At 38.6% G+C, this 72,089-nt stretch overlaps 3 protein-coding genes across 11 annotated transcripts; 1 reads left to right on the top strand and 2 right to left on the bottom strand.

The window, feature by feature from the left end:
• Positions 1-21,689: 21,689 nt before the first annotated feature.
• On the bottom strand, positions 21,690-29,577 carry znf217 (zinc finger protein 217). Of its 6 annotated transcripts, none has more exons than XM_042409921.1 (6): positions 29,424-29,577; positions 25,441-26,820; positions 25,137-25,244; positions 23,587-24,984; positions 23,353-23,477; positions 21,690-23,172 (listed from the first exon to the last, which is right to left on the bottom strand). In XM_042409921.1, exons 1-5 carry the CDS (start codon positions 29,494-29,496, stop codon positions 23,365-23,367), a joined length of 3,072 nt encoding a protein of 1,023 aa, XP_042265855.1. In that variant the 5' UTR covers positions 29,497-29,577; the 3' UTR covers positions 21,690-23,172; positions 23,353-23,364. The 6 variants fall into 6 exon arrangements, with proteins under 6 accessions (XP_042265855.1, XP_042265857.1, XP_042265858.1 ...); XM_042409923.1 differs by lacking the exon at positions 29,424-29,577 and adding an exon at positions 29,285-29,413; XM_042409924.1 differs by lacking the exon at positions 29,424-29,577 and adding an exon at positions 28,841-28,945.
• Positions 29,578-35,035: 5,458 nt separating this feature from the next.
• On the bottom strand, positions 35,036-50,251 carry bcas1 (brain enriched myelin associated protein 1). Of its 3 annotated transcripts, XM_042409291.1 has the most exons (15): positions 49,924-50,251; positions 49,682-49,755; positions 49,348-49,432; positions 48,347-48,576; positions 42,766-42,945; positions 41,697-41,756; positions 41,235-41,270; positions 40,696-40,911; positions 39,308-39,370; positions 39,004-39,045; positions 38,789-38,854; positions 38,426-38,464; positions 37,496-37,618; positions 36,724-36,942; positions 35,036-36,215 (listed from the first exon to the last, which is right to left on the bottom strand). In XM_042409291.1, exons 2-15 carry the CDS (start codon positions 49,718-49,720, stop codon positions 36,135-36,137), a joined length of 1,479 nt encoding a protein of 492 aa, XP_042265225.1. In that variant the 5' UTR covers positions 49,721-49,755; positions 49,924-50,251; the 3' UTR covers positions 35,036-36,134. The 3 variants fall into 3 exon arrangements, with proteins under 3 accessions (XP_042265225.1, XP_042265226.1, XP_042265227.1); XM_042409292.1 differs by lacking the exon at positions 38,426-38,464; XM_042409293.1 differs by lacking the exons at positions 38,426-38,464; positions 38,789-38,854.
• Positions 50,252-52,617: 2,366 nt separating this feature from the next.
• On the top strand, positions 52,618-58,770 carry pfdn4 (prefoldin subunit 4). 2 transcript variants are annotated; one of them, XM_042409295.1, is made up of 5 exons: positions 52,618-52,707; positions 53,163-53,270; positions 53,790-53,792; positions 54,431-54,571; positions 58,372-58,770. In XM_042409295.1, exons 1-5 carry the CDS (start codon positions 52,681-52,683, stop codon positions 58,501-58,503), a joined length of 411 nt encoding a protein of 136 aa, XP_042265229.1. In that variant the 5' UTR covers positions 52,618-52,680; the 3' UTR covers positions 58,504-58,770. The 2 variants fall into 2 exon arrangements, with proteins under 2 accessions (XP_042265229.1, XP_042265230.1); XM_042409296.1 differs by lacking the exon at positions 53,790-53,792.
• Positions 58,771-72,089: the final 13,319 nt, after the last annotated feature.

Here is a 72,089-nt window from a genome sequence, read left to right as displayed (position 1 = left end):
TGAGGCAAAACCTAGGTAGTGAAATTAGGGGAGAAAGCTGGGGATGAGGAGGAATGTGGAGCTGTCAGTCAGTCAGTCAGTGGGAAGGGGGATTATGCAGAGCTCAGAGCGGTAATTGAACACCGTCGGGCCCGCCCTCATTTACATCTCTCCCTTCTGCTGGCTTTGATTGGCAGCTGTACATGAAATGCCACATCAGTTGAAAGTATGTTGTGAGCTGGCACTAACAATCCTGTGGCTCCGGGGAGACCTGCCATATTGTAATTTGGTTATCAGGCATGAAGGAAATAATTCTAAGTGCCAGGAAATGTGAGGCAGAATAAATGCTTCATTGCTGCAAGTTGCCCAGGGTGACAGTTCTTATTTAATGTACAAGAGCGTCCCGTTGCCTGTAGATTTGGGGAGCCGAAAAGGGGAAGGGGGATGTAAACTAGGAGGTGGAGGATTTTCACAAAGAAGATGGGTAAATAGAAACCTGCAGAAAAAGAAAAAAATACAAACAATCAATTAAAAAATCATTATGTATAATTTTGGAGTCAAGTGAAAAAAAAAGTGACAGCGAATGCATGATAGTAATACTTATATTCAAACCTTATTTTTAGGCTCATACATGGGATCTCCAAACAAAGGCATGAGCACAGAAGTAATGCAGATTTGTGCGTGCCGTTGCATCATTTGCTTGACATGTAGTGAAAATGGGTCCTTCTCTTAAGTGGCTCCGGCCTTATTTGTTTTGATGCACTGTTTTTGCATGGGGGAGTCTTTTCTCTTGAGATGGAGCTGTCACATTGTAAAAAAAGAAGCCCCCGATGCTGGCAGCAGCCCCCGGGCAAAATGAAAACAAGTAAGTGGCATAGATAAATCATGCCAGCCAACGTCTTGTTGATGAATCAGATAAGACCAGAGCATCTCAGGAACACTGGGCTTAATGGAGGTCCCAGTGGCAGCTGTGGGTGGGTTTATAATGACTGTAGAGTGTTTCTTTTGTTTACTTGAAATTATAACACAGATCCAGGTTTAGATAGATAGATAGATGGATAAATAGATAGATAGATAGATAGATAGATAGATAGATAGATAGATAGATAGATAGATAGATAGATAGATAGATAGATAGATAGATCTGTGTTTTTATTTCTTATTATTTGTGTTTGCTTTTTTCTTAATTGACACAATCTACCACAAGTCAGTCCTCACTCAGTCAAATGGAAATAAGCTGCTAATAAAAATCACTCTTAATGACTTCAGATCTTGTCTCATACTCATCAAATTCAGACTTTTTCTTCAGTATCAAAATAATCCAGGTGATTGTTGTCTATTCAGAGCGAAAAAGAACTACTAGCAGCTAAAGCAGCATCACTTTCCATTATGAAGAACTGCCAAAATGTAAAAAAAGCCATAGGCTAAAAACACACAGGTATATAGACATTTAGCGAGGCAGATCTTTAGTAACTTCTCACCTGTCTTCACCAGTGCAGGATAAAGCTTGACTGATGTTGCACAGCTGTTATTTTTACCTCATGATCCCATATTGAAGCCTGGCACTTTGGTGACTGACAGTAGACAGAAAAAATGACAAGCTGAAGTTAGGGACCGTCTTAAAAGTGTTTTCAAAATGGATCCAAGAATGCTTCACATATTTGTTCGTAGACAGTTCTCAGCGCCTTCTCCCAGAATAAACACAATATGTAACTGGTATTTGTATTACAAAAATACAAAAAACACCATTACACTGCTTTTATTTAGACTCAGTTTAGACTTATTTGATTTCTTTTTATCTAAAAGGTGGGGTTCAAATACAAATCATGTTTTATTATTTGCTTAATATATTATCTATAATGTTATTTTGTAAATTTTGTGAGCAGCTAAATGTAAACAAATACATATGAGGGTTAGTGGAAAACATTTGAACTAAGGAAATAAAGCAGTATAGACAATTTATTACAACTTACAGTATAAATCAAAATACAGATAGATAGATAGATAGATAGATAGATAGATAGATAGATAGATAGATAGATAGATAGATAGATAGATAGATAGATAGATAGATAGAGTAATTATTCATAAACTAATAATAATATAATAATAACATAATTAATAATTTTACTTATATAGCCCTTAAAATACAGTTACAAAGTGCTTTACATATAGGATAAATCACACACATACAAATACAAGAACATATACATACATACATTATTTACTTTTATTTAACCAGGAAAAGTCTCATTGAGATTAAAAATCTCTTTTACAATAATGTTCTGGACAAGACAGGCAGCAAGCACAATTAACAGGGTTGCAGACATAAAAAACATATAACAATTTACAATGAAAATAAAGAATAAATTACAGAATCATAAAATATTAAGAATATTCATCAGTATTCGTTGCAAGTCATCAACATCAGGGATCAAACAGGGGCAGTATGAGTCAGTCAAAACATCTACAGCCAGATGTGCCTGCCTCCAAGTCATTTAGAATTACTTTAAATGCATCCAGTGAGACCAGCTCCTGAAGATTCAGGTAATTTTCCAACTGATTCCAAGTGGAGGGAAGCACCATACTGAAACGCCCTTTTTCCCAGTTCAGTACAGGCTTTAGGGACAGATAGTAGGAATGCGTCCTGTGAGCTTAGACAATAACTTCCCATACTTTTCTGAAGGATGCAGATCTGTAGGTAAGATTCAAGCAGACCAAGAATGGCCTTATGAATAAGAATATGCCAATTATTAAGTCTATAGGTGGACAAGGCAGACCGTCCAACCCGAGCATCCGAACACACAAAGAGCAATGGTGAGTAAGGGCTTTAAGATTTATAATAAACCTCAGTGCAGTGCATGTAGGCATTGCAAAGATGCATGCATGTATATAACATCAACATATTCCAGCACAGACATAAAGGCGGCAGCAACAAGACTTCTTTTGGCCTCAAAGGAAAAACAAGATTTCTCTCTAAAATAAAAACCCAATTTCAACTTCAGTTTTTTCACCAATTGCTGAATGTGAGGCTTAAAAGAGAGAGAATCATCTATTACTATTCCTAGATATTTGTATTGAGATACAGCCTCAATCTCAGAGCTCTGAAAAGTTGTGATAGATGGAAGGTTCAGTGGCTTTCATTTTGCATTTGCATTTTAAAACAAGTTTTAAATCACAGAAGGTATGTTGTACAGTATTAAAAGCAAGTTGTAGCTGACAAAGAGCCCGGGATAGTGTAGACACAGAGCAGTATATCACAGTATCATTGGCATAAAAGTGGAAATTTGCGTTGGAAACATTTTGATTGAGACTGTTGATGTATATAATGAATAGTAGTGGTACCAGGACTGATCCCTGGGGCACACCCTTGGATACACTAAGGGAGCTAGAAGTGATACCTTCTGCCTGCATGCACTGGGATCTGCCTGATAGATAATTTTCAACCTAACAGACAGTTTGTTCTGACAGTCCAATGCTTTTGCTCCAATATTGCATGATCCACAGAGTCAAAGTAGGAAGATAAGTCGATGAAAAGGGCTGCACAGTGATGCTTGTTGTCTAAGGATTCAATAAAGTCATTAACTACTTTTTTTTTCCCTAAAACCTGATTGAAAATCAGATAGGATACTGTTAGAAGATAAGAACTCTTTCAGTTGTTCACTCACAAGAGATTCACAAACCTTAGCCAGGACAGACAATTTGGAGATGGGCCTATAATTGTAGGGTACATACATGCATACATACACATATACATACATGCCTGCATACATACATACATATACATATGCCTGATACATAAATAAGAATTAAACACATGACCAACATAATCAAAACTAAAGGTAAACAGAGAGTATTTATAAAAAAGGCTAACCTATAGAAATTAGTTTTCAGCATCCGCTTAAAACAAACCACAGATTCAGCAGATCTGATAGAATAGGGAAAGCTGTTCCAAAGTTTAGGTGCAACAATTGCTAAAGCACGGTCACCTCTGGATTTAAAATAGGAAAAGGGGAAACAAAAAGTAAACTAATAGGGTTAAGAGAAAGTGGCCTCTGCCATCATCTGTCATGTGAACAGACTGAGTGAGGGACGTGATGGCTGACATTCCCTGGCAGAGTGTGGATCATTTGTCCATAGGAACAGGGGCCGCTCAGTTCCAAATGCCATGGTGTGGGTGCCCAGACAATGGGCTCAATGCTGGGCTATTATCCCCTATGTCAGCAGGGATTGGCCTCCCATTTGAAGAGGTCCATTCGTCTGCTTCCATGCCACTTTGAGGAGCATCATTAGGTGGGCCTGTCAATTTCCAACCAAGTGTTATCTGGATACTATAAATACTGTGCATCATTCCTCCTTATATTTGCCTTCATATCATCCATCCATCCAGCTGCCTGCTGTCCTGAGTAGATGGTTTGCAAAGTGACAAACAATCTTTGCAGTCCTCCGCCTGTTGTTTTTAATCAAAGTGGACAAAATAGTTGAGTCCACAGCCTAATGACAGCACATTAAATCACGTTTACATCTTTTATTGAAGTGTCAGTTTTGGAAAATTCAGTATGTTTCTCATCAGCTTGTATCTTTGTTTGGAGACATATTTATCACTCTCTGACCTGCTCTCACTCTCTCACTCCAGCATAAATAGAGTGACAGGTGACAGGTCCTGTATAGTAAAGCTGATCTGCATCGGTTTGAATAACACTTATATTGATCATCTGCCAAACACACGACAGAATTCAAACAGGTAAATACTGCTGAATGTTTAGTCAACCTCACGTCACAGTGGATTTCTACTGTAGCTGATCAAACGGACCTGTGAAGGGCCAAGACAGGCTTAGACCATCATTAGTCCATAGTGAGGTTGCAGACTACCAGTAGCTATCTCAGCTCATGGCCAAATTGGCTGGATGTCAGTCTGCCTGTGTCTTGTGAGGTGTTAAGAAGCCTAATGATGTCTGGTCTTGGCTGCTCCATTGTTTGGATGTTGATCTTCCTCTGTAGGTATAAGGTAGGCGGCTGAATGTTACTGGACTATAATCTAACACAAGGTGAATATCAGTGAGGTTTTTTTTTGTTATTCATGTTATATGACATGCCGGTGCGACGTATGGATGTGCCTCAGTGGATAAACATTAATGTAATAAGAAATCAAAGCAATGGATTTAAAGCAAAACCTTTAAAATTCCCCATTAGTGTTTAAATGAGCAATTTTGCAATTGAGAGAGTCGAGCCAGAGAAGGAGCAAGAAGGTGGAAAAGGATTTGATTTTGTAATGTTTTGTTTGCAGAGATTTATATATGGTGCTGTTTTCTGACACATCTCTTACTCACGCTTTTGGCTTGTCTTTAAACCTCCCTTTGGCATTGCCAGACTAAGTTATGTGGATTGCCTGTGAAGATGTGATATCTTGGAAGCACTCAGACTGCCCCCAGAGAATTGGCCTGTAAACCATCATTAGCGAGCGGAGAAGTGTAAGTCTTTAAAATGTTAGATCCAGCTGACGTGCCATATAAACCCTTTTATTCCCAGTAACAAACCAAACCATCTAAAATCATGTATAATTATAGCGAGGCAAATCCAATTTACCCTTTCTGAATATAAGGTTTTCTAAATAAATGAATTATAGATTCAAAAACATAAAGCAACTGCACTATTTCACAAGGAATATCTCTGGATTTTTTCGTCTGGATTCCTGTTTCCACTTCTTTCATGCAAATAAAAGATTAAATTAGTGATCACTTGATTTGGTTGGATGCTTTTAGAATAGATTTATGGCAAACTAGTGGGATTTCTGCAATGTTTCTGATCTTATGGACTTTTTTTTTAAAAAAAAAAATGCCCTGACTTTTGATGCAGTCATGGCAAGACAGAATTTCATATTTAGCTTTGACATCTTTGACAACTGGGAGGAGAGGCAACCTTCACAACTTTCAAGCGCACATAAAACTTAGATCAGTTGTATTTTTAAAGGTGCAAAGGGAAGTCACCATACTCAAACCGAATCAACATTTCAAAGTCTTGGAGCCCTTGACTTTTGTGGCAGATCACAGAGAAGTGGATTGGCAAGGCTCATTTACATTGTTCAGAAATCTGCGGCTGGTCTAGCTTGAAAAGAAAGATACCCTTTACAAGGCTTTAATATAACCTTTTGTCTCCTACTCCACGGAGGCAGGAGTTAAAAAAAAAAATAGCCAGGAGCATAAAAAAGCAATGATAGCTGAAATGTTACACGTGTTAAATGCATGCAACTGAAAAACAAGACAGATGGAGCTGATTTAAGGCAAAATTATTGTTGATGTTCTTGATTTTTTTTTTCATATATTAATGTTACTAAGAAATGTGTGAGGGCTTAAAATAATAATAATAAAAAAAAAGAAAATAAGTTTGAGTGACTCCTTGAGCGAGCCAGATCTGTGGACCTGTCAGTTGATTAGTCCTCTTGATTACCATTTATAAGAGGCCCCAGCGCTCTATTATTTGCATTCCTATTTAGCCATGATTTTGCAGAGGGCACACCGTGATTAAACTTGTCAAGAGGCCTGATTGACAGGGTCAAATCTTCACATTCCATTCTGCTGAAATGAGAAAAAAAAAAAAAAAAGAAAGTAAAATAGACACAGGATGTGTCAGCTTCCTTTTCCTCTCCTTTTCCTCTCCCACCAAGCTCAATCTCAGCAAACCCCCCTCAACACCCCCCCCCCCCCTCTCTCTCGCCCTCCCTTCCTCCCTCCCTTCCTCTCTCTCTCTCTCTCTTTCCCTCTTACAATCTCGGTCAGGAATGTTTTAATTTTAGGGATAGATTCTGCCTGTCAAACGAGGCTGGATGGCCTGTAGTTCAGACGATGAGATGTGATGGGTGTAAAACAATAAAAAAAAAAAAAAAAAGGGAGTAGGAGATGGGAGAGAACAAAGAGGAAAAGAGCTCACTTTATTGGACAGATTTAATTACACTGAATAGAGATTAAGGCAGGCAATCCACTGAGGTGTGAAATTAACCCTTGATTACTGATGAAGCTCTGAACAGAGGCTGAAAACAACAGTTAAAAAAAGATTGACCACTTGGTATTGTAATTATTTCAGATATCACGTTTTTGTTTTTTTTTTTAATCTGGATAGGTAATGTTAAGCATACATAAATGAACAAGGATAGGTAACTACATTATTAACCAAGCTGAAAACGCTAACAGAGAAAGACTTGACATGATCTGAAATCTAGCAGCTTGCTTGCATCAGAGATTGCTAACCTTTCTGTTAGACTGGGCTCTTTCCCTGGAGGGAAATGGGGCCATGGAAGAAAAAAAAAAAAAAAAAAAACAATTAAAAATGCAGAAATGAGTTGATGCAATCTGCTCAGTCTAAATGATGTTGTGGACTAATTCTCATGAAATCTCACTGAACTGTATTTAGAAAATGGACAGTTGTGAATTACTGATACCTAAAAGTATTTTACATTTATTGTAAGCATGCAGCTTTAAATAAATCAAATTTGCAGTATTCATATTTCCTCCCTCTTTCGGTGCAGTTCACAGAATGAAGCCATTGCATTGAGCACAGTGATGTTTATTCATCTTACCATTGCTACACATCACCAGTCATCCAGGAGGGAAATGGGACATCCGCTATAGTTCAGACCTGATGTTCACAACTCAGAGACAGCCAAATGTACTGCCCCGACAAGGCTAGCTGTTCGTATAATTAGCAGTAATTAATGAACAGAAAGCGAAGACTCGTTTGTATTTTAAATGATCTTAAATGATCCCATTAGCACTTGTCATAGTCCTGTACACTAAACAGCATGAGTTCAATTAGATTTTTGTCATATTAAAGTCATTTCATGATGCCACATTTGAAGTCTTCCAGTTGTGCTTTTTTTTTCAAATTACCTGCAAGATGGCTCCAACCAATCTTTCCTGCATCACACAGCTAGCCTTCTGGCCTGTGCACAGAAATTACAAATGTTTAGGAATATTCATATGTTGTGATTGATTTCTCTTACATACTTTGCACTGTTTCTTATAAGAAAGTGTTGTATTATATCGGGTAGCTAGACTAAACCACCACTGCCTTCCTCTTATCCCTAACTGTGTGTGCATGACAGCATGCATACAATAAAATATGTACCCTGTCTTGTACATTTCATTCCTGGTGCTGAACGGACAAGGGAGGAGGACAGAGAGGAGAAATAAAGTGCCATAATGAATCTAAAAGGCATAATTCATTCTGATCAAACGCACTCAGGGATGAGTCATGCTCCGGTGAACCCTTCTGACCACTGATGGGTCTACAGCAGAGAAGAGGACGAGGCAGGATTGACGAGCTCACATAAATTCTAATTATTCCCAATGTATGCGATCCTGCAAATGGCCGTCCTCACTGTGGTGGCCGATGACGGTTTTCTCTAACAAACCCGCCGCCCCCCTCTCTCAAAATGTCCCCTCAGACTTTTTATGAAGAGCTCTGGCTGTAAACCTGGGACAGGAGCTATAGAGCAGAAGGAGTGAAAGCGGCAGGTCGTGTAGCTGGTAGAGAAGGGAGAAAAACACACCAGCACAAGCGCGGGTGCAGGGAAAAGAAAGGTACGATGATCAATTAATCCAGGCAGTAATTGGATGAGTGTGTATGTAAAGCGGTAATGCTGTAATGAAAGTCATCCATTGTGCACATTCTCTCCCTGGCCGGTGAACCATCCCCCTCATCATCCTCTGGATCTCAGGTGCTTAGCCATGCAAATCTGTCTGACAGCCCAGTACATCTCTGTCTGCCTAATTGGACAGTATAGAGTTGTTTATGGATATTGCAGACATTTAGGACTCAGTTGGGGGCTGCTCAAAAATCATTAGCAAACGGCCCCTGTTACTGGACTGTCAACTTCACTTCACCGACGTCAAAGCCTTGCGATAAAAAAAATGTTTATCTCTGTCAACAACAGGGAAAGGCTCTTTTTAAATAGAGCAGTATACTTGCTGAACATTCAAACATGTTATGAAATGAGAGTATCTGGATTCTAGCAGCTTGTTATATCACTCCCGCCACTAGTTTTTGATGTGTAAGCGAGGTGGTGTTTTTGTTAATTAGAAAAACACTCCATCTGTAGAATTTGCAGTGGTGGATATTTACACATACCTCAGAAGTAACGTGTCAGAATATTAGACTCTCTTCCTCATATACTGTAGTTTTACTTCCTTGCACTTCCTCATAATCCGTGTTTTGATGGTCTGAGGGCTTAAAACTGCTGTAATCAACATATTTATATTAACAATGGATCAAATATGGATCAAATGACTATGTGAAAGAAGTCGCTTGCAGTAACAAACACACAGATAATTATCACCCTCAGTTTTACGGAGAGTTTCAGTGTCTTTCAGCTCATTGTTTTGGTTTTCTGGCCCACAACTTTACTGTTTTGGTTCACTCTCACCGCTCTCATCAGCATCGTATCCAGACGTGGCAGACAGCTGTTTCAGAGAGAAAGCTTTAAAAACCCACTGTACTCTATACCCAACACCAAACAAGCTGACAGACACAGTTAGTTACTAGCTGAAGAACATAGTGGAGCATTTAGCAGCTAAAGAGGCAGATATTTCCCTCAGGAGTTGGTGCAGACAAAAACAAAGCTCAAATGAGAGTGAATATTGGACTTAAATTCATCTGGTGGACACAAACAAGACCCCAATAAATGCTAATGTTGCTCCGTAACTGAAGGATGTATAAACAGGCAGCTCTTTGCTAACAAGTTCAACATATCAACTTGAAGGATGAGTGTGTAGGATTTAGTGGCATCTAGTGGTGAGGTTGCAGATTGCAACCAACTGAGTACACTTCCCCTCCCCCTCACCTTCTAAGCATGTAGGAGAACCTACAGTGGCTGTGAAAATCACAAAAAACGTAACAGGCGCTCTCTAGAGCCAGTGTTTGGTTTGTCCGTTCTGGGCTACTGTAGAAACATGGCGATGCAACATGGCGGACTCCATGGAAGAGGACCTGCTCCCTATGTAGATATAAAGGCCTCATTCTAAGGTAACGGAAACACAACGATTCGTATTATCAGGTGATTATACACTAATGAAAACATACTTATGAATATTATATTCCATTTCTGCCAATAGATCCCCCTAAATCTTACACACTGGTCCTTTAAGTGACAATAAGTTAGTGTTAACAGTGTGTCTAAACAATTAGCTAATGCAGTATTTATGAGCCCTTTTCAACCTCTATTTCATCCACATCTCACATTTCATAAATTAAACAGATTTGATTGATAAAATTAATGAGATATATAGTACAAAATGACTAATGTACAACAACATTTTTTATAATCAACTCATTTTTATTAGCTTCTATTATGAATTAGCATTGTAAATTTAATGTATTTGGATTTTAGACTGTTCAGATAAAACAAGCGATGTGAAGATGTCAACCTGAGCTCTGCGGACTTGTGATGATCATTTTTACCAATATTTTGTGACACCTAGACTTAATTAATTGATTCATTGAAAAAGTATTTGATTGTTAGTTTCAGCTCTAAACGTCATACTCATTAATCCACTTGATCAAAGAACAAATAACCAAAAAATTACACCCAGGTGGTTCTAAAAGAAATAAGTAAACGCTTTCACACAACATTTCATTTGGCTTCACACTTTTCTCAACCTTTGCCTCACCTTTTTGCCTTTTCACAAAAATATAAAAGTTGCCTATTCTACATCAGGCAGCACTGTGCCCCCGTTCAAACTCCCATCGGCTCCAAACAGAAGCTGCAGGTTCGGCTTATGAATGTTCAAATTGAAGGCACTCTGATTTGCATGGCTGAACATGGAGAGGCAGGGGAACAGGTCAGAAGGACTCCAGACACAAGCTTTTAGAGGGATGAGGCTGTGCCAAGCTGCATGGAGGTGATGTGCTCGTTGCACTGATGCGACCTCACACACAGCGTGAACAAAAGAAGAGCTAGAGGGCTCTGCTAAGATCACACACCTAACAGAAAGCTGGATGTACTGTACTGTAAACATTACAGAACATGCGGCGGTGACTATAATTAATCATCAAAGTTATTTAATAATGTTCATTAACACAAAGCCATTTCAAAGACAAACCTTCAGCCAATAGTAATGGCCATGTCATCGAGCGGTCCTCCATTTTTGCAGAGGAACTGTTTTATCATTGCACTTATCTCCGTCAGGATGCAAATGTACAGGAGGATTGATTGGACAGACCACAGAAGAAGACTTTACGCAATGCACAAAAACTGGTGACAAGACAAGGGTAAACCCAGAAGGTGGTGCTCACTCTTTTTTTCCCTCTCTCGTTCTGTCTCCCCCTCATTCTCTCTGCGGCTCTTTAAACCATTCCATCTTTATAGCTGGACCAATCAATGGCAAACCAGTGTCTATTGTCTGTTCTGTGCTCAGGCCACTGCCCTCCTCCAGCACCCCCCATTACAGAAATGTTTCTTCCCATCAGTGCCTTTACTTATCACTTCCCGGGTGACATTGAACTTCCTATGCCCCGGCCGCCGAGACACATCTCTGAACTCACACAATTACTCTTCATCCCCACTAACAATTTAGTAATGAAGTATTGATTTCCAGATTCCTCTCTTATGGATGATATTAGATTTTGTTTGATAAACTGTGCCTGGGCCTCTAATCTGCACTGTCCCTTTTCCCACTGTCTGTAAAACAAAGTGCCACTGGAGAGATAATGACCAGGGAACATCGATGAACTCATTTCATCAATTTGTAACACTTGACAATGAAAAAGGGCAGGCATTTTTCAAGCAGCAATGTCAAAGTTTATTGCTCTGGGTACCGTCTTATTGGAAGCCAGACATCTTGAGCAGCGTTCAGCTCTAATTTATGGGCCCCAATGTGCCAGTTACTTTTAAAGGAAATGTTTGGATACTGGGAGGATATTAGTGTTGCACCTGGGTTGTCTGATTTCCTGGGCCACCGGGGATTCATGTGTCATGTTAGAAAATACAAAAACAGGAGAGGAGAGGCTGAGACTCTGGCTACTTGCAATGCAAGAAAAGGCTGTTTTTTAGGACATAAATCATGCTGAGATGTTGCATGCGAGTCACACATTCGTGGATGCAAGGGCCACATGAATGCTTACATTTCCAATGTTTTCTGACTAAATGGTGTTCTCAGAGCATTAAATGCACGACTACAAACAAAAACAAATAGGAAACGGTTAGAATTTAATCTCTGTTAAATTTGAGCTGTGCGTATTTTGGGTGCCTTTTCTCCTAAAAAATGTTAAACATGCATACAGTGCAATCCTTGTATGAGTAAATAAATGTCTTTGTGAATGTGGTCTTTACAAATTGGAAATAAATATGCTCAATAGCCAATATCCTTGTCATTCATAAAACAAGATTACCAGTTATTGTGGGATTTATTTGGTAAATCAGGTTTATTTTCAGGGAATTCTGTTTCATAAAGCAGGTTTAAAGGTGCAGTTTGTAGAATTTAGTGGCATCTAGCAGAACAGACATGGCAGAAATGGAATATAATATTCATAAGTATGATTTAATTAGTGTATAATCACCTGAAAATGAGAATAGTTTTGTTACCTTAGATTGAGTCCTTTATATCTAAATAGGGAGCAGGTCCTCTTTCATGGAGCCTGACATGTTTCACTTCCATGTTTCTACAGTAGCCCAGAACAGACAAACCAAACACTGGCTCTAGAGAGAGCCTTTCGCCTTTTTTACAGGTTCGCACTCACCGTAGACTCTCCTACATGCTTGGAAGAGGGGGGGGGGGGATCAGTTGGTTGCAATCTGCAACCTCACCACTAGATGCCACTAAATCCCACATACTGGTCCTTTAAGTCCGGCCTAATTCACCATGGAAATTGAGAAAACAATTTAGTGGTATATAACATAATTTCTAGGAAACAGGGTTGCTCCATTTGCACTAATTGTCAAATTTGTCGCATTTTGACATGGGCAGCACTTATTGCAAACTCAAAATCTGACCTCATATCTTTTTCAGTCTAAAATATCTGCACCGTATTCCAGTCAACATGTATGTTTTTAAATGCCCAGTAGTTAAAATAAAGCTAATAAACAACTTGAGACATGGCTTTATCCTCATAATAAGCAGCATTTTTACTCTCTTTACATGTCATGTAAAGATACTCTGCAGACTTTTTTTTTGTAAACATGCGCAATTCATGTTCCCTGGATGACTGGTAACATTTGCAATCTTCTGACTTTTCATGCAGGTCATTACTTTGTCCAACTACTTTAATTTATGCCGAAATAGCTGCAAAAAGAAAAATCCAAAAATGACTTTCCATCAGCCTCTGCTGTTCTTTGTTTTTTTAAAACTAATTAGCAAATGTTAGCATGCTAACATGCCATTCTTGTTATTGTGAGCATGTTAGCATGCTAACATTAACATTTAGCTGAAAGCAGCACTGTGCCTAAGAACAGCCTCACAGCGCTCCTAGCATGGCTGTAAACTCTTAATCTTGTTAAACAAAGCTTGAATTAGTCTGAGCTCATTAGCTCTGAGTTGGCTTTATGAAACAGATCAATCCTGGTTCAGTTCTTTGCCTCATTCAGGACAGGCTGTTCACAATAAGCCCTGTTTTTCCGAGCCCCCCCTCTGGCCATCCTTGACACGAGATTAGTCTTTGTCATTCAATAAAAGTCTCAGTAACAGTTACAGTTTCCTCTGTTTCTCCAGCTGATGTGTACCTGCTCGCCCTTTGTCAAACTAAAAAGTCACAAGTTGAGAAGTCTCAACGCATTTAAGTGATGAGAGAAGAAACACTGCCAAGTAGTTGCCTCTAGATTAGTTTATCTCCTTGGAGAGGACTTTACATGAATCATCCAACCATTTTGTGGACTTTGATCTTGTTTTTTTTGTTTTGTTTTTTTTGTATTATATGTATATATGTGGTGCATCTCTGTATGCTCAATAAGCCCGGTGTTGTTTTCTTTACCTTACTGTGTGCTCCTGTGCAGACAATTTATCTGGTGCAAAGTCAAATCATTTATTTCCCCTCATTCATCCTGATAGAATGAGAGACCCGGGGAACAACAGCCAATTTAGACTGAAAATCCCAGTTCAGCTCAGGGTAATCTGATTTCTCTGCTCCCCAGAAATCTACATGTATAGTGCTTATCAACTGGATTACTGGCAGGTAGGAAGAATAACCCAATTTGAGGTTACTTGTTTCTCTGTGTGTAGTATTCAGTGTCACATTGCATTAGAAGACGAGGGCTATTGCTTTGCGGAATGGATGCGTAACTTCCTTGCTCCTCCTCTAGCTGCTCATTCATTCGCATGTTTTTTTTCTTTTTTTTTTCAGTAACACACAGAGTAACAAAATGATCAAATGTAAATGTACTGCAATCAGATAATGGCTTTAAGGGATGCATTTAAAGGGCAAATACAGGCCTGAGCATCCGCACTTCTTACTGTTTTCATTTTTCTTTTCATGAAAACAACACTGTTTGTCTTCTTCTTTCCTACCAGGCATGTGGTGGAAGTGACAGATCTGAGATGGGTTTACTGGAATGTTGACAGGGCCAAGAGGGCACCTACTGTATGCGGTCCCAGCATGCGCTATAAGGGTGCTGCACACAGACCTCCCACCCTCCCCATCTGTGGATATTACCCAGGGCTGAGTATGGGCTGTGGTAACGGATGACCACCGTCCATGTACCCTCATCACCACAGAGGTCAATCTCCCTTGAATAAGAGCAGCGTTCCCTCCAAGGTGATTATTGATAAAGGATGACACTCCAGTGTCTACATGGGAGAAATAATACTCTAGGGCCAATCACTGCTCCTCTCTTGTTTCTGGAGGGGGGAAAACCTCGCTTAATGTATAAATACTGTGGTGGGACACCTATTCCCTCACCTATTGAGCGACTATAAAAGAAACAGAGTGGAAACCATCAGGGATGCAGGGAGCCATGTCAGTTTCCTTTAGACACAGTCTTCCTAATATCTTTTAAAGGAAACAATCATCTTTCCTGATGAACCAAAATGTCCTGTAGCAGCCAAGGTCAAGTACACCGAGCCAGCACACACACACACACACATATGAACACACACAGCTACAGTAAATGCGTCATATGTTCAACTGTGCATTATGTCCTTTCATTTCCCCTTCAGTCCACTACAGGGTGCATTTCGATCTCAAGATGCTGAAAGGCAGATGCATTTTTAAACGAAAGTGGTGGCTAGATATATTACATTAACGTCTTAATATAACCCACACACACAGTTTTGTTTAAATGTGGAGCTAGACTAGTTTGTCTTTGTAATCATATATATAGACAGTGCGGTAACGCTGTGTTATATTGTGGTTTTTAACACCATCTGCACATCACTTTCACATTGCACATACTGTGCATAAGATAACAGATAGATGACACAACACATAGCATTTTGTTTCATAAATCATGCTCATAGTTTATTTAGCATATTTGACAGTACATTAGTTCTCCCTATAGTGCACACATTGTACAGTCACTTAAGTCTGTCTTTAGTTAAGTTTATCTTAAATTGCTCTAATTTCCATTTGACATCCTGTCAGACCTGAGCAAAGGATGTAGCTCCTAAAGCAGAGCTATTACATACAAGAAGTAACAAACTGGGAAGTTAGCTCTTCAAAATTCACAGTAGTAGCACAAGGAAATAAACAACACAAGAGAAATCTTCATTTTAACTAACATGAATTTTGGCATATTCATGTATGATGACTTGGCCAGAAATGTCCATACATTAAATAATAGTTTCTGCATAAGTCATGGTGATATTTCAGTTTGTCGAAAAAGAAGATGAGTTGAGTTTCCATGTTTAAAAACAGGAAGTGGTCAAAAGACTGCCACGAGATGGGGGGATTTCTGGTGTTTTTCGTTGGGTTTTTTTGGTTTGTGTGTTTGGTTGGTTTTTTTGCTTATTTTTTCAGAATGTACTTTTGGTACTTTATTTTTTGGTTAATAAAATATTTCAGTTTTGTATAAGATGCATATTTGTGCTCTGCAAAAAGGAACAGTATGTATTGTAGAAACTACAATGTGCAAACACACACTTCTGATTTTATAAGCATTGTTCAGTGATAAAATCAACATAAATATTGCACACTTTACTGCAGGTTCCCTTTTCAGGAGAATAAATTGTTAACAGCATTGCTCTGTACTTATCAGTGTATGAATCAGGTTCGTTATCTGGGTAACTTGGCTGAGTCATCAACACGCCTTTTTACATGAGTCCATGTTCTAGTTTTGTGGAGGTTAGTAAACCTGCTTCTTGGAAAGGCCCTAGCTCTAAATATAGAGAGTACATAGTTTTCATCAGCAAAAAACAAACAAACAAAAAACCCACTCATTTTACCATATTATAATCAATTTCCAACACTTTTAGAAAGTGATTCATAGTTACTGTAGAGTCAGCAAAGTACTATGCTTTTCTAAATAAAGGATGGATGGACACACATGCTGGATTAGGGTTTGAAGTGTTCATATATATGAACATTTAAATGAAATACATTCTTATAAAAGCTTAAGTTTTAAACATTGTATACTAGCTTATAACAATTTTACAGCGTGTTATAAAGTATTTATTAATGTCCTTATATCTGATTACACTTGCATAGTATAGTGTTTATAGTGTATAGTGTGTTATAAACAGACACAAACCTTTGATTATTTAATATGGGTCTAAACAATTAGTTCTTATTGTCAATGTAATGGATGATGAAAAACATGTTATTGTTGGAAATAAATATACTGTATTACATATATAATCAAAGATGCAAAAGAGTGAGTAGATCATTTCTTCACATTATATGTATATTTACTGCTTTGTAGCTTGTTGATGAGGACTGTAAGATGTGGAAACTCAGGGAAAAAAAACAGTTGCTTAGAAGGTGCCATGTCCTACCAATCACTCTCTCCTTCTAAAGGGGCTCCAATGGCACCTGAGGGGGAATCTCATGGCTGTCATCCCAGAAAGCCTGCCGCACTGATGCCTGCTTACCATCTGCTCCCCATATGAGCAAAAACAGGCAATTGTCTCAGAGAAGGCACCTCAATCACACTGTCATTGAACTAATATACTTTAACATGTTTTTCGGGTAGGTTTGGACAACATCTTGGTAGAATCTGCAACACTGGGAGCCCCTATTTGGCTTGTGAAGATAACAGTAAATGATTGTGTGTGCATGTGGTGTAGGTTGAGTGCGTTTGAAATGTATATCATAGCCCTGCCCTGTCTCAGCATGGACTTGGCATCTGACAGTGAAAAAAGCAGAACAGTGGGACCCTGTCAGTGTTACACTTCCTGTAAATAACCCCTCCATGCCTATGGTTTTATCATTCCCTGCAAATGATTCCAGGCCCCTCCAGAGTCGACAAGAAATAGCATTATTTTATGGCATGGAAAAAAGAGGAGATAAAAAGAGGAGCCAGGGAGAAAAAAAAAAGGGAGATGGGGCTAAAAAAGGTCCTTCAGGGAACATGGTGTAAATGAAGTTCCAGGAATGACACAGGCGAGCAATGAGGCGCGGATGGAAAATATACGCTGCACATCATCGGATAGAGATGCCAGTGGAAATGGCTTCATTGAAGTGTCAGCCCTCATCCATCAATCAATCATCCGCAAGAAACAATAACGCTGTGGCGATGGGGCAGCTTTTATGGGGCTTACTCATGGGTATCGGAAACAGCACTTAAGTGCGGTTCTGACACTGGGAGAAAAACAGTGGTGAGGTGCCGTGCTTATTCTACATGCAGGTAGAGCAGATAGACGGGGGGAGGGAGTGACTAAGTATACAGTGGCCCCCTGGCAAGAGACCTCCGGACAGAGGAGGAAATGCTTTATCTCAACAACAGCAGTGGATTTCATGTTTTGTACAACCCCTTTGTCCTACATGCCTGATATTGATATTTACAATATATTTATGTTGTGTTACTGTACCATTTTTACATTTATTGAAACTGAGACAATTAAGAGTCTGTCTCTGTGGGGCTGTACTAATAAGCCCAGTGGTGTTTTGAGCTAAACGCTAACATCAGCATGCTATCATGCTCACAATGTCAATGCTAACATGCTGACATTTAGCAGGTATGTTTACCATGTTCGCTATCTTCGTTTAGTGTGCATTTGCTAATTAGCACTAAACACAAAGTACAGCACAGGCAGAGAATCTCATTAGTATTTCTACTCTTTAGCTATAAACCAAAGTATTGGACATATTTTGACCTGATGATGGCGCTAAATGAAAAGTCAGGAGAAACACCAAAGTCATTACAATTGTCAAATGTCAGTCCATCCAATAGTTGTTGAGACATTTAAGTAAAAACAGATGTCAACCAGCTGGTTGTTATTAGGATATATCATCTTGGAACCATGAATGTCTGAACAAAATTTTGTGCTAATCCAATTAGTCGATGTTAAGATATTTCACTGGAGACTTTGACCTGCAGGTGGCGCTAAAGGAAAAATCAGGGAATTACCAAAGAAATAATGATTCATCCTCTGGGGATCATGTAAATCCACCAAATTTCAGTCCATCCATTTCAAAGTGATGGACCGAGCCTCTTAACCACTGCACTTCGCCAGTGTGGCTAAAAAGATTTGTAGAAAACAATAGTCGCCCATATTTTGAACAAAACAAGTTATCTTTGTATCTATTTTACTCTTCACTGTTCCTTAAAATTTGACATTTCTTAGTCTCTGTGTACAGGTGGTTGGTTCATTATGCTTGTTAAGTCGTCTGCTATGATATTATATATAGACCTACATATAACCACAGGGACCACAATTGTGTTTATTTACAAATTACCTCAACAGACTAAAGGCACTGAAAATAGAGCAACACATTCTTCAAGGCTATAAGATCAGCGCTTTTACAACATAAAAATACACCAAAAAAAAAATGCTAAATGGTCCAACAGTCACTTTCGCTGTATGTGAGCTTTTTGATTTCCCCAAACCAAGTCTCTTGATGGCATCTCAGCAACATGAAACATGACACGTCATCCATTATTCTGTACATGCGCCTTGCTATCTCAGCCCGCTCCATATGGCCCCTGTTGTCTCCAGACACCCAAATCCCTTTCCTCAGGCCAGGGGCTGTTTTTGTGGGAACCATTACATTGCTGCTCTTCCTCAGAGGAATGGGGTGACGATGATGAGCAATCACAACCAGAGCAGACTTTCTGCCTCAAATTGTGACAGGATATTCAACATTTGACCGTATCCGCTTTGTTGGCCCAATTGCTAATTCATGCAAGTTGACAATCTGGAGGCAACAATTATGAGTGATGAAAGGACTGAAAATAAGAGGGGAGGACACTCAAGGGGAAGGAGAAAGCAGCAAGTTTACTTAACAAAGAAGGAGGGAGGTAGGAGATTTGATAAGTCGTACTAAAGAGAGAGAGAGAAAGAGGCTGGAACTGCTTAACACGTCCTCAGTCGCAGATGCACGTATCCACCTAAAAGCAAACACGCTGAACAGATGAATGGATGGCAATGCAAGCATAAAATGCCATTTGTGTATTGAATTGTGCACTCAAATGGCTGCTGTGTGAATCCTTATCACAGAAACCCTCATGAGATGAAAGAAACTTGATAAGGAGCTGTGAAGACCTCAGGTGTTTCATGCCAAAGAATTTGAGGAGAAAAACAAAAAGTGAATCCCAAGTGAATATCCATAGAAGAATATTTGTGCATAATTGACAATGAAGCATTATTGGGGGAATAAAAATTCAAGATGAGATCAAATAGTTCTAATCAGATAATCACTAAAATAACCAGTAAGTTATTTGTAACTCTGTAACTTGTAGAGAAAGAAAATGCTCCATGTTGGACAAAAAACTTTATATGAACCTTTAGCAGATCTTCTACAACATTAATCAATCAAATAAAAAATGTATATTTTAGGCCTCTAGAGCATAAGAAGATCCATCTGTGATGCAGCATAATGAAAGGCCTGCTGAGCTTTTCATCTGCAAGAAGTAGAGATGTATATGTAGAGCTGTTTCACTTATTTTATGATCTTTATATTTGACTTGTCTAGCTATTTCCTGTTTTATTTCAATTGTTTGTTTTATTGTTGCTGTTGTCGTGCGGACCCCCTGGTTGGGATCTAAATAAAGGATGAATAATAGTAGGTAAAGGTCTGGCAGATATGTTTCTTGAGAGCCCCCAAAAATTACAGAGAAAAATAAAATCAAGAACAGCGAAGTAAACATAAACAGAGTATCTTCGCCTATTAAAAGAGGCTTTTGACATGAAAACCCTCGAAGCGTTCTGGACACAGCGATGGAGAGTAACGGGACGGATGTCATAAGCTGTTGTCGACTTGCGTTCTCTGCCACGTGTTTGCACTAAGTTTGCCACAGTGTGGGGGGAATATGAGGGTGATGCTAAGTGAAATGCTCATTTTGCGTTTGTGATTACCAAGGCCCATGGGCGATATGCACTAATGTGAGCTAATGCAATAGATAACACAGTGCTGGCCCAGGGGAACAGACAGCAAACAGATGTGGTCGACTCAAAAAGGGAGGAGGAGGAGGGGGAGAAAAAAAAAAATCAAAGTTTAAAAGTGTTCAATGTGCTCAAGATTGTCCCTTACAATTTGTTGTTTACAGAATACACAGCCATGAAAGGATTTGTCAGTCTTCTCCTTTTATAGATATGAGGAAAGTCAACTAAAATAGTGCGCTCATGTCTTGCAGATGTAGAAGCTATTACCATACTTCTCTCAGGAAGCTTTTTTTTTTTTTTTTTTAAGGAGTGAATGCTCTCTAAATCACGGGGGGTAAAGGGGGGGGGGGGGGGGGGGTGGATGGGATTGCTGCTCCACTGCTTTGTATTAAAACTTTCAAACACAATCAATGATGTCAAAGCAGGTGTGCTGCCTTTGACAGCTGATAAGCAACACCTGTGTGACATCATCAATTAGTGGGTGTGGCCACAAGTGCAACATACTGTAAGTTAAAACAAAAGAGAGACATGCAGCAACATTTTTTTTTGTCCTGTGCAAGGAGATGTACCTTTTAAAATGAAGACAAGCATGCACATTTTAAGGTATATTCAGTATCAGGGCTATAAAAAACAAAACAAAAAACTATGGTTTATCCTTTATAATCCTGTAATTCCAGTTTCAGCCTTGCCACAGTGTAGTTTAATCACTACATATAGCAGGTCTGCTATTCAGACTGAACATGCAAGGCTTTGAAACCAGAATCTGATAAGGCTTTAATCTTGATTTAGTAAATACTGCCCTCTAGTGGTCAATCTGTGTTGTTGATTGAAAGACCAAGGATTAATCCTTTTTTGTGTGGAAAAGAAGTTATTTGCTTCTTTTGTTCATGTTATAATTGAAGTATGAGGCTGATATGTGTAGCCTACATTGTTTCTTGTTGAGGAGTAAAGATTGACATAGCAATAATGTAACTGCATTATCAAGCATGTTGCAGTCTTAAGAGGTAAAATTGGTATCAAGGTATGTTAGCTTTGCAGGAGGTATGATACAACACTTTCAAATGGCTGTGTTGGAAGAGAATACAAAAGAGTATTTCAGCTACAGGTATGTGTGTCTTGTGCCTGGCAGAAGTCCAGTTTCAAAAGGACAGGAAAGGCCCTCTGTTTTCTGTGCCACTCAATAGAAGAAACCATGAAGGTTGCAGGTGGTTGGTATCCATCGGTGAATTAACAACAAACGCCACACCGAGCTCTTTCGCCTCTCACTTTATTACTGAAATGTGTCATACAAATCTGAAACAATATTTCCATTTTTACATAAGTGTACATGCAATGTGAATAACCAAACCAAACAAAACAAACAAAACAAAACAAATAACTTAACCCAAGCCTTTCAAAGTGGCAAAAAAACTAAATCACACAAAAGACTAAATAGCTTGTAAATAGGAGTTAACCTGAGACTTTTTATTCACAGTGTACAATTAATTGAGCAATTAAATAAACAGCTGCTTTTGTTTTTTTGTTTTTTTTTTCTCCTCCAAACAGTTATACATCTAAAAAGGCCACTTTATGACCAGCTGGGACTAACTTTTGCCACTTTTGCCACAAATTAACACTTGCAAGACTCTGCATAGTAAAAGCAAACTCCTGAACGGTAACTAGATGCGCAGTAGAATAACACAGCGTGACTATTTAACACAAACAGAAACTCCATGACAGTTGGTACTTTTTTTTTACAGCTTATGGATTTGATGAACCGCTAAAGCAGATGATAGCCATTACCACTTCAAAAAAAAAAAAGGACAAACACAAAATCTGTTGTGTGTTTAAAACTGGGCTTGTAAATACTGTGCATATCAAAGAAATCCACAATCCAAAATTGTGTTAGTTAATCATGTGCCATAAGTTGATACGGCCTCAGCTGTAGTTGTTCTGTGTCACCAGATGAGCTTGTATTTTATGTGGTGCCTGACAAACACATGCCCACCTAGTTATACTACTCCAACTCAAAACATCTGTCCCTCTAGTCGATAGAGAACTAGGAATACGGGCTCAGCTAACATGATGGCTACAGCAGCTTTACAAAAAAAATAACAGTGTCTAGAGCACAACATGAGGTAGACCACTTCAACATACAGAAAAGGACTTATTGCTGTGGCCTGTTAGTAAACCACCGGGCCAAAGCCATCAAGTTATTTGACAGAAAATCCCCCACCCTTCAGTGCTTTGGAAATGGAAAAAAAAATAATAGGGTAGTGCTAATTACTGCCTGCACATTAACAGTAAATTAACAGAGCAGCAATTCTTCACACGAATCATGTTCCTTGTGTCTTTCCTTAATACAGTTCTTATCTACCGCAAGCTCACTTACCACATACACTGTTATGTCATAGACACTTACAGGATCTGAACATTAGTGTGGGTCAAATATGGATTAAGCAGAAAGTTCTGAGTGGACAAAAAAAAATATCAGTGCACACCAGTGGGATAATATTTTTCGAAGAGAGATGATCTGCGCCTTTTCATTCAAAAAAAAAAAAAAAGTAGAATGTACAACTGAAGGCCTGAGCCCTGAAATGTGTATGCAATACACTTTTTCTTCTACTGGAAAAAAAAAATTAAATTAGAGGAACTGAGAAACTTTTACAACACAAACCATCTCTCTTATTGAAACTGTACATTAAACAAATTTTCCAAGAAGTTCTCCGAAATAAGGTAGCAGCACAGTTCAAATCTAGAGAGAGGAAAAAAATAAAAAATAAAACTTCATATATTTTCAAATATGAACTTGATTCATTTATATCAAGTACCGGGTAAAACTTTTCAAAGATCTGTGGTAAGGTTTGAAAATCAAAAAAAAAAAAAAAAAGGAAGTCCTACTGTATGTACTTTTAAATGTTTTTCAAGTTTTTACCTCGGTGCCACTTTAGGTAGTTTTATCAGTGGTCCCATAGCGTTGATTAGGGAATGAGCCTGAGGGGTCTCTCCTCTGCAGGGTGGGCAGAGTGGGTAAGTGTTGGTACAGCACAGTTCTGCCCCCTGAGAAAAAAATCCTTTTATGTTAAATCTAAATTAAAAAAAAGCTAGAATATGTCGATATAAAGTAGCCTGTATGCACCTTCCCTGAACCAGCTAGCCTAATACGTACCTGCTCTTGGGTTGGCCAGTCCTCCATGACTGGGGTTAGGTGGTGTGCTGTGATAGAGAGACGCCAGGTCATTGGGTGTGTAGGAGCGCAGAAGGTTCATCATGCTCCAGTCAGTGTCCAAAACTCCTCCGATAGCTGTAGATGTACTCTTCACGGAACCCAAAGCCTCGGACGCCGTGGATGGACACGACCCTTGCGATGTGGTTTTCACGCTTCTCCCTGAGATGAGCAGCCTGTTGGATCCGTCCCCTGCTGGTCCTCTGAAGCCAGGTTTCTCACCACTGTCAGCTTCTCTGCCTGTAGCTAGCGAGTACTTTAATCTCTTACTGGAAGGTTCGCCGAAATCAATCTGGGGGAGACTCCCGAATTGGCTTGACAAGCACAGCCTGGCAGCATCTGAGTGCCAAATGACACCACTTCTCGCTGGGTAACTCCTCTCACCAATTCCCGCTCTGTCTGGGGGAGCTGGTCTGTCCATTACATACTTGCTGGTGCTGCTGCCTGTGTTGGATTTCCTCATGAGCTCCGTATACCTGGAGGATTCCTGACTGGCATGTGAATCAATGTTCTGTCTATATCTCTGGGTCTCCTGGACGTCATGTAGGGGTGCTTGGATAGGGGACAGCTTAGGACCGCTCGGTGGGTTAACAGGTGTCTTTTCTTGTGGTTTTGCGGGTTGAGGGGTCGGGGACTTGGTTCGACGTGGGTGGCGCCTGTCAATCATCGGAAGTGGGGTGACATCTTTCCCTTCGAGTGCGGGGGGGCAGCCTGTGAAACGCTTTTGTTTTGAACTGCCTCCAAATCCATTCTTTTTTGTACTGTCTGACTTGTCTTTATGATTCAGCTTTTTGTGCATAATCAGGACCTCTGGGTAGATGGTTTTATATGCACAAAACGAACAGGCAATTGGGATTAATGCGCTTCTGGGTTCTGCACTGGCGGGGATGGAGAGAGACACTTTTAAGGACAGATTTAATGGGGCCTCAGAGTTCTCGTCTTTTATCTCCTCCCGTTCCATCTTCAGGTTAACAGGTACGGGGCACTTTATGAGCACATCATCAATCGGGGAGTAAGCAGGCTTAGCAATTAATTTCTCATACTCAGCATTCATCTGGACGAGTGGTTTGCCGAGCTTGCTACCTACGCCATCAAATCTGTCCTCCGGTGTTCCATCGGTGCATGATCTGACTGCAGGAACCCAGAGTTTGGATCTATTTGGGGCAGGATTTTCATTGTCGTTTCCATGTTTTCCATCATTCGGAGAGGGCATTAAAGGCACAGGTCTGCTGGGGATCTCCATGAAAGGTTTGTCCTTGTGACGCCGATCCAGGTGATATTTCAGTGAAGTCTTCTGGGCTGCAGCATAGCTGCAGTAAGCACACTTGAATGGTTTTTCACCTGAAAATACATACAAACAGTAAGTGTTGAGAATAAGCATAGTTCAAAATATCAGTCACAGAATTAGACCAACTGTACATAATAAATTTCTCTTAATTCACAAAGTCTCAGAGTTATAAATAAATCATCTAAGCCAAATGTGTTGAACATACCTGTGTGAGTCCTCAGATGAACTGTGAGATAATAGCTGGATCGAAATGATTTGCCACAGTAGTTGCATTCTTTTGATCTGACCTTTGATCGATCAAAACCATCTTCACCTTTAAAAACAGACACAAACAAATGTTTAATAAAATAAATAAAAAGGAACAGAATAGAAATCACAAAATCACGTGTAATCACCACTCCCAACAGCAGAGGGAGTACTTGCCAACAGAGTGCTTTGTGTGAAACAATTCCTCAACAACAATAGAGGCAGTATGAGTGAAGCATGAGCATGTAATGCCCTAAATTTACCTGAACCCAGGTTTTCTGTCATTGCTGCTTCCTCAAAGCCCTCCTCTGAGCCTTCCTCTGCATGATCCAGTGAGCCTGCTCTTGACAACTTCCCTTCAACAGACGAAGTTGGGCTTTCTTCGCCACCTCTTTCACGCTTGTGCACCCTGGAGTGGAGAACTAACTGGTGGTAGGTCCTGAACGTTCTCTGACAATCCTCACAAGTGGTTGGCCTTTCTTTGTCCTTATTTTTTTGCATCAGAGACCTCCGCTGTGGCTCTGGGTTGTCTGCTACAGTCTGTTGCTGAGACCTGAGCTCTCTCCCAAGAACCTCTTTCATAGCTTTGTCTCTTTGGCCTTCGGACCAAATATTATTCAACTCCTCCTTATCAGAACCGCAGTCTTCGTTGTCTGTGCTGGCTTCCTGGCCGATATCTTTAGTATTATTAGGACCAACTGCTATCTTGCCCTTTGTAGCAAGTTGCCAAGCCTGATATGTATTGAAAGGATCTAGCTGTGGAATCCATTTTGATGATCTTACTGGTTGCACACCATTTCCTGTAGGGCAAGGCATAAGATTGAGACTGTGTAGAAATGTCTCTTTGGCAAGAGATTCAGTAGTGCCATCCATGTTCTCCATGTCTTTATCTTTGCCAGGCTCCACCTCTCGATTATGTACTTTGCTATGTTCTGCCAAACTGTCATGGTCAGGGAAGAAAAACCCACAAACCATGCACATTTTGTAAGCAGTGACTACAGGCTCTGACACAGGGTCTTGGGCGATGCCGTTGACTGTGACCGGGGTCTCCAGGTCTTGCTGGGCCTTGCTCTTTGCTCCTGGTTTTACATGCATTTTCATGTGGTTCTTAAGAAACCATGGCTCTCTAAACCGCCGTCCACAGACATTACAGCAGTAAGTAAAGTAGTCCTTGTGCTTCCTCATGTGGGTCTCCAGCTCACTGGCATCTTGTGATACCTGACCACACACGATACAGCTGTGAACCTCCTCTTTTTCATTGGGGAGGTTACTCGGTTTGGGTCGGGGTCTCTCTCCTGGGATCCTAAATTCTGCTTCAACTCGAAGCACGGCTGGTTCAAAGAAAGTGGTGGGGTGCTGTGCTAATACGTGGGGTCCCAGCTCCTCCTGATGAGTGAAAGTCTGATCACAGAACATACAAGATAGCGGTACACTCCCTCCAGATTGCAACACGGCTTTTTCTGGGTAAGTGGTGTGAGGTGTCATACTAGAGCCAGGCCCTGGGATACTTGCACTGTTACTAATCAAACTGTCTTGGGCAAGTCCATCTGGGCTCTCCACAAACGGCAGCAATGAGTGAGTCGGCATTGTCCTCTGGGGGTGGAGCAACACTGCTGCTCTCACTGTCCAGATTACTGGGGGACCTGGAAACAATGGGAAGAGTTCTTTAGGCTTTTCTTATTATCAAAAGTGAATCAGGTAGCTATTACCAAAACCAAGATAAAATTCACCACACAAAGAGAAATGTCTTCCCGTACACTGAAACAGGAAATGTATCTTTTTTGCAATCAACTGCACAGACAACTCATTTCCTTAATGTTGAGGCCACTGGTAAAACATGTAAAACTATGTCTTTTTTGCTCATAAACTTTTTTTTTTAGCATTCCTAGTATATATAACTCCACTGAGTTTGTGAGCTATTAACTACAGACTTTGACATGCTTAAAATCAGACATGTATTGACATATACATTCATAATGTCATTTCACTTCACATTTGAACATTAGATTCCTTTGTAGACTCCTTTGTTTTAAATTATGAGTAAATGACAATAGTCACTATTAAATGTTAAGACAATATATCGCAGTTGAATAAAAACAGTATTCAAATACCACCAATGTAATATTTTTTCTGGGCACAAACAAACTAGCTTTTCATTTTATTACTATCTTGATTCCTCATCGCATCAAAAGTTGAGACGTGTTATCTGTGGACTTAGTTTGATTGCCATTAAACAAGATTGAACACATCCAGACAACTGAAAAAAAAAAAAAAAAAAATCAAACCTATAGTTTTTGATGTCACACTTGTCCAGCCTTTAAATGGTGTTCTCCACATGTACACTGGTAATCTTTAGTATTTTTGTCAAAGTAACACTTTCAGCATTTATAAAAGAACCGCTTACATAAATAATAGAAAGTTGAAGAATTTCAAATCACACGCCTAGTTTGAAGCTCAAGAGTGGAGTAACTGGACCAGCAAGTTCAAATGCTTAAGACTGCAAGGCTAATGCAGGTGAACATGGGGACAACAGTGAAACATACCAGCCCACTACATCACTATATTATATTTAAATTTACCCTAATATATAATTAATTAACATCAAATCATCAATAAAGTGTTACAACCAGGCAATGTAGTTGACATGGGGATATCCCAACTGCAAGTTTATATTCTCCCCAATTATGTAACTTTGTATTTTGAACACAACTTCATGATGCTGCTATCCAATTAGCTATTTATTGTCTGCCTTGCTATAATTAATTAGCCTGCGTGTACTTTTGACTGAATCCAGGTGAGCAAAGGCAACTGTCTTTAATGACTCAGAGTGATTTTTTTTTTTTAAAACCACACACATGCTTTGTGTGAGGCAGCGTTAACGTTAGCCACCTTGTTATTCAAGCACTCGTTAAGATCATTAACGTTAAGTTACTCGCGAGGGGATGAACAACGTTATCAGTTAACAGATATAACTTCAACAAAGTCGAAAATCTATTTAACGAAATGGCTATTACATTTCTATATATGCTTAATAAGTGGATCGGGAACAATTAGCTGCTTTTTTTTCCTTTTTAAAACGAAACAAATCAATATCGATCATGTTAACGTTATTGATGTTGGCGTTAACTGTGATTGGGAACGCTCCAAATCATTAAAAAAAGCTTAATTTAGCTAACTCAACTGCAAACAACTTCCGACTACGATCATTTTTAATGGCAACAGATTGGTACAAACCAACATTAACCACACCGTGTGTACTTACGTTGTTGCTTATTGTTTTGTTTTAACGCCAGTTACAAAACTGAACCCCCAGATAAGTAACTTAACGATAAGCTACCGTCGCCAAGTTATGGTTAAGTTAAGCCGTGAACTCCACGCAGGGTCATTCTAACGACACTAACGTTAGCAAACTTAACACTTTTCTGTTATCTCTGACTTCGACCAAACTGTAGAAACTCACCAACAATACCTACCAACTGTGAATTTCCGGATTAATAATGATACTGACACTGCGAGCGAGTGAGTTCAAGTGAGCGAGGCTACTTGTGTGTTGAGTTGCTTCTTCATTTTCCTCACTCACTCACACACATACATGCACACACATACATACACACACACAGGCACGCACGCACACAACGCGTCGGCTGCTGGCGGACAGCTCACCTATTCAATTGTTTGAATGTGAATCATCATATTTGTTCTACTTGGCGAGTCCTCACTGTGCAGCTGTTGAGCTCTGAGGGTGCGCGCGCCCCCCCCCCCCCTCAACGATTCTCAAGGGGAAGATGGAAGCGCGTGCACGACAGCCCCCAAAAAACCCATAGGGCAGTCACGTGGTCACGAGTAACAGAAAAGGATTAGTCCACATAATCTGACTGAACTCGTATGTCAATAAAAAAAAAAAAAAAAACGTGCGATGCGTTTATTTATATCTAATATATTTATAAAGCATCTTGCTATCTCCTAGTTGTTACCAGTTGCTTGAGCAGGTATGGTTAATTTAATCAAATATCACCATCATGTGGACCCGATTTGTATTGTTAATTGCCCAGGTTACCATGGTCATACAGTTGAGTTTTATATTTTTTGGCTGTTCAGTTTACTGACCTTGAGTAGGCTTGTTGATAACGCGTCTAAAGCTTCTTTAATGTGTGTAAGCTGCCATAGAGTGACTTTATGTGCTGATTTTAAAGCCACACGGCTACATAAGAACACCGTTTGATTTGGAATACTGCTCTGGACCTACCTAAAAGTGTTGCCCTGCTTCTTCTTCTTCTCCTTCTTTTTCTTCTTCTTCTTCTTTCACGCTCGCACGTCATGCATCAGCTACCATGTGGAGGTGGGGGAGGGGTGCCTCAAACTTTTTCACTGTTACATGAGGGTTTTTGCAGAAGCAGGTTGGTTGAGTCATGAGAAATTTCAGGTTCTTCCTATTTCACGATATAAAAAAACGTAAAACAATACGCACAGCAGCCCATTTTCATATCTAAATAGATCCTCATGTCAACTGATGAAGCCATGTAATGATAATGTCAAATGTGAATTTATTTGTTTGATCTTTCAGAGGGGGGAAGAGGGCTTTGTATAGCTTATTTTAAAGGAAATGTCTATAATAGAAATGCTATTGATAATACTAAATTATGACATGGACGCTGTAAAGATACAAAAGACCCCATAAAAGTACTTCTGATCTTTGTGAGATAAAGATCATCAGCACAGTGGCTAATGTGTGGTTAAAAACAAAAGAGCCCCACCTCCACCCTTACAGCCTCCCAAAGAGACACCAGGCATTGATAGTTAGCTTAAAGCCATGCATCATACAATCAATGAAGATATTCAGCAGACTCCAGTGTACACTCATCATTATTGAGACTCACCCAGTCTCCCCCCTGAATGCCAGCAATGTCTGAAAGAAAAAAAAAACTTTATCAGTAACCACTCCCAGTTAAAGAACAGTGAACAAAGACTGGAAGACTCCAGTTGCAAAAAAACATCTTTCACTATGGGCTGGCTTGTTGCCTTATCCCCACACCCTCTTTTATAGGTTATCACACTGTTTTATCTATATATTGAAAGCCGTTTTGAGTCATTGTTGTCACCAAACAGCTCTGACTAACACAGGGTTGTAATAAAATAGCAAGTAGATCTGCAGGTTTGGCAAGCAGACTTCATCAAAATGCTTCGCTACAGCAGTGAATGTGATTATTGTGTGCATGCCAGACACCAATAAAGAGATCATAAGCCTTTCACATATTAGACATAAGCTAAGACAGGAGCAAGTATTTTACACATACTAAAGAACAATGTTTATCTTATCTTATCAAATCTCAATCTATTGGTCGGGCCGTAGTTTTAAAATAGGCCACGTGCCTGTCTCTGAGCGCCTGCAATACAAGACAAGAGATCCTGTTTTGCATTAGTAAGACCTCAATCACTTACAAGTGCTGCACTAAATGAAAACATTTTATATACCCCCTGCAATACTTTGATTCACTTTTTGGTATTCTTGCCTCACCCCGAGATCCTGTTACACAAACAAGTCTAGTATGTTAATCAAAGGCACCACATGTGACACATCGAGGCCTCCCGCTCATTTCCTATTGTTCTGTGGCCACAAAGGCTCTGTGAAAGGCTATCAATCTGGAACAGCAGTATGATGCCTCAGGATCATGCAATAACCCAGAGATGATGTACCATGAGAAGCCCACTCTCCGGAGGTGATGTTAGATTTTTTTGTGTAACTAGACAAATATTTCTTTAATCAGTTTCTATTGCAGTTATTTAATTAGCATGCATCCTCTGTAGTGGTAATGACAGCAACAAGTGGGTAAACATTGTTTACTTCTTTTAAATGATTTAATTAACTTTGTCCTATTGTTTGACTTTATGCTAATGTAATTCCTCTCCTAAAATCCTCCAAATGAATTGTCTCCATTTACAAATAATAAAAAAAAACACACATGTATACATTCAGCACTAAACCCAAAGCAGTGAATTCTAATTAAAGATAAAGCAAGATCTTTGAAAAACCGAATGTTTGAATGAATAATTATGTATTCAGTAGACAGACACCCTGATAAGAATTAGATCAACGGATGGGGAAAGACTGTGGTGGCTTGTTTTTGTCTTGACGTGTCAGGAGCAGCTGACTGCATTGTTCTCCTCCGGATTCACAGCCTGGCTTCTTTCATAATCCTGGTGTCACTCCTGAAAGACACTGATAATATATAATCTCCTCTCTCACCCATAGACTGTTTGTAATGTTTATTCAATGCAACCGGCTGTTGTGTTGTTGATCTTCAAAGAAATTTTATCAGTCAGCGCAAGCATTCCTCAGTGCAACTTTTTCTGACTTCTGCGCATGTTTGAAATATTTTGCTTCTTTCCTGAGGAGAAATTGAGGAAAAAGAGAGGGGGCTCTTTGTTCTGCTGTTAGTGCACTGCTCTCTTTTGACTTTTAAACCTTTTTCTTTATTTTTTTTAAACTTTTCTTTATTCCATGGTGACTCCTCAAGGAAGTATATGGACATAGTTACAAACAAAAGAAACAAAGAATTTGTTTGTTTGAATTTGAAGTGGACACTTGTTGCCCAGTAATAGCAAATACAATACAATAAAGAAGAACATGATAAGTAAATAAATAAATGAGCCAACATGTGAATACAGATAGTTACTGAAGAGAAGCCGTTATTGTTTTGATCAAATTAGTGAGATTGGCTGAGTTTGATGTCGGATTAATCCTCTAGTAACGGTATGTGTTTCTCTCATTATCAAAACTAGGACGAACATGTCTCATCTTGTTACTCGTTACCTTCATTTTCTGTCAAACATAAAATACATGTAAATATTTCTTCTTTGAAACAACTACACCTAAATTTAGCCAGATTTGCTCTGTCTAAAAGTATTTACTTACTATTAGCATAGACCTCATCATGCCAATCCTGAAGATCCAAATATCCTTGAGTCCGAGATTAACTTGAAATTTAAAGTATTATGGGCTGTTATCTTCATAATCATGCCATAAATATGATAACTCACTTTTATCAAGAATGTTTTTAACCTTACAAATCAGTTCTGGCTGATATTTATCTTTGTCATACTGTTCCTGTTGCACGTTAAAAAACAGTACATGAAAATCTTTTAGACACCACTTTACAATTCTCACTAACTTATATCTCCCTAACTTCTCACAATGCACTCTGCTGTGTTTCTGTTTACTTGCAACAAACTTTTCAGGAACCAAACAAAGTACAAAAAAATATAAACAGAAGCCACACTGGACATTTGCCTTAAAGGAAAGGTTCATAATTTTTTTAAGCCTGTCTTGTAACAATAGTCAGAAGACCAAATGAACATTAAACCATATTTTGAATACTGTAATCATTCCTGCTGTTCATACTGGCCATTAAAAGAGGCCTCCCTTATGTGCATCCAATGAAAGAGGTGGTACACAATATCCACAGTCCACGTATTATGCAAAAATGTATTCAAAAATGTATCTGACGTTTGTATGAGGCTTCAACAGTCTGAGTTAGTCAAATCACGTGGAAATTTTCTGTCACTTTAGATACTACCCCTCCACTCAACAAGGAAACACTTTCTGTGTAAGCACAAAGAGGGACTTTTGCGCTAAAAGGACAGTCATTTTAGAAAATATCTACTTAATTTGACTAAATCAGTCTGCTGGAACCTCATCTTAGTTTCACATAAAGTTTGCAAAGGTTAACCTGAAATTTAAAGTAATATGGACTGATCACACTGAGTGTACATGCTGTATGTGTTATTGTTTTAAGACAGAGTTCAAAAATTTTGAAACTCTTCTTTAAATGATCATATAATTTACAGCATATAACATACAGCTTTCAGTTGAGGTTAAAACACAGTCATCATGCAAATTTAATCACATCACCGATTTGAATATCAAGCAAATGTTTGAATATCACACAACAGGAGTGTTTCAGTAATTTTGAATGACATTCAAATAGCTGTAGCCATTCATAGGATTTCCAGTATCAAACTAAAGATGCCTTGCAGGATGTAACATTCCCCTGAGAAGACTCACAAAAAAACCAACCCCAAACCAAAATCACATCTGCATTAGAATGCCTCCCTAACACACAAACACACACGTTGTGCCTGCAGGACCTGCTGATTCACCCTTAGCTAAAGTGAATGAGACTGTCCCGTAGAGGCTAGATCACCACCACTCATTTGTTATCAGATCAAAATCAGCGATTACTGTGTCTTCTCATTGGTTCCTGGAATCGTTTCACCCCAATGTTTCCCCAACAGACCTGTTACTAGCGAGCAGCGCCGTGATGCACATTAGTGCTGACAGCAGGCCTCCTGTCAGGCCTCCCTGCCCACTGTTCCCTTGTTCCACCCCCTCTGAGCTCAGTGCATTCACACAGTCACATGCATTGTCCTGGGATGAACTGCAGCAACATGGTCGTCGAGCAGATCTTGTGCAGTGTACAGTCTTTGCATTGTCAAATCCATACCTATAACCATTCCCATTTTAGTAAGCCACCCAGTTCATTATTGCCTGTATTGTCCAGCCCTCATGAAATTTGATTGTTTTCATAATTTTACAGAAATGCCTTCCCTTTAAAAAGCATTTGTGAATAAAAGCCCACAATTCTGGCATGTAGGGACATGCAGCTGTTATCTCTGTCTGCGCTGATTCCTGCCAGGACACCTATAAATGCATAAATGGCTGTGCAAATTTCTGAATAACAGCATGAGGAAGTAAAAACATAAGGAACTGATGTGAGGTTTTACAAAGTTCTTCATTTTTAAGATAGTGTTGTTAAATGTTTGTCATGATGTGTGAGTACATTTTGTTTGTAGGATATCACCGTTATTTCAAAATTTCATAGCTTTCTGCCTCATTAAAACGAACAAAAAACAAAAAAAAATTGTATCTGCCAGTGCCATCTGCTAGTTTCATCACTACTTTAGTTAATGTTTGGTAACGAACATGAACTCTTAACACATAAAAGCAATATTGTTGGCAAAAAATATCAGATTACATCCTAATTTAAATCAGTCTTCAGGGGGAAAGGACATACATCGAACCAAATGTCTTACATTGTTCAAGCAATACCTCACTTTTGCTCCTTCATTGCTACAGCAATTACTTTGATGCACAATTTAAAATGATCACACCTATTACAGAGAGTAATGCGAGAAGAGTGTGTCAACAGCAACAACAAAGGAGCAGTGTGAGTTATGCCTTCTGGGGCCAAGACTCATCACTTAATGGTGGGTGAATGGTGGGTCTCAGACATCGCTATCTGAAACACATCCTTTCAAAGCTATCACACTGTGCTATCAATCATAGAAATTACATCATAAACGGTTGAAGATTTGAAGGCCGCCTTTACCTGAAATATACAATTCCTTAGAACTTGTTTCACATCTTTTATCTCTAAGCTATGTCTCGTGGACTCTAAAAATGTAAATCAGTATTCAAGCAGTGTTGTCCGGCAGTCATCTCTCTGTCAAAGTTACAAATGGCGGCCTGAGGCGCGGTCAGTTTTTATTTTTGCGACGGTTTCTGTCAGACTGTCACCTGTCAGTCAGTGATACAAATAAATACATAGATGAGTAAGGCTTACAGTTTACTTCTACGCCCAACATAGCAAAGTGTGACTCATCTCACACACCTTAGCTCACAAGTTTAGTGCATTAACCTGTATGCATAAAAATAACTTGAATGTCAGTGATGAAAGAATGTCATATTCAAGTGTTGCCAAACTGGACAAGTTGCGTATTTTTGTTGTTGTGGTTAACACCCAGTTATTCTTGATTCAGTTTCTTCACATCATTGTAATTCACACTGATGAAGAACAGACAAATGGTGAACATATTTATTGCCTTCAAGATAGCTGTATAGTCACACATACACGCGTACATATAGGCAAACAAAAGCATGATATTAATTGCACATATGTCAGACACAATACACCAAAAGACGTCCATAAAACAACATGACACAAAGTGCCGCTATTAAATTAAGAGCTAATCGGATGTGATTTATGACTACTGCAAAAACGTACCACGATGACATATTTGCACAATGACACCAATCTGCCATCCCAGATGCATTTGTTATGTCTAACATGAATACTTACAATCCGCTCCCCACAGAACAGAATAGTAAAGATTGTAATTTCCCATATGGCCCAATATATGACTGTTAAACACTTGATATGTACGAATGTGCTCTAGTCTATATATAGCTTACATAAAGTTAAAAAAAAAAATCTTTAAGTGCAGTGTGTTATATAAACATTCTCCTCTTATCAGGACAGATTTATTTGTTGCTTTTAATTTTAGTGTCATACAAATTTAAGTACCTACTTTAAAATCATTTCATATTAACCTCTGAGTTTCCACAACTGCATGATTTTTTCTGGCATGAACTGAAAAAAATAGAACCGATATGACACATGTATTTTTTTAAATGTTTCAGACAAAATTAATTGCTAAAAGCAAAGCGTGGTACTGTGTATTGCATAAGCCCAGTTTGTTAGGTTGCAAGAACAGAGAGAAGTCACATTAAATGTCTGTAGAAAAAGTTTCACACTCACATTGCTATACTTGTCAAGACATTTGCATGACTAAAAATATATATATATGTATATATCTCAACAACCTTGCCATCAAATAGGCCTTAGACCATTTCAAACCTGCACTTGTTCAACTACCTGACCACTGTTCCTCTTTCTCACAAGTGTTCACGTGCTTTGATCCTTCCAGTAACCTTTCCTTTCATATAGTAACTACTAAACAGTAACAAAAACAAAACAAAACAAAAAAATGTAGTTAAAGTAATTCAATAGGGGTTGAAGGAAGGATATGAGAGTCAAAGAGATAAATATTGAGTGAGAGCAAGAAAGAAAAAGAGAGGGGGGGAGTCTGTACAGGAAAACGTCAGTGTCGGTTTTGGTTTTCATTTGGCCTTCTCAGCTGCTGGAGCAACAACCACTGGCTCTGTCTGGACGCCGGCATCTGTAGAGTGACGTTTCTGACCCTGCGGTTTAAACGGAGACAGTGTTTGTTTGTTATAGTATCTATCTCTTTTCTTTAAAGAGCCATATCATCCAATGCTAAAGTTGAACTAACCCATTTGATATGTATTTATGTTTGAGTCTCATAAAAGCCTTATTCACTGTGCTAGTTATGGGAAGCAATTTCTATCTTTTTTTTTTTTTTTTGCAAAAGTACCTCTTCAACAAGCTTTATGCTTTTTTCACTTGTATCATTTCACTAAACTGCATTGCTTGTAACACTGCATGGAATGTGTGTCATGTGAACACAGGCTACACAGAGGACACAATTCTTATTTTCAGTAAAGAAAGGCCCACACCTTTAGTTGCTGCTGCCATCTAGTGGACATGAAGCTAGAAACATATTGCAAATACACGGGGCCATTCAAAACAAGCCTCCAAAAATATGTAAGTCGATTAATAAGTATACTGTGCATGCTTTAAATGCACCACATCTCAACCATATCTGGGGAAAAGTGATGTTTTCCTTACCAGAGCTTTAAAAAACAGCTGGATGGAGTTCCTCTTCTCCAGTTTTTTGGGCACATTGGCTGCATCATCTCCAGCTTGGGAGGCCACTGAGGCTGGTTTGTTATCTGCAGCCGCCTCTGATGACTTGGCCGCTCCTTTTGGTTCCTCTTTGGCTTTTACTGTCTGAGCTCCCTCTGCTGCTGCAGCTGGGGCAGGGGTCGCCTTCTTGGGTTCAGCAGCCTGAAAGTGTTGAGGGCACATAATGAAAAGCTCAATTATTCCAGTCCTAGAGCAACTGAGGATACAGCATCTGTGCGGTTATATAACAATGTCTTATGTGCTCCACTCATTAGATGGATTTGAGATGACATCAGATGTAAAATTCGAAGTGACATTAAGACGTACATCTGCTGTTAGGATCCGGTCTTAATCGGTCTTAGTGATTGCAGCATTATGAGGGATGATCATAGAAGCACTGAAATGTGTTGTTATGATTTTCAAAGACAATAATAAAGGGTGAAACCATACCAGATGTAATTAATGAAATTACTCTGTTTAATAATGCATCTATTCTCATTAGGCAGTTTTACTGTATTTACCACTCCAGTAGTTTTCCTGAGGAGCCGAACTCCACTTGTGGAGGCTGCCTGGATTTTTGTGGTCATGTTGTCTAACAGTACCTCAAATTCACATTAATCTGTTACTCTCTATTTAGTAAGTCCACCACATTTCATACACAGACATTTTCAGATATTTTTAAGGTCTATTAAGGCTTAGGTGAATAGGTGCTTACTTTAGGTTTGAAGAGAGAAAAGAAGGATGGTTTTGAGGCTGGTTTCTTTTCTTCCTGAACAGGCGGTGGCGGTTCTGGCTTCGCAGCCGCCTCCAGAGTGCCGGCTTTTGAGGGATCCACCTTCTTTTTATCAAAACAGCAGAGAGGAAAATACATATCATGAGTTATTTACTAATTAAATACATGGAGCCCACCATCATGAAGCTGAAAGAGTGAGAGCAAGAGCTGCCACCTGCAAGTGAAAGAAAAAGTATCCAGGATCAGAGCAAACAAGTAAGGCAGGAAAATCAGTTAAAGACAAGAACCTGACCCATTAAGAATAAAGAACCCCCAGCATCATGCACAAAAATTAATGATAGTATTTTCTGTAAAAAAGAAGAGAATAGGAAAATTAATGATTCTGAGATTGTCCTTATTTAAATGAGTAGTTCAGCATCCTGGGAAATGTGCATATTCGCTTCCTTGCCAAGAGTTACACGATACACCACATCAATATTTGTCTGTTAAATATGAACCAACAAGTGACATTTAGCTTAGCTTAGCATAAAGACTAGAAATGGATGGAAACAGCTAGCGTGGCTCCATCCAAAGGTTTAAAAAAAATGCCTGCCAGCACCTCTAAAGCTAACACGTTGTATCTTGTTTGTTTAATACAAAGAAAATCAAAGAGTAAAAATAAAAAGTTGTGGTTTTACACAGTATAATGTGCTAAATAGTGAGCTTTAGAGGTGCTGGTAGACTTTAGACAGAACAAGGCTAGCTGTTCCCCCCATTTCCATTCTTTATGCTAAGCTAAGCTAACCGTCTCTAAGCTGTACCTTCATATATAACAAACACATATGAGAGTGGCATCAATCTTTTCATCTACAGTAGCCAGGTAAGCAAATAAGCATACAGTATTTCACAAAATGCCGAATTCCTTTAATTTACCTCAGCTTCTACCACTGGCTGTGGTGCCTCTTCCACCATCTGCAGGGAAGGAAAAGTTATTTGTTCTCCCATCAATTCAAATGCTGTAAGAAATGCAATAAATTATGGGCTGACTCCTCTGTCATGACGGAAATTATACCGCGATGGGGTGCAATGTGATTAAATGTTTTAACAAATGAGTGAATTGATTAATCAAAACATTAAAAAGAGTTGTTGTTTTTACTTGATTGTATGTTTTTACTAAAATGATTGAAAGTGGAACAACATAATATTTGTAACATTTAGCACAACATCATGTCAGAAGTGTCTGTAGAGTGAAGAAAATTAAGAATTAATATTCCTGAGCACTTCCTGCTGATTTACCTGCTCCTCTACAACTGGCTGTGCCACCTCCTCTGCTGTCTCCTGAGGTTCAACCTTATTTTCACTCTGAGCAAATGCAAATGAGTCAGAACATATAAAAAGAAGAAAAGCTATGCAAATTAGTACACAGTGATGTGATATAATCCGAGGATCAGAAGTATACCCCAAACCCTAAAAAAAACAAAACCCTAAGATTGATTTCTCCATTGATTTACCTGGACTTCTACAACTGGCTCTGGCTCCTCCACTGGTGTCTCCTACAGAGTAAAACTGTTTTTTTTATTCTGAACTGATGCAAATTATAATTAACATGTAAAATGCATGTCTGTTATGAACACAGCTGTGATCCTTGAAAGGTTTGTATATACTCAGTTCAAAGTTAAGGCCTACTGTGCTGGTGAAAGGTTTTCTGAATGACTACTGAAATCCTTTGTATGCAGATTCACACTCACATCAGAATACATGAATAAAACATTCCCTGAATAAAACTGAGAAGATTGAGCACACTCTCTGGTTTACCTGTACTTCTACAACTTGCTGTACTGCTACTTCTACATCTTGTTGTAGTGGCGCCTTGATTGTCTGCAGAACAGTGAAGGAATTCTTATTGTTAGTAAAAGCCAGCAAGACAGAAAAGAAATGTCCTAAAAAAAAAACACACACATGAAAAGCTTTTATTATGAAATGATTAATATGTTATCATGGCAGCGATACGGACTAATATGAACCGGTTAAAGCAACAGTTTGACATTTTGGGAACCGCTTATTAATTTTCTTGTCAAGTGTTAGATAAGAGGATTGATACCACCCTCAAGTATGTGCGTACAGTATGAAGCTAGAGCTAGGAGACAATTAGCTTAGCTTAGCATAAAGACTGGGAGCAGGTGGAAAACAGCTAACCTGGTTCTCCTCCCAAGTTCACAAATATGCCCACTGGCGCCTTTACATCTCACTAATTAAAAGGTTGTATCTCGTTTGTTAACTTGGTACACAAACCGAAATGTAAGTTGTTTTACATTGCGGTGTAACTGTATCTTGGCACCAAGCAGTAGGGCGCAGCCCGTTGGTTGCTTGGTAACCTCACAGTGGTGACAAGACAAATTAACAGACAGTCTAGATTAAACAAACATGATATCACATGTTAAATAGTGAGCTGTAGATCTTTGTGTGAATTTTGGACAGTCCAGGTTAGCTGTTTCTTTCTGCTTCCATTCTTTATGCTAATCTAAGCTAAACTCAGCTAATCAACTCCATACATAGTGCACAAACTTGAGAGTAATATTGATCTTCTCATCTAAATACATAAGCGAAAAAAAGCATATTTCCCAAAATGTCAGACAAATTTTTCAACTTAAAGTAAGCACTAATGCCATTTCGGTGATATATCATGAAAATATGGACTGTGGTAGAAACAGTAATGCAGATTTAAGGTTTTCTTTTCAGTGAAGCCTTTTGACCAGAGTCACACTATTATGCCTCGTCTAATTGAGGAACTACAAAAACCTTGGTAATTCTCCTGCATGAGTTTCAAAACAGGGCAAACACTACTGTATACAACGGCTGCTGGTTCCAACTGGGAAACAGCAAATGCTTCAGTTTCTGCCACCTCCAGACAAACCAGCTCTTGTTCAGTTAGTACGAGGATGAGCCATGGTCAGTTTGAGAATATGATAATCTACTGTACCACTGCTGCGGTCTTAGCCGAGGCATTGGCTCCACTTGCCGAAGCACCCTTTTCTTTGGTTGCCTTGAAACCTAGCAGTACCTCAAATTCACATACAGTATGTTTCACACTACGTTATAAATCTGATACACTGACACACACGCTTACTGAAAGTCCATAAAGTAATGATCCAGTAAAATAGCGATTTCATCTTGCAATCTGCAATTATGGCTGTTTTTTTTACCTTTGGGCGGAAGAATTTGCTCAGAGTATCTTTGGCTGATTTTCCTTTTGAGGACTCGGGTTCCTTTGCAGCAGCTTTTGGCTCTTCTTGTGGTGTGGGTTTTATAGGTTTGGCAGCCGGTTCTCCCTTGACTTCCATTTTTGGTGGCTCTGGAGGAGGTGGTGGTGGGATAGACATTCCTTTGGCTGCTGCAGGTGGTTCAGACACTTGGGCAACCTATTCAAGAGGCAGAGAGTTAGAATGATGATTTGGAAAATATTGTAATCCGTCCACACAGTTACCTTTGTGCATCCAGTAAATTTTAGGATATATAATGGCAATTTTAGGTAAAAAAATACAATGTAGTCATCATTCAGCAACTTCAAGTTTTCATATAATTGCAACAAGGCAAAGGAAACAAGGAAATGTAGCATTAACAACTAAAGTTAGATTGATTAATGTTATTTCTGGAAATTAACAGAACCCAACCATGTACAGTATGTGCCTTTCTAGCGCATTGCAAGTTCTGTTATACAAATTAAAACACATTATAGGCTCACAGTGGTGGTTGGTGCTGGCTGGTTCTCCTTCTCGGACTATTTGGCAACAACAAAAAAAAAGGTAGCAGTTAGAAAGATGAAGTTAAAGTGAAGCAAACAAAGACAAGCAAAAAGCTTGTGTATATGTCATATAGTATGTATGCTTTGATGTTTTGGTCCATTAGAAATAAAATTAATTGTTATGGAATCAAGAATACCATCTATTCAAGCAAGAAACAGAACTGAAAGTTACAACAACCTGCTAAAACTATCTCCAAACCCAAACCCCAAGCCTTTGTTCGATGGTCAATCTCTATCATTACTGAATTCACTTATAGAGGTTTAAAAATAAATATGAGCCTCATACAATAGAGAGAATATCAAGTATCAACCATTCAAATTAAATACATTGGAGGTACTGGCATGAGTTATGTATTTAACATTTTTTATATGTGATGTAATGCTTCACGAACATATGTTCACCTGATCTTTTGTGGCATCGGGAGTAGCTGTTTCCTTTTTGGTTGTTTTAGTGGGAGTCACCTGTGTAACAAGGGAAGGAAAATTAACTTTTCTTAATTGATTAAGTAAAGACAAAATGCCTAACCCTCAGATGTTAAATGTATAGGCATGGAGCATTATGTTATTTCATGTAGCTGGCAGTAAAGCTGCGGTATAAAGCGCTCAAAATCAGAGGATATAGTTGATGTAACAGGAACAGAAAAATAATTATTTAGATGAAACAGACGCCTTTCATGAATGCAAACATAGGCCTTTATGATAAGTTAACTGAGGCAAACAGAGTCCACACTGAGGTGCCTGACAGAGCACATACAGTACATGCGCTGTCATTGTGACAGCTATTGTGCTCCGGAGATGGCGTAGGCCTGCCCTCGCTCTATCTTCACAAATCTCAACTTCCAACTGCACAGGCCTCCCTTGTGAGCTCACACGATGGGTTGAACAATAGGCCACCACATTCCCGCATGTTCAAAGACTTGATTAGCATGGGGCTAGGGCAATGGTAACTCTTTAAAACGGCATGAGTCCAAAAGACAGCATGATGAAGAGGAAATACAATAGCTTCTTGTTGAAGGTTTTGCATTAAGCACTGTCATCACAGCAGAATTTGTTATGGACACCTTTACTGCTATTAAACCCCCTTTTGACAATCTCATCTTTTTGCATGCCTCCACACAGAATAAGAGGAATCACAAACAGACCAGTCACATTTATACACATCTCCACTGCTGAAGTCTAATTAATTATCCCTGATCTCCACTTTATCAGGCAAATTACCAAACATCTTGGCCTCAGTGAGGCTTTAAACAATAATTAGCACACGCATTAACTCCATTCAGCTGTTTGTTGTTTGAGCAGCTGTTTGCCTTCAGTAATAGTTGGAGATAACAAGAGCGGATTTATTTTTACTTTTGATTATAGCAATTCTCTAATTAAATTTTTCCAAGCAGCAATGACACTCTAATTTTACAAGAGAAGCAATAAGAAATAAACCACTCTTAATTTCATTTACTCAAAATGTGTCACTTACTAGTGTTTTGAAGAAGTTCATAACTGGATTCTCTTCTGGTTTACTCTCCTCTTGCTTTTCCACAGGCTGACTGTTTCCGTCGTCAGTCTCAGGAGCTTTTTCTTCCTCTGGACTGGGGTCTAGAGTCGCACTTTCTGGCTCCTTTAATGATTCTGATTCTTGCTTTAGGTTTTCTGCCTCCTATACACCATCACAAAAGAATTAGTCTTTGAGAATTAGGTTAGAGCGGTGGAGCTGATATGCAAGCAGTGAGTGTCTTAATCGCAGCATTGAGATGGGAGCGCAATTCCAACCATGCCTCAGCCTACTCGGGGCATTGTCAACAATCACCCTTTTATTAATGTGTGTGTCCCACCCCTCACTCATTGATATTCAACAATGTCTGAGAGTTATGCTCTGAGAAATGTCAGGAAAACTCAAATACCTTGCTGTGTCCAGATGGTGAATATCTTTAAAATACTCAAGTGACTAACCTTGATTTTGAGTTTATTTTGGTGAATCTATTCAGAGTTTGCTTCGGAGTGAATATTCATTTATTGTTTTGTATATATTCCTTTTTGACGTTATATTAAGTCACAACTATTTCATTTTTTCAAAGTCATGAATAAAGAAGAAATGTAATCTGTAAATTCAGTGTTTTCGTTTTTTATTTTATTGGAAAATGTTTCAGCACTTGAAAATGTGAGCTTTGTGGTGATGATATATACAAAACAGGCTCTCGGCTTTATTACAAAACAGAAATCATTTTACAATCCAGTTGCAATCACAAACCATTAAACACATGTAACATGAGGTAGACCAATATTTTTCATAACAAAAACTGTAACATTTCACTGCTGCTCCATCTTCGGAGCCACATGGACGGTAACATAAATACTATATCCCTGTGAAGATATCACTAAACCACTTAGCTTATATGCTGATTCTTCAACAACTGATGCACATGCTAACTGCAACTTAACAAGTACAGCTTCCATGTTCTCCCAATGGTTTGGACTTGGGACTGCTGTGTTCACACTTGATTCATCCTCTGCCTTCTGTTCAGCCTCTGTGATGATCTCTGGTGCTACATCCTCTGAGGTCACAGGGTTGCGTTCAGCTTCGACAACATCCTCTGTAATTATTTTCTCTACAATGGCCTCAATACATGCTGCCACAGACTCATCTAAAGCAGCAACTTGAGAATCTTCAGTGTTATCCGCAACTGCAGCTGAAACATCTCTAGAATGATCTGTTTCATGTATTATCTCTTCTGTAAAGTCTTCAGTTGTCTTGAGGATTACAACTCGCACGCCACCTTTTGGTTGTTGCTCGAGAGAGCTCACACTCTCCTCCAGAGCCTCTTCAGAAATGACAGGACTAAATTCCAAGATTTCCAGAGCAACCACAGATGGAGTAACTCTCTCTTCATCAGCATCTTCTAACAGCACTTCAGCTGCGGCGACATTCTCTTCTCTGGGTTCTTCAGGCTCCTCTATGGCTTCTGTCAGTGGCTCATCTTCAGTTTTTTCTTCTGCCACGTCACTTTCTTCCATAGGTTCCTCCAAAATGGCAACTTCTCCTTCAGTAGATGTTTCTTGGACAGCGATATCTTCATCAACACTTTGTGGCACTGCTTCAAATTCATTTGATAAAGCTTGTATAGCTTCTTCCTTCATCTCTTCAGCAACTGTTTCATCTTTGGATGGGATAATTGTCTCTTCCACAGGCTCTTCTGTGACTTCTGTTGGCAGCTCATCTTCAGATACTTCAATTTTTTCTTCTGTCACATCATTTTCTTCCACAGGGTCCTCTGAAATGGCAACTTCTCCTTCAGTAGATGTTTCTTGGACAGCGGTATCTTTGTTAACACTTTGTGGCACTGCTTTAAATTCACTTGATAAAGCTTGTATAGCTTCTTTATTCATCTCTTCAGCAACAATCTCATCTTTGGATGGGATAATTGTCTCTTCCACAGGCTCCTCTGTGAATTCTGTTGGTGGCTCCTCATCAGATACTTCAGCTTTTTCTTCTGCCACGTCACTTTCTTCCACAAGTTCTGCCAAAATGGTAATTTCTCCTTCAGTAGATGTTTCTTGGACAGCGGTATCTTTGTTAACACTTTGTGGCACTGCTTTAAATTCACTTGATAAAGCTTGTATAGCTTCTTTATTCATCTCTTCAGCAACAATCTCATCTTTGGATGGGATAATTGTCTCTTCCACAGGCTCCTCTGTGACTTTTGTTGGTGGCTCATCTTCAGATACTTCAACTTTTTCTCCTGTCACATCACTTTCTTCCACAAGTTCTGCCAAAATGGTAATTTCTCCTTCAGTAGATGTTTCTTGGACAGCGGTATCTTTGTTAACACTTTGTGGCACTGCTTCAAATTCATTTGATAAAGCTTGTATAGCTTCTTTCTTCATCTCTTCAGCAACAATCTCATCTTTGGATGGGATAATTGTCTCCTCCACAGGCTCCTCTGTGACTTTTGTCAGCGGCTCATCTTCAGATACTTCAATTTTTTCTTCTATCACATTATTTTCTTCCACAGATTGCTCCAAAATGGCAACTTCTCCTTCAGTAGATGTTTCTTGGACAGCAAAATCTTTGTTAACACTTTGTGGCACTGCTTCAAATTCATTTGATAAAGCTTGTATAGCTTCTTTCTTCATCTCTTCAGCAACAATCTCATCTTTGGATGGGATAATTGTCTCTTCCACAGGCTCCTCTGTGAATTCTGTTGGTGGCTCATCTTCAGATACTTCAGCTTTTTCTTCTGCCATGTCACTTTCTTCCACAGTTTCCTCCAAAATGGCAACTTCTCCTTCAGTAGATGTTTCTTGGACAGCGGTATCTTTGTTAACACTTTGTGGCACTGCTTTAAATTCATTTAATAAAGCTTGTATAGCTTCTTCCTTCATCTTCTCAGCAACTATCTCATCTTTTGATGGGATAATTGTCTCTTCCACAGGCTCTTCTGGAATGGTAAAGCTTGCTTCTTGTTCTGCAGAGAGAGGCACAAAAAATGTTGCAACAAAAACCTCTTCTTCCAGAGGGCTGGTATTATCTGCTGCAGACTCCAAAGGAGTGATGGCACTGGGTTCAAGTTCTAGACAGAGGGCATCAATTGCTGCCTCCAGTAACACCTCAGCATCTTCTTTGACAATAGCAAAACTGACTTCTGATTCTTCAACTGTCTCGGGTGCCACATCAGCTATCACATCTTCATCGACATCAACTTCTGTAACAATAATTTCAGGAATAGACTGAGGCTTGATTTGAATTTCATCATCAGGAGACATTAAACTAACTTCAGGAAGTTCCTCGATGGTGATAATCTGATTTTCTGATTTTGAAGGTTCATCATCAGACACAGGGCTGAGTTTTTCTGGTACATCCTCAACTGCAACAGCATCATCGGCGGCGACCTCTTCATGGGCGGATTCCATCTTAACTAGAATTTCTGTCTCAAGAGGAACAGAAGGTTCCTTTACAGGCATGTCTTGGTCTCCAGGTGTAGCATTTGGCTCCTCATAAATAACCTCAAAGATTGTTTCTATCACCTTAGTCACTGGCTCTGCGTCTAGGGACTGAACGCCATTTGCTTCACCGGCCTCAGGGGTGACAGCATTAGGCTCAGGTTCAGCGGTTTCAATCAGCGCTGCATCAGCTGACATGTCTCCAGCTCTTTCACCGTTGTCTTCAGTAATTACTTCTTCCACTCGTGGCTCTGATGTGTTTACAGCAGTATAGTCACTGGATTCAGAAACAGAGGAGAAAACTGCCTCAATACAATCTGCCACCACTTTGGGAAGGCTGAAAGACACCTCCAATGGCACATTTTCCTCAATCACATTTTCCTCTGCAGATATTTCATCTACTATAATCGATTTGTTTGGGTTTGATTCTGGTTCTTTGGTGATTTCTTGCTCAATTTCCTCAGGCCCATTAATGCTCTCTTCCTCAGGATTGTAGTTTTTGATTTGGCTTATTTCAAAATTGTCAGTAACTTCCACCCTCTCCGCTATGAACACTATATTCTCATACACATTGTTCTCTATGTTGACCTCCTCTGTGATGATGATCCCAGCTGTCTGGTTGTCTAAGGGTTCCTCATATGTAGTGTCTTCAACAACCTCCTCTGCAATGACAACAACAGATTCACTCAGTGAATGTTCTTCAGTTGTTGCCGTCTCCATCACGACGACCTCTTCTATTGGGCTTCCAGTATAAGTGGTTGAATCACGGTCATCACTAGTTTGCGTTGAAATATCCGCTTCAATTTTCAGGTCTGTTTGCGTTGATATTTCAGCTGTTTGATGCGGGCATTCAAACTCCTCTTGGTGCACGACGATGATCGTGGCAGCAGCTTCTTCTCCACTTGAATCCGACTCCTTTATCATGAAAATCAACATTCACGTTTAGATAAAATACAACTGGTCTTTGTTCCTGGGACAAATATATAATAACCATGTGCTTGATCGCACTGTGTACACACACACACTGAGTCAGCACAAAAACAGAACATGCAGTACAACAGTCCTAAAAAAGGTAAATACTTAGGAAACAAGTTTTAATTGTTGTTGACACAGAGGTGTCGATTACACCCTGCTTATTTGAGTTCATGGTATTGTTGTATTGGACTGAATTATATTTTCAGGTGTTTATAACATTTTTACTACTCTATGTATGTGAATGAGGTGGACAAAATATTATTAACACCCCTAAATATAATGCTGCCCAATAAGGTACCACTAAAGCCTCAAAACAGACCACAGAATTCAATTTCAGTCATTGTGTCAACAACAACCACACATTTATAAATGCGGAAGAATTTCTTGCAGGCCTGGTGTATTGCAGTGGATTACAGATGTTCATGTTTGTCACGTCTTTCAGTGATGTAATTATTTCGTGATTACACGAATTATTTTATTTTCATTTTCCAATAAGATCTTGGAGTGGTTTATGTACAGCTAAAAGTGACGTTATTAAGGAAATCTAATCTAAATCAGAGTGATTTCAGGCAATTTGGCAGGCAGACTGTTAAAAAGAGATTAGAGCACAACATTAAAGAATAAGGCTGGCTTTCTTATTGTCAACAAATCCTATGAAAGGAACCTAATCCACATTACTTTAGTCCGTCTCTCATTGCTCACTGATTTCCGAACCCTGTCTTCCCACTGAAAATGTAAGTCTTTAAAAGTGGGTCATGAATGTATATATAGAAGTATTTAATGAGGCTAAATAATTTCCTAAAACAGCTGGGCACCGTAGTTTTTAGAAAACATTACTGAGACAGGGGTAAATAATGCATATTTTGGGGACTATTTTCAGCCGTGGATTAATACACATTTGGGGCTCCACTAAGTATTTCCAGTAGCGGGACGGTGTATGTGGGATTGAATCAAAAGAAACTACAGTATGTGTGTCCATGGCAATGAAGGAACATGTCACCTAGCATGACCCTTTGATGTGTTTTTTAATACACACAAGTAATACTTGTTAGTAGGATGAATACATAGTTGGTTTTGAACTTTTCGTATAATTTGCTGACAATAAAAAAATATAAAATATCATCTTTAAAAATGAACATACTCACCGGCTGTGGATTGGTGGCAGGAAGACTTGCATCTGTTTGATCTTCATTTGAGGTCTCTCTCTTTTTCTCTTCCTCTTCCTTCTGGACGGTGGTGTCAGGGGTATCAGAGATAACTTGAGCGTCAACATGTTGACAGTTTGATTCAACTATCACATATTGCTCATTTGATTCTGTGGCAGGATTTGATGATGTGGACATGGCATTTTGCTGGATTATGGTCTCACCGTTAACTGCAAAAAAGAAGAATCTGTGATCAAAATGTAAGCAAAAGACCTCTACCACCACCAAATCAAAACATGAGAACATACCATCACTCCCAAACTGTCTGACTGCTCTTCTTAAACATACACCATCTACTTTATCACAGAAAAGGTTGCTGCTTCTGTTAGATATCATGAAGCATTAAACCCATACTTGTGCAATGCGTCATGAAGTAAACATGGGCTAGTCAATTCATGAAAGTGACATTATCCTTATCTCCAGCGTCAACATTAGCTCTTAGACAAACTCAAGTGCCAGCGGGAATCCTACACCATTATTGTCAGTGCAGGGACACAAACCACACCATGACGGGTCATCAATGTCTTAGACTACGCCTAGAGTTTACATTGGAAGACTGAAGACACAGACCAGCTGGGAGTCACTGTGTTTACAGAGTTTTAAGAGTCTAAAAGACTAATCCAACATGTGCATGTAAAGATCAGCTGATTTCGTCTGTCAGAGACTGACAGTATATTCCCATAAAGCTGGATAGAATACAACCGAATAAAGGACATTTAAAAAGAGTCAAAATCTGTAGATTCTCCAAATTTAGAGAAAGGAATTTGGATAATACAAGCACTATGATTCTTAGGTGTTGAACATTTAGCTGCTCTGTTTTTTTAGTGATGTACTTCAATTGTGTCTGCATTTATATTTTACATATTACCACTGTGTTATTTTAAAATTAAATCATTATCATGTATCATTTTTCTGTTATTAATCTAAAAAATCTCACTCACCACCAATCTCCAGTCCATTAGATGTGATGTTTGCAGAGATGCCATTCACCACTCCATTTTCATGTTTCTCAGGAATCTTCCCGTTCTGTAAAAATAATAAATATATATATATATTAATAAACAAATATTGGTGTCTGCCAGCTCCACAGTTCACAAAATATTGTAAGTTTGCAAGAGGACACATGAATAAATTTGCAAATTTGGAAATCTTGGGGGGGCTCAAACCTTTGGTTCAAGAAGCAACTATCAACTTTTTCCACATGCATCTTACCACTGAAGTTACAGATTACTACTACAGGTACTACAGGTTTGTTGTGTATTTGTGTAATTGTACCTTGGTTAGCTCTTTGTTCTTGGAGTGCTCGTTTCCCATACTTTTTCCAGCAAGGTTTTTCAGCACAAAGTCAACTGTAACAAATAGCCAGAAGTCAAAAATATGTTGGATTTTTTTACATTGCATTGACATACATGGATACATAGCAAATACAGTCTAACTTCTTTTGAGTGTTTATGAAATTTGCACATCTGATCATATTTTGGTAATGTCTTAACTTCAGTACCATTCAAATATCTTACCTTCTTGCACCTCAAAATAACCTCCTCAAGAAAAATATATGGAAAGTGTCTGTCACTCTCAGAGAGATGTCTTTGCCGCTCCAGCCCAACTGTGTGTATAGCCTACTGTTAACAGGCTATTTTATGTGTGCTTTGTAATGGGTGGGACTGTTTTTGAAGTAATCAATTGGACTTCCTCCAGTGAATAGTCAGCCATCCGCCCAACAGTGTGTTGGTGCTCTTTAGTAAAAGCGCATGATTAGCTCATGGTAATCTCATTGTAATTCTCTGAAAATATGGTGATAATGAGATTACACTATAATCAAGGACACTATGATGAGGCGGTGAAGCACAGTTTTGTTGACAAATGTCGCTGGGAAGTAACAGGATGTGTGTTAAGGATATTGGTCCACACTGCCAAAACAAAAATATATATGTTTACTCTTACAACCCTGTTATATTAACCTGGTTATTGTGAATTGGAGGGAGGGCCTGAGGTATTTTATCATTTATTTCATTATGCTATGGGTGTTATTTTTTAAGATTCAAATCAATTAATTATTACAATTAATCAAACTGACATGTGCCTTAAAATATCTATTGTATTATTATTGATATTATTTGATTTAAAAAAGCTTTTCTGAGTTGCAAAGAGCAAGTATCTGCCTTATTATGTTAATCAAAACAGACAGAGAGCTGTGTAATTAAATCATCTCTCTTAAAAGACGTCCACATAGGCCTCTCAATGCATCAGTGCCTATCTGAGAGACGTTCAGGGATCAAAGACAAACTGACTTTAGTTCATCAGCTGATTTCCTTATTTTTATTCTCATCTTTGTGTTCTCTTTGTTGTTTTTGTGGGAAAATGTGTCATGATTAATCTGACCAAAGCTCCACAACACTCATTTTGTTTTATTCCCAATTACTTCCTGTAAACCTCTTTGCGCAGATCAGTCAAATGACATGTTATCTTCATATGTTTTTATCATAAACAACTGCAACATACAAAACTTGAACCCAAAATGTGCAGTATTTATTGAATTTATTATGACAGGGCTTGGAATCCATGAACACAATGTCCCGATTGTGGCCTATAGCATACACATTGAGGTGGGAGTTGGATTCCCCTGTTTGGATTGTGCACTTCTGACTTCATGCAAAGACCGCAGCTGAGAGACCTCAAGCAATCTCTTCATGATGTACCAACGCATGACAACCTACATGTTTTATTAGTGGCACAAACCTTACAAAAAGGCCATTGATTTTAAGGGTAGTTGGGAGAACAGGCATATCAAGATTTGTTCAACCCAAGTAAAAAAAACAAATGTGATACTGTGTAACAGCATGTGCCTATATTTGCTGTGGTAGACTTTATTAGATTCATTGACATCCTCTGTAGCTCGTATGAATTTAATTAATAGTGCTCTAGCTTTACAGATGTATTCAGTAAATATTTGAACTTGGGTGCAGTACTGTTTGCTCTAGAAATATTTACAGAGCAGCAGTTCCGGTTGATAAAATAACGAGTTAGACATATCGTAAGCAAGTACAAAAACATCCCAGACAATTTAAATGACAACCGTAAAAATAAACCAAACCGTGAGAATTCTCAGTTATGGTGAAACTGATCAAACTTCTTAGTTTTGTGAGTGTTCAGATGTGAATTAAGGATCACGTTTGATGCCACATTAAATAACCTTGTTTATTTGAAAAGAGGCTCTGCCGTGCAGTCAAGAGAAGGCCAGAAAATGCTTTTTTTTAAAACTAAATGGACAAAACTGACAAAATAAAGCGTTACACCAGTGGTAGGCAAATAGTGGCCTGTGGGCCAAATCTGGCCTTCCAATAAAAATATTTGGCCCTGATTACATCAAATCTTTTACATGACTCTTCATAAATCTGCAGTAGATAATGATGTAAACACAAGGCTCATGTAAACCTCGTAACATCCTATAAATTTACCAGATGAATAACAAAGCCTATATAACATAATTTGGCCAATCTGAGCAGATCAGATATGTGTCAATACCAGTATTTTTCTTCAATCATAAATGAAGCAGGACGCTTTGTGTGTGGATAAGTTATCGATTACATTTCTGATCTTGTAGTGTAACACAGAGGATATGCTCATGTTTATAAGTCATTTTTTTACCAAATGAGTATTGACATAAGCTGCTGTCTCTCTGTGAGCTCCCACTTACTGATGGGAATTATGAAATCTGCGCTCAGATACAACCCTAAAACTGTTGTATAAATCAATTTATTCTTGAATGAATTAAAATAAATAAACAGAATATATTTAAAACATGTTAGGCTTTTGTTATGATGGCCCCCTAATAAGCAGTGCTGAAAAAAAAAACTGGGCCATGGTTGATCAACTTCACTGGCTGAGTCAGTGATTTCTTTAGTCTCTTCTTAAAACATATTTTTATCAGAGCCTTTCCTGGTTTTACTTGAGTTTTTTATTTTCTGTGAACTGTCTTTTATTTCTGTTTTTATTTCTTCTTGTTTTATATCACACTTAATTGGTTTTTATACACTAAATTGTTTTTTTTTATGTTTGTTTTTTTTAACCTTTTATGATTTGTCTGTTTTATATTTGCTGCCTTAGTGAATCACTTTGTAAAGTGGATTTTTGAAAATTGCTCTATAAATAAACTTTTTTATTATTATTATAACTTTTACTGTCACACTCCAAGTTTTCTACCCCGCCAGGTGGCGCTGCAGCGGGCCTGTTTGGTGAAGTCCTGCCGTCTTTGAGCAGTCGAGGAAGCCAAGATGGCAGCAACTATGAAGGGACCTGTAGTAAGTTAAAATTAAAATATATATCTTCGTATTCGAGGCACTCTGCTGCTGTTTAGTCTGTGAAAGCAAATTAAATGTGTACATGTCTGTGTGGAAAAACGGCCACAAGTAGCGGTGCCGATGATATTTAAAGTGTTAGTGACACCCTCGTGTTAGCTAGCTCATGTCTAACGGCTAACGCCCCTGCTAGCCTGCAGTTTACCCAGTGATTAGCAGATATCTGAAAGTTCAAATGCCTGACGATAATTATGATGATAATAATGATGATGATGATGTTAATTAAACGACGGCTGTGATAGTTAATAATGGTGACAGGACACCAAACTGCCGTCTGTAGCTTGCAAGCTAACGTTAGCTAGTTTGACCATTCATATTTATGGTTTGCTATTCTCGGCTTCACTGTCAGTCGCGACCGTTAACCGTTATACATTCATTCACTTGTCTCTCGTTTGCAGGCTGTTGAAGATGTAAATGTCACATTTGAAGACCAGCAGAAGATCAACAAATTCGCGAGGAACACGAGTCGGATGACGGAGCTCAAAAATGAAATAGAGGCAAAAAAAGTAAGACTCCAATTTATTGGGAATACAGTCACTCAATAATCATTCACTGTGTGTTCAGTTTACACAAGTCTGAATCAGATTTATTACCCGGATAGCAAGTATAAGGAATTTAATGTGGTCCAGATGTCAACAGAAAAAGGAATAAACATGAATATTAAACAATAAACAGTGTCAGAAAGAGAGGGACAGTAGTTTACAATGATTCAAAGATTCAAGTGGGAGTGGACTATATGTTTGCATATTGACATGATTAACAACTGTGTGCAAAAAAGCAGAATATAAATAGAAGTATGAATACCTGTGTAGATATACATATAAATTCGAGTGTAAATAAACTATGTGTGTATATTAACAGGATATATATGCACAGTTAACAATTAAAAAATAAAATCTATCTACACCTACGCAGTGCAGGACAGACAAAGACATGGTCTTGGTTCTGGGGTCTCTCTGGGAGTTTTTGGAAGAGGGGCTTGCAGGGGTGAGAGGGGTCAGACATGAACTAATCAATTAATCGAGAAAGTTGAACACAAAACAACTACAACAGCACCACAGACTACAGCCTCTGAAATGACCATAAAGTTTAATCAGCACGTAACTGAATGAAAAACAATGAATCAATTTATCAGAATAGTGATTAGTAGTAATTAATAGTGATGGTGATTAATTTTCTGTTGATGAAGTCATCATTATAGCTCTAATAACATTATACTCCCTATACAGTCCCGGGACTCTTAACTGATAATAAATATATTTGTGTTTAGTAGATACACATAACTAAAATTAATGCAGTCTAATACAACAACCTGCAATAACTCCTTACTTTTAGGACAATTATAATGTTCAGTTTGTGTTGATTAAATGTTTTTGTTATCTTGGAGGCTGTATTTTGAGGTGCTGTTGAATTTCATTGCATTAAACTGAGAGTTGAGGCTGCCCTTGATGTTATAAAGTGGATGTACAACATATTACAAACACCAAAGTTTAACACAAAACAATTCAACAACAGCACCACAAACCACAGCGTTTAATCAACACTTACTGGTTCTTATCGTTCAGATGAGTTAAGTGTGGTTTGAGGGCAGTGCAGCAGCTAATTTACTAACAGTCAACAGCCCTCATTGAAACTCTGCAATTATTTTGCTAATGTCTCCATGCAGAAATCACTGCAGAACTTACAGGATGCCAGTGATGACCTGATGATGTTCGATGACGACTCTCTATTGATCCCTTATCAAATCGGTGACATCTTTATCAGTCACACCCAGGAAGAAACACAGGAGATGCTGGAGGCTGCAAAGGTAGGTGTCTTAATCCTTTTTCATACTCGTCAGACTTGATCATCAGTGAAAAGACCCTCATTAACTCAAAATGCTCAGGTTGAAGGGCTGTGAGGGAGAATTTAACATAGAATGATACATAATGAAACTCATTTGATAAGCAATTAGCCTCAAGAAAATGAAGTGAACTGGTAAAAAGTAAAGGGCTGCAACTGCTGATTGTTTTATTATCGATCTGTTGTTCATTTTCTCCATTAAAATATCAGAAAATAGTGAAAATGTAATTGCCTAGGGTCATAAGTTATCTCTTTAAATATCTTATTTTGTCTGAACAACAGTCCAAAACCAAAATATAGTAAGTTTACTATCATGTATGACAAAGAAAACCATTAAATCTTCACATTTGAGAGGCTAAATACAGCAAAATTTTAGCGTATTTGTTTAAAAAAAAGATAGATTAACCAATTATTTGATTGTTGTCCAAAATATAACACAGTTTGTCAATACTACACCACCCAAATTACAACTAAACACTACACAAACATTAAATATTAACCGTAATAACTGTTTTACCAACACAAACTGTATTCAAATCTTGTTTTCCATCATTTATTTCTGTGAATAACACAGCTTCCCTGATTGTAGCAGTCTTAAGAAACACTCTCACATCTCATTGGCCTTAAACACAATCCAGTATGTTAATCAGCTTTCATAATAAATCCTATTTTTGAAAACACAAGATCACAAAATTGTCACATCTTTACAGTATGTTTGACTGGGGGGAAAAAAGAGCCACAAAAAAATGCTTTTTACTTAGTTAGACTTAGCAACCCTCTTTTATCAGTAGAACATAGAGATATGTTTGTCCCCTTTATTAAAACAGAGTCTGTCTATCTTGTGAGCTTCCTGTTTTCAAAAACGGGATTTACTAACTTTTATGAAAGCCTCTATAATTGACCCATTAGACTGTGTTTGAGATCAAGGGGGTAGCTGCTGATTAGAAACATTATAAAAAGGTCTAGGTTCAAAACAACAAAACTATCTAGAGTCACTTCTCAATGTGACTGAAGCTCAGTTCATTATTATTCACAAGTAAGCACTTGTGTAATTTCGTTTTTTTTTATGAAATGAAAGAATTTGTCCCTGTCATGTGCTTTTTTTGAAGAGAAGGTACTAGATTGCCTTGATGCTGAGTTTGTTCAGTGTGATCTGAAGGTCGCTGCAGCCAAAAAAGGTTGTGAAAATAAAGAGCTCCATGTGCTTCATGCGTCTGTTTGCTCACCATACTGGAATTTATTTTTGCTGTACTCTCCTACTCTTGCTTTTGTGGAGAGAGAGCTGCCTCAGTAATAGAATAAAGTCGGATGTAAAGGTTCATTTCTTTGTTAGAAATAAAATATTTGATCTTGATGAATGTGGTAGTAAGACTCCTGTACCATCACTCAAAGATGATGTAGGTAATGTTTCATTTAAAGGTGCATTATACGACATTCAGCCCCACTAAATGTCACACTAGAGCACCATCATCTCAGACCAAAACAAATGTCGTTTACTCAATAAAGTTGGGGATAAAAAGAGCAGTGCTGATCAAATATGGATCAAGATTGTGTTACTGCATTTCCTCTTTTTCATTCAAATGTTTTCAGAAACATATTTTAATCTACTGTTTAGCTGTAATATGAGAAACTTTGTGACCCGGCCGCCATGTTGAAAATGGACAGAGAAGCTCGGATAACAACACACACTGAGGGAGTGTGACTTCATTCTCTGCTCAGGACGGCATTACTCCACTATATCTTAACATAGCAAATAGTTGTTTGTTTTGACATCTAGCGGGGCTGAATGTCGTGTACTGCTCCTTTAAATGCCAGGACAGACATTTTTCAGTGCACGTTTTGTTTAGATTTACTGATTAACTGCTGTAAATCACAAATGCACAAAGACTAATCTGTAAATCTGACAATATGTGTATTTGTGATGCGATGTGTAAACTGGTATTTGGTATTATCACCCTGCAGGAAATCCTGCCACAGTTTGTTTATTTAAAAAAAAAATCACAGTTGCATTATTTGTCAGTTCTCATTCATTTACAGTCCCTTGTGTAAGTATTCACCCCCCCCCCCCCCCCCCCCCCCCCCCCCACCTCCACCCCCCCCACCTCCACATTTTGCAGTGTTAAGTCCTGGAATTCAGATTGACTTTATTGGGCTTTTTATCATTTGATTAACACTACATGCTTAGTGCTTTGGAGGTTTCACTGCACATCTAGAGACTGCAATTTTTGCCCATTCCTCTTGGCAAAATAGATCAAACTCAGTGGGATTGGACGGAGACTGTCTGTGAACAGCAAGTTTCAAGTCTCGCCACAGACTCTCAATTGGATTGAGGTCTGGGCTTTGACTGGGCCACTCTGAGACATTAACATTCTTTGCCTTAAACCATTCCAGTGTAGCTCTGCCAGTATGCTTTGTATAATTGTCCCGCCGGAAGGTGAATCTACGCCCCAGGCTCAAGTCTCTCAGAGACTGAAACAGGTTTTCTTCAAGAATTGCCCTGTATTTGGCTCCATCCATCATGCCCTCAATCCTGACTAGTTTCCCAGTATCTGCTGATGAAAAGCATCCCCACAGGATGATGCTGCCACCAACTTGTTTCTCTGAGGGGACGGTGATGTGCAGTGTTGGGTTTCCGCCACACATAGCATTTTGCACCAGGACTCAAAAAGTTCAAATTGGTCTCATCTGACCAGAGTACCTTCCTCCCACATGACTTGTGGCAAACCACAAACAGGATTTCTTATGGCTTTCTATTAGCAACAGCTTTCTTCTCACCACTCTTCCATAAAAGCTAGATTTGTGGAGTGCACAGCTGATCTTCGCAGCTCTTGTCAGACCATATTTATCGACGAAGGCGGAATAAGCGCCCATAAACATGCTTTAGTATACGAGACTGATAGTTTGTCCAAAACAGTTAGAAACAGTCCAAAACCTTGTGAGCAGGCATCAACAGCACTCTCACAAGCTGGCCCAGGCCTCGGTGTCAGTAGGCCTTGTTTAGCCAGATGGCATTCTCCACAAAGGGGCGCTACAGATCTTCCTCAATGCACCTTCGGGAGAGGAGCCGGGCAGTTTCAGCGCTCCGTAGTTGCTAAACCAGACAGAGGACAAGCATTGACCAAGAGTCCCTGTTCGTCCTTGTGTTGTTTGCTGCTTCATCAGCACACAACAAAGCACGCTGCACAAGCCTGTACTGATTGATGTAGAGCGGCACGCTGCACATACTGAATGACAAATGTGTAACAGCTCGCTTGTCAACTCATTATATCTGCTGATGATAATTTAGCGCACATTTTCTACATCATTTTTTTTCTCTCCTCCTGCCTTCTGTGTGTTTTTTTTTTTTTGTTGACGCAGCTCATTCGTGTAATTTATTGAAACTGGTTTATGGAAATGTCTTGAAGGATAAGGCTGGTGATTTTCGATGTTTTTCTTATTGTCAACAAATCTCATGTTAGGAGCCAAACCAACAATGAATTGATCCTGTTTAGAAGTATTGTGACATTACAGTCATTGTATGGTTTGTTAGCTCATTGACGTGTTTTTAATAGTTTTTGGACAACAACTGAGTTCTATGGCACAGAAGAATAAGATATATCAGGCTTTGGATACACATACAATACATGCAAGTATAATCAGTTCATTATTGGTTTGGCTTGGCAAAAAAAAATATAGAAAATCAGCAGCCATATCCTTTAAACCCATTGCTGTTTGCCACATTTTACCGGCTGTCATGTAATTGGAGTTCTCATGTTTTGTAATCAGGAAAAACTGGAGCAGGAAGTCAAAGGCCTTGAGGAGCGAGTGTCAGCGATACAGCAAGTGTTGGGTGATCTGAAGGTCCAACTCTATGCCAAGTTTGGTAACAACATTAACCTGGAGGCAGATGAAAGCTGAGCAGTGAAATGGACATTGACAGCTGCCCCAGCATGGACTTTTCTTTTTCTTTTTCTTTTTTTCATGCAGCTCTCGTATCCGATCCACACGACGTTTGCCAAACAAAACATCCAGTAGAACTCGGCTTAGATTCGTAGCTTCTGGCTTATCTTTGTTTACACAGATGTTGTATGTTTCTTCAGTTTAGTTCTGGCAAAAAACAAATTCACATGAATAACGACGGTAAAGATCTGGAGATCAAATAAAATGCACATCATTTCTAACGTATTTTAATTGGTCCCTTATTTAATGCTCATGTTTTTTTTACTTTGTTGATCAAACTGAAGTAAAAAAAAAAGGAACAAAAGCTGCTGTGTAGCGTTTTAACTTGAAGCATATTTAACATTCTGCACAATGCTGTGTTTGACTGAAGGTAGGACAAAATTAACAAAATACTCTCTTTCAGACATCAATGCGTTCTGCTCTGAATCAACAATTGAAGTGAAAGCCCTCAAAAGAATTCAACCTGTTTGACCTTTTTTTTCAGAAGTTTGTGGTGTTTACAACTTCAAATCAAGCCGTGAAGGCACAAAGTTGATGAAATTAGTACCTTCTGTTACTGATCTACGTTTACTTTTTTTGATAAAATACAGAGAAATAAAAGACTTACATGTTTTGTGCCAATGAGGATTTAGTCAGAAATGAATTGACAAACTGAGCTGCAAGCAAATTCTTTTTTGGATGACATATCTGTTTAATCTGTGACCGTAATGTTTGATTAGATATGATTTAAAACGACGCACACGTACAGTATTAAGCTGCAGCCGTGAATCCCACAGAACTGACTTGAATTTAGAGACATAATTAAAAGGTATCATAATTAAGAAAAGTAAAAGAAATATCAAACTACACTTGGAAGACACCATAAATTATTGCATTTTGATTTACTAACAGGCTAAAACAAATGCAAAGATTACAAGAAACTGCTGTTTGGCCCCAAAACTGAAGTATTTTAATACCAATCAGCAGAGCGTTTCCTGAAGGTTTTTCCAAACAATTCTTATTGTGACTGATTATTCACGTCTTTGATGAACAGATGAATGGAGCAGTTGGTAGATTAAAGACACCTTTCATGGTAAACTTGTAAAGCTGTGTACACATAACATGCCAAAATGATCAGGTGTGATTCTCGACAATGTCGGTACATCCGCCGCATAAATGTTAGTTAATGAGTCTTTATTTACACAAGTAAGAAAACGACATGTTGAAAGAATTCAGGTGAAATCTTTTGTTTAAATGTAGATTTTGTTGTTCTGAATGTCTTTGCTCCATTTTTCCAGATAATTCTCTATATATGCTGAACGGTTGGTGGCTCCCACAAACATCAACAATGCACAAACCTCATTAAATTGTGCCCTCAAGTGTGGCCTGCTTGAGCTAATAAAATAATCTGAAAAAGAAATGGAGAGCTTGAAGTTATAGCAGACACCTCTGGAGGATCAAGATCTCAATTAACAAGTTTCTCCTCCCGGTAGCTTTCCTGCTGAACATTCATAGCTATGATTAAGAGGAACTCCACCCACACAGGCTTGTCTTTATGCGAGGCTTGTTAAACCCCGGCTCAGAGGAAAACACATGGAAATGACTGGACTTATTTCCCTGATGGCCTTGTTTATTCTCTGTCCTCTCTCTCTCTCTCTCTCTTTATCTGTTCATTTCTATCTGTCCTCTCGCTCCCCTGCTTCCTCTCTAATGACACAGATGTTGATATTTATCAACTGTGCAGTCGGAGTTAACATTCACAGCACTTTGACAGCTTTTAAATTGGTATAATTTCTGCTGAAGCAGCCAGTATGAATGCAAAAAACAAAAATTTATGTTTGCCTACAGTTTAGGGCTGCAACCAATGATTATTTTCATTACTGATTAATCATTTTGTCTATAAAATGTCAGAAAATTATCATTTAAATAATAATAATTTTAATTAAAACTTCTCAGAGTCAAAAATGAATGAAAATTGTATCTTTATTTTGTTCAAGCAACCATCCCAAACCTAAAGATAATCACTTTATTATCATGTATGACAAAGAAAAGCAAAATCATCACATATTAGAAGCTGAAACCAGCAAATATTTGGCATTTTTTGATTTAAAAATGTCTAAAACGATCACTTAATTATCAATATGGTTGCCAATTAATTTTCTGCCTATCAACTTATTGATTAGTCGACTAATCTCTGCAGTTCTACTACAGTTGCACCAGTAGGAATGTCAATAATTAGTCTAAATTATTTGTTTTGTTGTTTTTAGTTCATTAATGTCTGTAGTGGGACACTAAAATATTCATTGCTCTTATTTGGATACCAAAATATGTTAACGTTATGTTAATTTTAAGGAAATTAATCTCAATTTGTGTCAGAAAAGTATAATCTGTATATGTGATACACACTGATGTTTGTGCAGCTCAGGCTGACTGCAGTAACGGCAGAAACAGGCCAGAGGGTGTCTCTGTCTCCCCAGTAATTTAACAGTGAACTCAAAGAGCTCTCTCTGTTATAAGGGTGAGCTCTTTGAGTTTATTGGACATGGCTGCACGTTGTAAATATTGGAGAGATACGCCAAACATGGTCACATCATCGCTCCTGAAGAAAAAAAATGATGAATGAGATATAGAGGAAATCAAAAAAAAATATGCAGAATAAGAACTGAAGGATGCTTCGTAAATAAAGGTGAAAGTCATGTACGCTCACATGGTTTAGGTTTGATTGATTCAAAGTGTGAAATGCCACAAATACTATCTAATCACTTTCCCCTCTATTTTCTCAATAACCTAGTCGTCAGTACAGATTTCGCCAGTCGCCGGTGTCTCCCGCTCTTCATCAAACAGTTTGTGCACACTTATCATTTCCTACGCCGGTGCTACAGTGAAAATTTGTTGTTTGCTCACTGTCTCCGCATGTTAGCCCAAATGTCAAGAGAGTCAACGGCAGACGGTTTGAAAAATCCATAGCAGCTACAGCCATTCCTCATCACTTAGAGCTGTTCTGTCTCAGCCGGCTTTTATTCATTACAAGTGAGCAGCAATCTCATCACTTCTCAAAAGCACAATGCAGCATGCCGCCTGTCAAACACTGTGCAGTTCATGTCATGGCCATTAACACTGATATGTGCAAAATGAAAAGCCCTGCCGGCAGCGTATTGTGCTTTTGCCGTCAGCATGCAGGTCTAGTGTTTTTCCCCCCCACACTAGAATTCTTTTGTTTTTTTTTTCTTCATTGAGCAGTAAAAAAAAGTGACAGGAAACGTGAGGAAAGAGAGATAGATGACATGCAACAAAGACTGCCCGGTCAGATTTGAGCAGAGAGTAATATGTTATGTGTCTTAGACCGCTGGGCCGCCCGAATGCCCCAATCAACTTGATCTGAAAACCCGGCTGAGTTTCTGAGCGACGGTGCAGAATATGAGGGTCCTTAGACTTGACAGCTGTAGTGCAATACATTATGAGAGAATGTCAAGTAAGCCATATCATGGGGATTAAGAAAAGGAGCCTAAAAAGCAAGACTGACTGCGGTGAAGAGACCATGTGTCAGGGGCTGAGAGAGAGAGATACACACATCGCAGCGACGCACCTGTGTGAACAAATGTCGCAGATAATTTAGGCAGCAGCGAAAGAGCACGTACCTCAAACCGCCGCTGGAAAAAAAAAAGGCCCTGATAAGCTTTGTGTGAGACTTTTAAGACTAATTAATTTGTTGATAATGAATTCCATCCGCTCACTTCCTCTGGACAGGGACTCTGGATTGCTTTGTGTGTGTGGTGTGTGTGTGTGTGTGTGGAGGCTGAGCACTATGCTGATATCTTCTGTCATTCATTTCATTACTGTCTGTCAACTTGATCAGCCAAGACAATAAAGGCACAATTACACTGCGGCAGTGTATGAATCATCTGAATGATGAAGACAAGTCTTTGTGTGGATTGATCCTTCTGTGAGCTCATGTGTGCATCTGTGTATGTTTGAGAGAGAGAGAGAGAGAGAGAGAGAGAGAGAGAGAGGGAGAGAGGGAGAGATAATGTGTGTGTGTGTGTGTGTGTGTGGCATCAGTGCAGCAATCAGGATTTATAAGTGCTTTGAAAACAAATTGGTGTCCCAGAGCCAACATCCAGTGGTTTATTTAAAGATTTGTTTATCTTTCATTTATGAATTACTGAATTGGAAATGAAAACTTTCACTCATGTATCATCGAGTCTCGCTGTAGAATCCCTAAAATGTGTTGGAGTCTTAGCTTATGAGTTTCCATCACTTATCTACTTTAATCAGTAGCCTCTAATATGCAGAGAATATTACTTCAGAAATGCATTTCCATATCTACCATGGAACAATGGACCAAATACTTACCATATGAAAATATTTCAATGAATATTATTACCAAAGACTCTGTCCACAAGAAGTGAAGGGATGTCAGTTAGATTGCAAAGACCTTGAAGAAACTGACACATCCAAACTGTTTGGAGACAGTTTGAAGTAAACAATAACCTGTTCTTAAGAAATGATGGACAACTTATATCTTACCAAATATTTGCCTCTAATAAGCGATCGTACATGAGTTTTATGGAACTTGTATCGGACGACAGTGTTAACTGCTTTAGTCCAAGCGGAAATATCTCAAAAACTATTGGATGGACTGTCATCACATTTTATACAGATATTCATGGCGCCCAGAGTATCAAGCCTAATGATTATAGTGATCTCCTGAAGTATTCAGATCCTTAAGTAAAAGTATCAATACAGCAATGTAAAAATACTCCATTAGAAGTAAAAGTCCTGCATGAAAAATCATACTTAACTAAAAGTACATAAGTATTAGCAGTATTACCCTCTGACTGATAAATAATTATATATGACATCATTAGATTATTAATACTGAAGCATCAGTGTTAGAGCAGCATGTTACTGTTGTAGCTGCTGGAGGTGGAGCTAGTTTGAACTATTTTATATACAGTTAGCTAGGTTAGTCCAGTGGTTCCCAACCTAGGGATTGGGCCCCTCCAAAGGGTCACCAGATAAATCTGAGGGGCTGTGAGATGATTAATGGGAGAGGAAAGAAGAAAAAACAAAGTTCTGATACACAAATCTGTTTTCAGTTTTTGGACTTTTTCTCTAAACTTTGATTTGTGGTGAAATATTGGATCATTTGAACATTTATTGAAATGAAAGCATGTGAGAAGTTTAGAGGGAAAAAAATCACTATTTGGTGGAGCTGTTAACAATTCATAGACATCTGAAATGTGACCCCGACAACACACTGCTTTTTGTAAGACGTCAAAAGCCAAAAATTTTTGAAACCACTGGTTTCATCTTTTTTAAAAGCTTGTTATATTACCTATTGTGTCAAATCTTCATCTGAAAAGTAACTAAAGCTGTCAAATAAATGTAGTGGAGTAGAAAGTACAATATTTCCCTCTGAAATGTTGTGGAGTGGAAGTATAAAGTAGCATAAAATGGAAATACTCGAGTAACTCAAACTTGTAGTAAAGCAAACTTGAAATACAGTTTTTGAGTAAATTTACTTTCCACCACTGCTCTAGTGTCACCGTGAGGTTGTCCTTGTAATTTTTTAGTGAAATGTATCGACAACTATTGGATGGATTGCTAAGAAAACCTTGGCACAGATAATCATGGTGCCCAGAGGATGAATCCTAATGACTGTGGTGACCCCCTTACTTCTCCTCTAGCACCACCAAGAGGCAGATATATTTAGTCTTTCGAGTGAAATGTCTCAACAACTATTGGATGAATTGCCATGACGTTTGAAACTGACACTCATGTCCCCCTCAGGATGACTTGTAATTACTTAGCGATCCCCAAACTTTTTAATCATCAAGTACCTGTCAACCTTAGCTGTACCTTGTGTTTAGCATTAATTAACATGCCAGCATGATAAACTAAGATATTGACAAAGGTGTCAACATACCTGCTAAAAATCAGCGTGTTAGCCTTTCCGTTATATGGATATTAGCATTCTGACGTTAGCATAAGCACAGCCTCACAGAGCTGCTAGCATGGCGAGACTTTTAGTCTTGCTGCTAATAAGGTGTTAGAGTCATATTTTAATACCCCAGTGAGGGTGTGTTATCTTTAAGCACACATATCCCCGGTTATTATCACAGTCTTGGTGGTCCAGTCATTCCACAGAGGCTGAGCTGATGACCAGTGGGCAGCTTCAGCAGACCAATTCAAAGCTCTACGTATTGCACAATGCTACACTAATGGCATTTACTGAAGGAGGATGAATGCTTCACATTCACTCTGCCAGGAATTTCCTCCAAGTAGAGATTTAAACCAGTGATCCTTCAGTCATATTAGCGTTGCACCGACTCAGCTCGACTGTCACCCAATTAGCTTCAATTTATGGTGCAACAACAACAAATAACAGCACAAAAGACGCGTTTATATAGACGTTCTTTAGGATGACGAATTTCTCTGACTCCTATAATCGCTGTAGTATTCATGTTCTCCCCCTGTCCTGTGAAACATACACACAGCTTAATTTAAATGGGGGGAAAATAGAAAGGAGATAACAAGGATGAATTATGACTTGTCTGTTTTTCATCCAATTAAATCTAATTGGTCAACAGCAGTCCAAATTTAAGCACAAACAAAATCTGCATCTGCATTGTGGCTGAGCAGTAAAAAGGTTCATCAAACCATAGCATTGCATTCATCAGTGTTACTGAATTCCATTATAAATCCTCATTCATGTGGTTTATGAATTCCATTATAAAACCTGACACTGATGTCTGTGGGTGTTGTTCACCTTGATCCTGCCGCTGAATCTCTTCTATTAACACCTCAGTATGTGTTGCGCTATGTTTTCACTTCAGTTTTGGTTTCAACACTTCTCTCGGATCCAACTGGCAAATGTAACTTTGATGTGTGCCAGTAAGCTAATGTCATCCTGCCAATAAATTGTCTATTGAATACTTTCAATTAGGCCACTCGACCAGCTCAGAAGAGAATACCATCAAAAAGGGATGTGGAGAGATACATAATACTGCAGGGCAATTAAGTCTAGCCTGATTGTAATAAGTGCTTTAATTGGATTGAGCTCAATGGCTAACAACAAAAACAATCTGGATTGTGTCATCTAACCACATACAAATGTCGGTCACTTATTGCTGAAGAGGTTTCTGGGTATTTTGACATCATTTGTGTGTATTCAACATAAAGTAAACAAATCAAGATCTAATGAGATTGAATGACCTCTTTACTCAAAAAACTTCTGAGTTGGTCTCAGTAAAAAAGCTGGAAGACTTTCAATATTTTGGAATAGTAAGTGTGATCCAATAATTAATGGTGTAAGATTGAATGTTAGCAGGGGGGATTGGCATTGAGATTATCAACAGGAAATTTATTTATTATTAATATGTGCTCTCACCAAGCACTTTATTAGGAGCACCTGTGCAATCTAATACAATCCAATACAACAGCTCTGCCATGAATTCTACATTCATGAACCTTATAAATGTTCTGTTTTTGTTGACTTGTCAGAAAGGTGATAATTCTACTTTATGTTTATTATTGAGGTCATAGTGGGTGGTGGCGGTGGTGTACTGGAGTGATTCCTAATAATTTGCCACTGTCATGTATGTTATTTGGGTAGCCAAAATATTAGGAACACTTTTGAATCCTCTGAAAATGAGGATTAACGCCTTAAATCCTCAGACAACTTGGTTTCAATTTGTATGTTTTGCTGTGAATTATTAAATAACAATGGCAAAATAAACAACAGTCAGTTAAATAAAACATCTTCAGATATAATTTATTAAGAATTTAGCACATTAAAATTCAGCTAATCTGCTTTATGATTACTGTGTGGGTGGCGTTTGATCAGGTGTGATTGAAAGTGTGGGCAAACAGCCCCACAGCTGTCATCACATTTGATTAAAATATTGAAATACTATTAAAATTATGTGACACCACTACCCACTTCAAACCAATGAGAAGAGAAACAGCACAGACAGAAATCTGTCATGTGAAATAACCCAAACTTTGGCAGAAAACCACCTTTTCATGTTATATAAATCCTTTATTTAACCAGATAAAAGTCTCATTGAGATTAAAATCTCTTTTCCAAGAGTGACCTTGCCAAGAGAGCAGAATAAACATTGTTACAACAATAAACAATACAAACAGACAAATACAACTGTCACTACAAACAAGTGAACACAATATCCAGTTAATATGCACTACAAAGTCAAGGACAGAAATCCAGTTATGATGCATAAACCGGTACAATTTTCTAAAATCATTTCAATTAAATTTTAGGAGCAATCACACTGACCAAGAGTAATATTTTCTCGATCCTTTAAAATGGACTTAATTCCCCCGTAATAATCAGCTCTGACAATTTCAGGTCGTTCTTTACATAATTACAGGAAGAATGGGCAGCTTATTTAAAAGCTTTTTTGCCTAATTCTGTTCTAAATCTGGGGACCAACATCTATAAAATATCTTGAGAGTGCAGACCATATTGATTTTGGTTTTTACACATTTATGTACATAGATAAGGAGGAACCAGCTCAAGGACAGATTTATATTTAAAAGCCAACCAATAGTCTTGCACCGCTGTTTGCGACAGGAGCAACAGGATGCTGAATGCAGTTCACTTAACAGCCACCGGTGTCACTAATGAGAAGGAATTTCAGAAAGTTACACATAGAGCCTTTAATAAATACTTTCAATCTGTGTTTGTGCCAGGTTGATATTTAAAACAATTTTATAAGGATAATGAAGTTACCCTGTCTAGTAAAATATGACTTCATGGAAAAAGTTTTACCTATATTAGTGAAGACTATAATTAAAAGGATAGATAGATCTACAGGATGACTGATGCAGACCGTCCATGTGCTCTTATGACTGTAAATGCTGAGGCCGCATATCTACACGAGGTAACAGCTCTAAGCTTAACTGCTCTGGCTTTAGTAAAAATGATATAATTAAATATGCCAAGCAGAGTGAGTTCGCCTACTTTTGAATACCAAATACATTCTAGGAGATGCAAGCTGTAAAACACAGGCTACAAGGCCTATATGAATGAATTATCTGGCAGGTGAATTTATTTATAAATGTAAAAATGTCGTATGTAATATTAATCGTGGCTGTAACGAATATCATGAGAGGTCTTTATGATGTGGGTTGAGGCTGGAAAAAGTGAAGCACGGGCTCTTATGTGAGCTTAAAAAAATGTGACAATGCAAGAGATTTAAATATGATCTCCATTTTATTAAATAAAATAAGAGGACAGTGGGGGCAGATTTTCTTGCCAAGAAAGCATTTTGAAACTTCTAAAAAAAAAAAAAAAAAAAATTGGGAAGAGGTCAGAATTATGAGTTGCTGTACTGATGGTGATGGTGAGATTTGAAAGTTTCTAAAGCTTTAATCGTCACGTGACAATAAGAAATCACATCACATTGAACATTTCAAATATGCAAATACACATTTTCTCTTCTCACCACTTCTTACAGTTTTTATAGTTCTTAATATTTGACCAAACTATGCTGTTGTATCCTTTTAGCCTCGCTAGCAGCACAGCTCTAGAGACGGTCTGTTGGTTTGTCCTCTTCGGTCCAGAATTAAATATCTCAATAATTATGGGACGGACTGCCATTAGATTAAATGATTACGTCATGGGGTTATAGGATTGCATATCATGTGCTGCTTACTTTAATTTGTATGTCAATACACTAACTTGTCCTGGAAGTTAAACGCTTCTAAAACCGGTTGTGTTTTAGTAATCTCAGAATTATTCACTCTATGTATACAGATGATTTTGTTATATTCTCTCCCAGCAGTGCTTGTCTTCAGAAAGCTGTTGGGTTTAATCCTCCTTCATGTTACTGACTTCGATATTAACTTTAAAGCCAAAAAGAGCAATGTAAGTTTTTTTTTACAAAGGACTTTCATGAGTTGCTTCTTCCAAGTGGAAATTCTCGTAAAGCGAGCAGTGTAGCACAGTCTTAATCATCATTTACATATTTGTGGATAATAAAGATCCATAGTGTTGGAAAATTATGTACATACATTTCACATATGCTCAACTGATGTGAAGTAAGTATATAAATGAAGCAGACGGTACGCAGGGATGTGCAGTTGCTTACAATGATTCTGTGAGGATGTTATTGTGTATGCCAAGATTTATGATGCGAGTCATTTATCAGTATAAATGTACCCACAGGTATGGCAGTGATAAGGAGCCTTATGTATAAATATTTGTGTAGATTGGATAAGGTAGAGAACAGAATCATGTGCTGGTTAATCCTACCAACAGTGCATTTCGAGAGATATTACAACTCCGGTGCAGAAGCATTTTTGAGAATACGTGAGATGAGTTTTAATTATGATGTTTAACAGTGATGTATGTTTTTACTTTACATAGTTTTATGTTTAAATTATTTAAAAAGATACAAAAATGTATGTAACTATGTGACTTTAACTGAATTGAACTGGGAAACTTGAGCTAAATAAGCATCTCCAGATGTCGTGTCATTCAGTATGTATACTACAAGATAAGATGCGCAACAAAGAGTAATTAATACCCTTATTTCTTATTAAATGTTCAGGAAATCTGTGACTTTTGACTTTGTCTCATTTAATTAGCTTTGCTTTTTTGTAGCAGCTCAGCCCTGAAAACCTTGTGATGAATCTACAGATCTAAAGATATTCTTTAATGCTTTGCAACATTCGCACAATATCATCAGACTGACCTCATTTTGGGATATGGGTTAGAGCGTTCCCTGCCTACAGAGGATCTACATAGGATTAGAAATGATCTCATCCTGGGAATTCAAACTCCTTCATCATGACACATATCTTTATCTTTCAGTCGTGCATTCGTAAACCACGCCGTATGATCTTCCTTTGGATCTCTGGCAGTGTGGCTAATGTGAGAGTCTCTGTGGGGCTGGTTGGACGTTGCATGAAAAGAATTATTGTACGATATAAACCGATGAATATTTTAACAAGTGTTTACATATTTGGAGAAGTATGAAACAATTTTTTTTTTCTTGGGAGTGTAGAATCCAGGGTTGGAGGTAACTGAAAATGTCATGAATGTTCAAATATCAGTGATCCATCACTGTGAAGCAGCAGCGTGTAAAACAAGTGTTTATCATATTGCACATGGATGTCACAACAAGTCTCAGCGGTGTGAATTCACTCCATCACAGGACAGGAGTGATGTCATGCAGAAATAAACACTAACTTATCGGATACTTCAACATATTTGTGTATGAAAACAGTGTTTTTTTTGCCAATCAGCTCTCACTGCTGCAGTGGGAAATGGCTGTTAACCTCGTCTGCTTTCAGTGAACCAGACTGTGTCTGGGTATTTTTAAATGTGATGTGTGTTTTTTTTTTTTTTAAAGGCTTGAATCTTTCTTCCATGACAAATGTAGCCGCTGATCACTGCCCACTAACCACTGAAAGCACTTCAATTGTTACCTTTGTCTTGGCTCTCTGTGCCTCCACTCACTAAATGCTTTTATGAAAATTCAGACTTTGAGCAGACAAGCTTGATGATGTTGGTGCACAATATTCTTTAACTATCTAGATCTGGGGATAAAAGTCCAGGAGGCACAATAACTTAATTTTCAGGCAGATTCTTAATTTAATTTCTCAGTATGAAAATAAGAATGAGCCCATTGTTCCAAACCAGCACTTACAGATATAATTCTCTTTCTAATATTAATTCCTCTCAGAAGAGGAGGTACAGTGTTGAAATTGACCGGAGCAGAGGTCACTTGAGGAATCTTTACTGTAGTTTGGTGATGAGTAGCAGGATAGCAAAGTGATGATGTCTTATTTAGTTTTGTTTGCTTTTAAAAATATCTCTCTGTTCCCAGAGCCTCACCCAAAGAGCGACGATTAATAATATTCTCAAAAATGTAGTCAATTTATAGAGTAAATTGCTTTTTTTATTCATCCTTTTAATCCCGGAGTTCAATTTGCATTCTCAAACAGAGCTTTCACCTTGTCAAAAGACAAAAGAGTTGTGCTTTTATGCATAGTGCATTATGGGGATCTGCATTTGTAATATGTTATATCAGATAAAATGATTTCATGCGTAGAAAAATTTTACACTTGAATCCTCTCTACATCTAATCCAATTTTGGGATACAGTTTGGCAGAGTCCATTAAAAAATCCTCTCAGTCAAACAGGAGGCTGTTTACTTTTAAATGAACACCGAGCACTAACAGGTAATGGAAAAATAAATAACTGGAAGTGCCAATAACAGACTTCTCTGTCGGCACGGCCGTGTAAAATCAAGACCTACATTAAACAGGGCATTCCATCATATTGCAATGCATTAACATCAGAAATGGAGGAGAAATGAAAATGACAATATTTGACTTTATGGGTAGAAAGAACACATGAATAATAATGGCATTAAAATGGATGAATGGTTGAAACTTTCACAAACAAACTTCCCAACAATTCTTTCAAATTAAACGCCAAAATATGGTCGCTTGTACCTGTCCTCAGCTGTGCTCGAGGACAGTTTGTGCATTTGTCTGAGCTTCCAAAAACTGTTGAACAAATTAATCTGTGTTAATTTCTGACAATCAAAATGGGAAAGGTCATGGTTTTGGTTGAAATGACTACTTTGTTAAAGCGGCTATAATCAATATTTTTCATAATAATGTATCAAATGACAGTTTGTAATGTCATAGTGATGAACCTACAGAGAATTATAAGCGACTCTGCAGCTCCTCTCTGCTTTAAGGAGCTTTACAGCGAGTTTTAGCTCATTGTTTATCTGTCCGGCTGCAACTTTACTGTTCATAGTGTCATTTTCAGCTGTAGCAGGCAGCTGTTTTCAGAGAAAAAGCTTTAAAAACCAACTGTACGCTACCTGCTCAGCACCGAACAGCAAACAGACAACCCAAGGCCTTAAGGTCAATTCATTCCATGTCTGCATAGCCATAATTGGTCTGTGACTGTATACATAGCAAGCATGCCAACTGAGCATGTGCTAGAAAGGCAAACAGGAATGCCCGTCCCGTCTACTGTATGAACTGCATCCCTACTCTCATTAAGCTGTCACTTTTGTTGTTCAGCAACATGCAGAAACTTCTCAGCTGCATTCAGACTGAAAACAGTCCTGTGTAAAACAGTACAAGGGGCCGTGTTGGTGTGGGCATGTTGTTTAAAGTGCTGGTGAGACAATGAAATACGATCCAGCAAGTCTGTTTGGAGTTAACAGATTATTGCGTTTAAAGGCTTATCAGAAAAACACTGCACAGCAATTTGTAATACTCACAGATTGGATTTTGAAACTCTGGAAAGTTATCACGCTGCAACCCTGTTTACTAGTATGCACATGTGGAATGTGTCTGTGTCCACGTGCGAGTCAACAGCTGTCTGAGGACGCAGAAAGCATGAATTGGCCTTTAGTGACTAGCTAGTGAACACGGAGTGGAGCATTTAGCAGCTAAAGAGCCAGATATTTCCCACAGGAGTTGGTAGAGAGCAAAAACAGAGCTAAAAAAGAGAGAGAGAATATTGGACTGACATCCATCTGTAATAATTGGATGTGTAAATATGTTCG

This window comes from Thunnus maccoyii, chromosome 4, assembly GCF_910596095.1.
Source record: "Thunnus maccoyii chromosome 4, fThuMac1.1, whole genome shotgun sequence".
Classification (NCBI taxonomy): Eukaryota; Metazoa; Chordata; class Actinopteri; order Scombriformes; family Scombridae; genus Thunnus; species Thunnus maccoyii.
This window is presented reverse-complemented; position numbering and strand designations above follow the sequence as displayed.

What these genes read in the sequence shown, in the direction of transcription:
- znf217 (XM_042409921.1), bottom strand. Translation starts at nt 29,496, where the DNA reads ATGACGTGCGAGCGTGAAAGAAGAAGAAGAAGAAAAAGAAGGAGAAGA. An exon ending in AAGCAGGGCAACACTTTTAG is followed by an intron (nt 26,821 to 29,423) that starts GTAGGTCCAGAG and finishes CATTGTTTCCAG; the next exon opens with GTCCCCCAGTAATCTGGACA. An exon ending in GACAGAAAACCTGGGTTCAG is followed by an intron (nt 25,245 to 25,440) that starts GTAAATTTAGGG and finishes CTGTTTTTAAAG; the next exon opens with GTGAAGATGGTTTTGATCGA.
- bcas1 (XM_042409291.1), bottom strand. Translation starts at nt 49,720, where the DNA reads ATGGGAAACGAGCACTCCAAGAACAAAGAGCTAACCAAG. An exon ending in AGAACAAAGAGCTAACCAAG is followed by an intron (nt 49,433 to 49,681) that starts GTACAATTACAC and finishes TTATTTTTACAG; the next exon opens with AACGGGAAGATTCCTGAGAA. An exon ending in AGCAAGTTGTAGAAGTACAG is followed by an intron (nt 39,046 to 39,307) that starts GTAAACCAGAGA and finishes TTTACTCTGTAG; the next exon opens with GAGACACCAGTGGAGGAGCC.
- pfdn4 (XM_042409295.1), top strand. Translation starts at nt 52,681, where the DNA reads ATGGCAGCAACTATGAAGGGACCTGTA. An exon ending in CAACTATGAAGGGACCTGTA is followed by an intron (nt 52,708 to 53,162) that starts GTAAGTTAAAAT and finishes TCTCGTTTGCAG; the next exon opens with GCTGTTGAAGATGTAAATGT. An exon ending in AGATGCTGGAGGCTGCAAAG is followed by an intron (nt 54,572 to 58,371) that starts GTAGGTGTCTTA and finishes TTTTGTAATCAG; the next exon opens with GAAAAACTGGAGCAGGAAGT.